This window comes from Paramormyrops kingsleyae, chromosome 24 (assembly GCF_048594095.1).
Source record: "Paramormyrops kingsleyae isolate MSU_618 chromosome 24, PKINGS_0.4, whole genome shotgun sequence".
Taxonomy (NCBI): domain Eukaryota; kingdom Metazoa; phylum Chordata; class Actinopteri; order Osteoglossiformes; family Mormyridae; genus Paramormyrops; species Paramormyrops kingsleyae.
Window position 1 is genome coordinate 25563990 of NC_132820.1, and position 72089 is coordinate 25636078.

General features: G+C 42.8%; 2 long non-coding RNA genes and 2 pseudogenes across 3 annotated transcripts; 1 reads left to right on the forward strand and 3 right to left on the reverse strand.

Moving 5' to 3' along the window:
- Positions 1 to 15270: 15270 nt before the first annotated feature.
- On the reverse strand, positions 15271 to 15382 carry LOC140582580 (U2 spliceosomal RNA; annotated as a pseudogene).
- Positions 15343 to 15472, forward strand: LOC140582535 (U2 spliceosomal RNA; annotated as a pseudogene).
- A 6750-nt stretch (positions 15473 to 22222) lies between these two features.
- Positions 22223 to 24897, reverse strand: LOC140582340 (uncharacterized). Of its 2 annotated transcripts, none has more exons than XR_011985273.1 (3): positions 24694 to 24897; positions 23885 to 24133; positions 22223 to 23571 (listed from the first exon to the last, which is right to left on the reverse strand). It is a non-coding gene; the product is annotated as an uncharacterized lncRNA (long non-coding RNA). The 2 variants fall into 2 exon arrangements; XR_011985272.1 differs by having other exon boundaries at positions 23885 to 24243.
- A 19848-nt stretch (positions 24898 to 44745) lies between these two features.
- LOC140582390 (uncharacterized) lies at positions 44746 to 47369 on the reverse strand. The gene is made up of 2 exons (XR_011985338.1): positions 47175 to 47369; positions 44746 to 46724 (listed from the first exon to the last, which is right to left on the reverse strand). It is a non-coding gene; the product is annotated as an uncharacterized lncRNA (long non-coding RNA).
- Between the last annotated feature and the right edge of the window lie 24720 nt (positions 47370 to 72089).

The following is a 72089-nucleotide window of genomic DNA, read 5'->3' on the forward strand; positions in this document are numbered from 1 at the left end:
AACCTAAAGGGCGTGGACCACTCCTGAAGCTAGAGGAGACCCTCAGTGTGATTCTGCCTTCTTACAATTAACATGATAAACAGGAGGGACTGTTAGAGTGGAAAATGTATTACTTTTATCATATTAAGTATGTGTGTTAGCATTATGTAATATATATGTATCAGCCCCTGCGTCTAGAGACAGGGCAGAACGAAGTGGTCCCTAGACGCCAAAGGATGAGAGAACAGGAACTATAACTCTGGGTGGGAAATAGGCTTGTCAACATGGCCAAGGAGGCCTACCCTGGGTTGTGTAGCGTTTCCTGATAAACCTTTGTCTGTAAGGGCACTAACAGCATTAACAGTTTAAACTACGCCCCATGTAAGCCCCTCCCGCCAAGTATAAATAAAGAAGCCAAGGGTCTGCCCGGTGTGACACTGAACTGAGGCGCAGATACTGTCTGTTGCATCTAAGTGAGTGGGCACCCTTGCGCAAGTAAAAGATAAGAAGTGTGCTGTCTCTTTAAGTCCTGAGTCCCAGAAGTGCATGTGTGGAGTGGCAAGCGACAGCGCTTCCTCCACACAGGTAACGGTGAGAGGGGGTCAAAGCTACGGCGCTTTCCTCCTGCTCCCCAACAGTAGCATACCCCAGATTTTTCCTCCTGGAGCCGAACCCCCGACCAGTTTTCCTTTGACCCTGCCGTTGTCACGGCGATAACCTCCTCGGCTGGGGAAACTCTGGTCACGGGGCTGACACCACGGACTGGGACTCAGGGCAAGAACTTGAGGGTCCCACTCCATGTTCTCCGGGGGAATGTCCTCCGGGCCGCCTGTGCCTTAATCCATACTAAATGTAACTAAACAGAATGAAGCTTAAAAGAATAAAATGGTAAAGAGAGGAAAATTTAATGTGTAAGTTTCAAAAAACGGGCTCTTGCTTTTATCCAGATGTTTGCAGGCGTTGTGACTCTGTGATGAATGGTGACGTATGAGATCCTGAGAATGGGCTACGCCTCCAAGGGTGAGTGGCAGGTGGCATTTCCCAGGAATTACAGGCTGGAGATGTCTGAGGAGCTCTCCTGGAGTGAAGACAGAAAGAGAAGAAGGGAACAAGCAGAGGGTGTGGGGAGAAAAAGACTGCAGATCCAGTTACAGGTGAATTGTACAAATGCCCTTGAAGTCTTGGTCCATGAGGGATCCTATTTTTAATAAAAAAAAATTAAAAAAAGACAATAAATTATTTCAAAATAGAGCTTATCATTTACATCTGTCTAGGAGTTAAAACACATAAAATCAATTAACTTACATGATAGAGCTGGACAATAGCTTAAAAACAATATGAGGACCATTTCTGTGCAGCTTATATTAAGGTAAATATAGCCAGTCAAATTCATAGTCCCTCCAAAAAAAGTTTGTTCACTTAAATCTCCCACAATATTGATCCAAGACTCGCCCAATTTCAGTTTCATGAGTTACTCATGTGACCAAATCAGCATGCCAAGTTTCATTAAAATCCATGACAATGAGGTTCGAAAGTGTGACAATTTGACATGGAATGACCCAATACACCATATGCACAATAAATAGTAAATGACACCAAATTATAACTAACATCAAATAGGAAACAACAGCGCTCCACAACAAGCGAAAACCCAGATGAATGCTACCAAGAACTGTGTTAACACTGATGAAACTAAGAGTATTTTATTTTTGTTCTGTGCAACATTGTTTTTTAAAAATGTAATAGTCAGCTTGAAACATTTACCTGATTCAGCAAGCAATGCCCCAAATTACTTAAACATTTTACCATCCATTACCGTAAGGGTTCCGAGCCCCCGTCCGGGGCTGCCTACCGTCCTGTTTATTACGGGTTCACGCCGTATTAAAAAGAAAACTGTCCGTATTGATTAGTGCCGGATTTCCGTTCGCATCGCCAATCTCCCACCACTCGACATATTTTATCGTGGAAACCCCGACAAATTACACCGCTGTTTTAGCGGTCAGGGACATTTTTGGAAATATATATATAAGATTTGAAACCCCAACTAAACTAACCTGTTTGAGAAGGATTTACTAACCAAATACAGTAACTGTCTGTCATCACTTCAGTATAAGAACATCCTCAATAAAAATAAAGACCACAAGTTTTAATGACATTAAAACGTGCAATAATTTTTATGTATTATTGACATGTACTATGTTAGTATAGTATAAAAGAGTAAATAATCAAAGTAGCATAACATAATTTGAAGATTAAAAAGAAATTTTGGAGAGCTAACAAACTGCTCACCTCTGCGCCATTTTCACTCGAAGAGTTTGTCGAGTTTCAAACAGTAAAGAATGTTTACGTTGTTTCTATGGAAACTACTCTAACTGTCCGCTTGACAATAATGTAATGGTACGTATATAGAAATTGGCTTATGAGTTGTATTACGCTACGTGCGTATTACGTCACAACTTGTGCGTAGCGGCCATTTTACCAGGGAATGTCGAAGATGTGCCATGTAGCTCAAATACAGAAAGTTCCACGTTTCTTTTAAATGTTAAAGAAAGTTTCATAAAAACAAATTGTATAGCGAGTGTTCAAGACCATAGGAAGCTTTATTTTGTTCAGGCAAAAGGGGCTGAGGCATAATATTTAAAGGAAATAATCTTCCACCACAGTTGACCATGAAGTCTAAATACATGCACAATGATCGAGGCACAATACCGCTTTCTTAAATTAATTATCATGATGCGTGAATTTCCCGCTTTGTCTTACAATAAGGTACCGAACATAAACTCAAAGAGAGTTTTTTAGATGTGCACTCAAAAAATTAAAACGGGACCAGCTGCTGTGACATATAATATGTAACGTCAAGTTCACCCGTCTGTTCACCCGTTTACACAAGCTCGGTGGCTATAAAAACTCATACATTTAGCTGATACCAATTAATTTTGTCCTTAGGAAGACTGATTTTTAGCTGATTTTTGGCTTATGGAGGCTTCCATTTATGACAAACCACAAGATGGCACTGCTTGTGCATGCCTTTTGAAATGAACTGGAATGCCGCTAGCAGGCACGCAAGTTACTTCACAAGTTCTAGAGCACAGCAATGCGTTTTGACATTCTGTTAGCTATGTACGCAGTGATGGACATAACTGGTTCGCAAGTACACATTCACCTTTAAAAGCGATACATGCAGCAATCGGTTGTAAGAGCGTGAATGCGTACATATTTTATGTGCATTTGCGCCAATATGACAAGAAATTACCGTGCGTTTTAACCTCTATTTTTCTTACTTCTTTATTTTACGTTTTCTCTGTTTTATTTCAGTCAGTCTAACATATTGCGCCACAGTCGTCAACCCGAATTTTCATAGCAGACTTCAGTTAGGAGTACAGCCTTAGCAATGATTAACCTGGGACTCACCAGGGAGGTGTGGGGGATACTATTGTAAATTGCTTAGTTTTAACTGTAACAGCCTTAATAATTCTACCAAACGCGGTAAAATACTGCAATACCTTTATCACTCAAGGACTCATATGGTGCTCTTACAAGAAACTCATTCTAAACCATCAGACCAATCTAAACTGAGGTGTGGATGGGCAGGTCAGACCTATCATTCTACATTGTTTCTGCTGTAGAGCGAGGGGTGTAATAAATCAATTGCATAAATATATTCCCTTTGTTCAATCTGATGTGGATTCCCGATCCAAATGGGAGATCTGTCATAGTTACTGGTTTATTGTTCATTACGCCTATACTCTTTGCTAACGTATGTGCTCCTAATTGGGATGAGGATACTTTCTTTAAGTGCCTGTTCTCACTGGAACCTGATACCTATAAATATCATAACTTGGGGGGTGATTTTAATGTTGTTTAATGTTGTCAATCCTGACATGGTGCGTCTTTTTTGGGTGTGCTGATAGGTGTCCACCTCATGGCGTCCTGCCCCTTCCCTCTAGTTAGCAGATCGACCTGATACAATATGATGAAACAGCAAATTCAACGCAGCAGGTAGCTTCCAGGACTTCCATGCATGTACAAATGAAAAAAAAACAGAGAAATCTTCTCAATGATCCCCAGCTACACTAAACAGCTTCCAGGACCTCCATGCATGTACAAATAAAAAAAAAAAAAACAGAGAAATCTTCTCAATGATCCCCAGCTACACTAATACAGCTTCCAGGACCTCTACGCATGTACAGTGATGCCAATTAAGCAAGAAGGTATTACCAGAAAAAATTCAACAGGTATTCAGTTATATGCAGTTCTTCTTTGTTTTTGTATGTCTAATTAAAATTATTTAATAATTATTTATTAGCATAACTTGCATTACAACATAAATAATGTTATGTACTTTATATTTGTGGTCAAATGTTTTGAACACCGAATTTTCAAATTGTACTCTTCAGTAAATATAAGCCTACTTAGCTAAGTCAGACATTATTCCACACGTGAACAAGACTGATGTAAATATTTTAAGGTTATTGACAGGGGCTGATATAACTGGTAAAGAAACAGAAATTCGCCTTATAATGGTTAAAATGTTCTGTAATTCTCGTCATAATAGTGGACATGGAATTGAGACACGCGTTATAATGATTGGAAAAAACTGTAATACATAAGTTTGGTCACTTTTAAGTAACAAATACCATAACTGCTTGAGAAATGCAGCTGGAAAACTTTTATGAGTCTCCGGATTCCGTGTCACCTGGAACCTACGTCGCCAAGCATAGCCCTGTGAACTGGTCACATGGTACAGAGTACCTAATTAAGGCAGTAACATTTTTAAACCTGAGTCTTGCCAAACATAGCAGCTCATTGATGTTTGTTCAGTGCTCATTTTGAAGCAGGAAGTTTGGGTGTTCAGCCTTGAAGGTTCTCTATACATATTTAATATTTCATATTAATTGACTCTAAAATTGGAATCCCTTGTACATGCCCTAAAGTTAAATTAATTACTTAATACTAATATTGCCAATGCATACATTTCCTTCTTCTAATCAGGCATCTCGTTCTTCTTAGGTTCCAAGACGACTGCTGGGAAAGAATCTTTGTACAAGAAAATATCACTTGTTTTCTTCTCTTTGTGGACCATCTGCCTGATTGCTTGTATCACTGGACTAATTTTTCTTTGTAAGTTCTTGTTCGAATAGAACTTTACAGAGCTGGTGAAAATCTGCATTTACACTGTTTATTTACCATAATGCTCTTATATAAGATGAAATTTCAAAGGCAGGTGTTTGTCATTGCTGAAGAAGAGTTAATCCAATTTTCAATCCATTTTTTGTACCTCAGCATTGAAAAATGCTTTATTTGGCAGAATAAGTAGTCTCTGATACTCCCACCCATCTTTTTGTATTTTAGCATTTCTTTTTTCAGTTTTTTAAGGAAGTATATTTAAAATGAAACATTTCCCAACAGACTGACCAATGATGTCTTTTTTGAGTTGTACTGGCAGCTGGGGGACTGGAACCGTGAGGGGAACTGTAGAATCATAATTGGTTCTGGAACCGTGACCATGAAATTGTAATCATTTTTTTTTTTTTTTAATGTGTTCTGTCCGGCAGCTTTCGCAAGCAGAATAATGGTCTGAATGCACTGCTGTGTCAGACATATTTGCTTTACCATGAGGGGCTCTATAAACTCTGTATAGGCCCTTCATGTTGGTCAATTTCTTTTTATTCGTATATTTATTGTATCTTATTTAATACATGTAAAATATTCCAGTTGCCGTGCTGCCCGGAAGGGAGTGATAGATTAGGAAAATGAGTAAAGAAAAGGCGTAGGGAGAGAAATGAAAGAGAAAGAAGGAAAGAGAGAGAGAGAGAGAGAAAAAAAAAACACCAACAAAGGCGGAGACAACAGTGGGACAGAGAGGCTAACAAAGACAGGAGTAATGTAAAAAGCACATACAAAAAAATGCATTTGAAATACAACCAAAAAACATAAATACAAAGACACAACCAGAAATAAAGAAAATAAAACAGATATACAGACATACAAAATTGTAGCATGTGCTTGGAAGGGAGCGTGGAGGTGTATTTGCATGAAATTGTAATCATGACTGTGAGATTGTTGTACTATAACTTAAGTCAGAACTGTGACTGTGGAATTGGAAATGTGACAGGGAGTGTTACCATGGGGCTGTAACTGGATCTGTGACTGGGATTATGACTGGGACAGGAACTGTGACCATGGGACTGGAACTGTGACAGGGGCTGTATCTGTACCTGAGGATGGATTCATGACCCTGAGCTTGGAACCGTGACAATCTGAGTGTAACAGTGACTGGAAATGTGACAGGGACTGTTACTATGAGGCTGTAACTGTATCTGTGGCTGGGAGAGGAACCATGATTGTGGGACGGTGATCGTGACTGTGGGAGTGTAACCATGACTGGGACTATAAGCAAAGTGTTTTCCTCCTTCCTTCTTCTTCCACATCACATCGTTCATTTTCTCCACTTGATTGTACCATTTCTTCAGCTCAACAGAAAAGTAGACATGAGGTGAAGATGGGGCTGAACACCAAGATAATCTCTAGTACGAAATCATCTCTATATGTGCCTGACATTAATCCAGAAGCTGCAAGCTGTTGGGATCTCCAAGGCCTGTTTCATGATGATATGAAATATAAATGAGACTATTACCACATCTAACAATGGCAGTAAGGGAGGTGTTCATATTGACCTGCAAAGTGACATTCCCTGGCATGAATGATGTGAATGATGACAAAAGGATTGGGACAGTGAGGACACTGTGCCTGTGACTGGAAGGTTCAAATCCCTTGCTTGGCAGAGTGATCTCACTGTTGGGCCCTTGTGCAAGGCCCTTCATTCCCAATTGCTCCAGGGACTGTCTGACCCTGCTTTGTAACTTGTATATTGCTTTGGAAAAAAAGATCTGCTAAATTCGTAATTGTAATGTTTGCATTTCTGTGACAGGCCTACAGGGGGAGCTACGTGCCGTGGAAGACTTTTGCTCCTCTGTGCTAATGTGTGCTGCTAATGAAAGCTGCCATGCAAGTAAGTGTGTCCTGACTCACAGTGGGGCATGATGGGTATGTGTTAACAGCACCAGTTATCAGTATTATTAATTAATTATAAAACAGCACAAATCATCACTGATGTTATTTTGTAGTATTAGTACACAGTACACAGATGGAATGAAGTTAATTAGTAGTGATGCCGAAAAGGACGGCTGGTAAACCAGCTTGTGGTACTTCTGAACCCACTAGACAGTGGTCTTGGTTTGCTTTGGGACATGCTTTGAACAGAGACCACCATCTAGTGGGGTCAGAAAATATAGCAAATGTTTCATGAAGTGTCATTTTGGCCATCACTGATAATTAGGTATTGTTAACGGTGCGCCTGTTATTTCAAATAGACCCCTTAACCATAACGTTTTAAAGTAATGAAGCACTTTTCTGCCAATGTGAATAATAAAGTAAAGCGCCCTAAGCATTTCGACAACAAGAATCAAGGAATAACGCAGGTAATCCTTGTTAAAATGAGCGTAATGCATTAACCCAGAAGCGGGTTGTCTATTTGCATATGCCCCAGCATGCCGCACTGTCGTACTGAAAATAGCCACAGTCTACCAATGTTTTAAACTAGAAATAATTCTCTTCAACACGAATGTACTGTTTCTAATACAATGTTTAATACAATGTATGTGAATAGCCTAGACAATCATTTTTAAGGCTGAATTAATGTGTCAACAAAATGTAGGGTGGAAGAGCCAAGCGCTGTCTGGTTCATTTGCATATGCCCCAGCATGCCGCACTGTCGTACTGAATATAGTCATTGTCTACTAACGTTTTAAACTAGAAATAATTCTCTTTAACATGAATGTGCTATTTTTAATACAATGCTTCATACAATGTATGTGAACAGCCTAGACAATAAGTTTTAGGGCTGAATTCATGTGTTTTAACAAAATGTAGCATCGAAGACCCAAACGCTGTCTGGCTATTTGCATATGTCCCAGCATGCCGCACTGTCGTACTGAAAATAGTCACTGTCTACTAACGTTTTAAAATAGAAATAATTCTCTTTAACATAAATGTACTGTCATTTTAACCAAATGTGCCTTTTTTTACGTCAGTAAAAGCACAGCCAATATGTTTAGACATGTCAGGCGACGAATGGCCGCAAGCCCTCTATTATGTCGTGGGCGATGTTTTCGGGGGGGCGCGTGATGAAGCAGCATGTCCGCCAGTAGCCTTAGCATGTACGGTACAGTACATGCCAGCAAAACGGGTGTCATTAGTCTTTAAAAGAATAAAACACATTATAGGTGTTTATTAATGTACTGGTTTAAATGCATTTTGAGGATAATAAAACTTTTACCAGCGTAATTTTAACCGTGCTCTGGGCTCGTCAATCTTTTCTAGCTAGAGATGAAAGAGGGTATTGCGTTTTTAAATGGTAAAAACAATAGCTGTGTTTTGTTATTTTAGGCAAATGCGCTATTTTATGTCAGTAAAAGCGTAGCCAGTATGTTTTTAGGGTGAAATTATACGGTCTAGCATTGTTTCACTTGTTTAGATATGCCAGACAGCTAATGGTCACAGTGGGGGAATGGGGTTCAGCTACTTAAGATATTAACTGTTTTTGTTAATGTTTAAAGGTATAAAAAGCTTTAGCTGTATTTGTTAAATTGGTATAAAAAATCAGCCTTAACTACAGGAGTAAAACGAACACCCCCACAAGCACCGCAAAGCCACGGGCACGCGCACTCAAGGGTTGGCCTGCGAAACAGTTGCAATTTTCTCTAGCCGACAGTAGGCGCGCCCTAACAAAATGGGCATTACAGGGCCCCTAACAGCCACAACTTCACGTGCCTTATAAAATAACACCAGACATATATAGTCCACGCTTTTCTTAAAATTGCATAAGGATTATTTTGTCATAGCGAAATTTTAAATTAGGATGAGTGTGATATAAATCAATTAGGCAACAAGAATTGAGTAACAGTAGGAACTAGTGAGCGGAATATATCAACATACATCGAAACATTTTTAAAAACTTTGGTAGAATAATGCCTTACTTATCTTAATAAGACTTAATTTAAGGGATAAAAAACATTAGTTGTGCTTGTCAACGTGCTATTTTAAATAATGCGTTATTTTCTAATGGTAAAAACACTGTCATCATGTTTTAGAGTGAAATTATATGGGCTAGTTTTGTTTTACAACACATTACAGGATACTGATTGACACTGTAACCGTTACAAGGCACCCAGGCATGCAGAAGTGTGAAGTTTTAGCACGAGCCAAGGATGGGTTGAGGGGAGGTACGGGGAACGGTCAAAAATTTAGGATATATTTTTGTTATTTTACCCTTTTTTTTGTTAATGTGTTATATTAAAATAAGTATAAAACATGCTATGAAACATGTTATTCAAAGTGCTTTAAGGGTAGCTTTGTTTTACAAAAGTTTAGTCAAGAGGCGACATGCCACTCTGTCTTTGACAATGAGCAGGGCATAGCCACTGATGATTCAAACAAGGAATAAAACAGTTTAGCAGTAACTGTTATTTTGCTATTTAAAGAAGGTGGGCATGGTTATTTAATCTCATCTAATAGTAGCTAGTAAGCTACATTTAGAATCAAGCATCAACTACGCATGAAAAACTTTGGTAGAATGATGTCTAGTTGTCCTGATGGAAACGCCCAGCTGGGAGGGATAACTCACCTCATGCTTTATTAAGCGAGCGAGTGGCGAGCACAAAATACAGATACTTCTGAAAGCTTGAAACAGATACAGGCATCTTCGCCGATCAACTTTCAACGCAACGATGGAAATGCTAAACTGGAGGTATGCTAAATCTTTTACCGTATTTTAGAATCATTAGAATGATTCTAATGACGCTACTGTGAAAACATATCACAAATATTTTTGACCAAAAGTTTTTTTCTATACTGTCAAGACCGAGTAAGGACCGTGAAACAGAGGATTGGAATAGCGGTAAGTTATTGTTCATAGTTAGTTATCTCAACAGGTTTTATTGTTCAAATGCGGCAAAAGACTGAAAGTGTTTATGCTCACCAGCAGCTACTTTCAGAGACAATCATGAAGGGCCTGAGACCAAGTAAGACAACCTTAAGCGAAAAAGTGTTTTTTTTTTGTTTATTTTTGTTTTAAATTGGACAAAGTCTGGATGTGTTTATATTCTCAGTTTCAGGGGCTGGATGGCAAACCCCAGAAATGGCAGCACAGATTGATAAGTTTGTCAACGAGGGATTTACAGAGCTGGCATCATCAACGGTGGAAGACAACGGGGACGAAAGCATGAGACCGCTCAATGTTATACAATTTATTATAGGAGTAGTGGTATGGATTCTGGATATGATAATAGACAAGAACCTAGAGGAGAATTGTAAGGCGTGCGCCACATTCTGCTCAGACCCACAGCAGCACTCATGTCTCGACGATCCAAAACCGCAATACCTTTTTAACAATTTTGAAAAGTGGTCAAAAAAACTGTAGACCGTGGTTGAAAAATGTAGCAGTGAAGGGGGTCTTGAGGTTTAACCCAATTCCGCCATCTCCCGCAATGGTTCAGAGGGTTATCGATACAGTTTTAAATAAGAGACATACATTAAATGAGAGGGACATACGCAGCAAAATGGATGAATTGATACACGGTGTTATGGTCAATGAATACAGTAATGATGTAGACGCAGCCGCTCAAGCGTTCTGGGATATGGAGCGGGACAAGCATGTACCGACAGACGTTGTGCACTGAATGTAACTGTTTGCGATTGACTCTGGTCAAAAATATGTTTGAGTATTTTTTATTTGTTTGTAATCATTCTAATTAAATGATCTGCCTCAAAAACATTGGGTCACTATGTCTAACAAAGGGTAACCACTTGAACCCTGAAAACATTCACAATCCTATCAGTCAAGTATAACCCGCTAAAGAATCATCTGTTTCATTTATTTCAAAGCGGACACTTTGTCCGAAAGCTGTATCCCCATATCCCTAAACGGCCACCAGAATCGGTGTCTATCCCTGAAAAACCCTGGGTATCAGCCTTTGGTGCTACTTTTTCAGACCGCCAATGGAGGGGTATCCTAGATAGAGACAGACATGGTCTCTTGCACTGTAAGCTGCTTCATAAAGCTCATTTCACCAAAGGCATTCCAACATCCGATACCAGGACCACCTCAATATCTGTAACATCCTTCACTACCTTACTGTATAGGCACCTCATCCTTTTAAATGGAGACATGCTAACCCTTCCAATATATGATGGGTGGATACAGGAAGTCGGGGTTTTTCAGGAATAGAAACCGAAAGGTAGAGTTTGTTTTGATGTCTTTCTTTGGTCCTGAATATGTGTTGTGTTCAGAAATGCTTTGCGATAAAAGTGAGGACTGTCCTTGTGTAAGTTTGTAATATATTTTGATTGCTGTTAATTAGCTGTTTCATCAATTACTTTTCTAAGAGAAGAAACACCTTACAATTCAGGCTGAGTATATTGCTCAAGTCTGTGATTAGCATGAGCTGGTGAAAGTGATTTACAGATTTTTTCTCTGATTCTTCTTTTTCAATTTCTTTATACATGTTGCTCATGTAAAGTGGGATGACTTTATATAAATGTGATATTGTTTTAGTTGTAGGTACCACTGCTGATCAAGCTTGCACATGTCTGCCTGTACTTTGGGAAAATGTAACAATTATAAAATTATGCTTTTCAGAGGACCTGCTTATCTGTCGTAGTAGTGCTGTCACAGCCCACATGGCAGTGTAATGGATTCCTGGGGGAGGGGGGGAGCAGGGCTGAATATGCCCCCCCAGTCTTTCGTCTTTTCATCTATGCATACCTAATAATGTGTGTGTGTGTGTGTGTGTGCATATATATATATATATATATATATATATATAATTTATGACTGCAATTTCAATGATGTCTCCCAGAACTTTTCATGCACCCTCCCAGTCAAGGCAGTTACAGCTGAGAATATGTTGGTGTTCACTTTGCTACATTGCAGCTGAGAGCAGGAAACCCTGTCACTGTTACGGCAACACAATTCACTGTCCCTGAAAAATGGTAAGAGAATACTTACTATGAATGGTACTGAATTACAGCACCAAGCTATTTACAACATAGCATCATCAGAATGAGCCACTGTAGTACTGATGGAAAAGTACATGGATAGGGAGCCACTGGTCTGGTTGCCTGCACTGTTTGTTCAATCTGTTCAGCAATCAGCAGGTCTCAGGAGGACTTGTGGAGGGTTGCTGCCCCCTAGTGGACATAGATAGTTTCTAATGAATCCTCATCCATCCAAGGTATTCTTGAACACATTGGGATTTCAATGTTGTGACTGAATTTCCTGATTGAGCCAAAGCATGTTTTTTTCCTCAATTCCTTTTCCTTCATTGTTTTTGCCATTTGATGTTCGTCAGTGTGTCAAACTGGTATATTTCCATGCTGAATATATATATATATATATATATATATATATATATATATATATAGGTGTGAAACAGCTGAAAGATGTAGATTAATTCTTGAAATTAGCAACGAATGACATGAAACTATTTCTCTACATCGTGCCTGAAATTGTGAAGGAACATCAGAAGAAGTTAGAACAAGGTGGCACTTGCTTGGTCAGTGAGAGAACTGCACCTTCCATCTTGTCCACTATGTGGCAGCACCACATACAGCAGAAACTCACAAGCTGGTCGACTTTCTCCGTTGTTTAAAGTTCCACTGCTTTATTTCACAATGATGGAAGCTTTCATTCTTAAGATACTACACAGCTACGGAATTAAAAAAGGCTGTTAGGTATGAGTCTGTATATAAAGTAAACCTGCAAATAAAAAAGTTAGAAATAGGTCAGTGGAGAGTTTTCAAAGCACTTTTAAGGAAAGTGAAACTGTAAGGTGTCCCCCCCTCATATGACTTTCCCATGGTGGGGACTGGGGGGTTGTGCTTCTTCATCGCATAGGCGGTCAGATAGGCATGTTGCTGGCCACCCTAAACGAGGACCCAGCATGATGTTGGCCACTGCTGCTGGGCTGCTGTCACAGTTGGTGATTTTTGCTACCTGACTCGACGGTGATCTCAGCCATGGTCCATCTCCTGACCCCAGGGACGGATTATGGGTTATGTGGGCCCCTGGGCAACCCATAACCCCCACCACCACCACCACCACCAGCACCACCACCACAACCACCACAATTCAAGGGCCCTTGGCAGCCAAACACCCTCCCTCCATGTTTCCATCAAAGGCCCTATAGGGTCAGGGGCCCTTGTAGGCAGATGATCAAAGAATGTAGGCCCTCTAAAATAGACAAACGAAAATACATTGTTGATAAGCGTTGCAAATTGTTTTGGGCTAGGGGCCCCACGGGCCCCCTGCACCCCAAGGGCCCCTGGGCAGTGGCCCCGCTGGCCCGGTCCGTAATCCGTCCCTGCCTGACCCCCATTATATTTTGTGAATGTAAACCCGTATAAGTTCACTGCTGCACAGTGGGAAGCAAGTGATCAACTCTGGCGTGTACTGACAACGTAAAATTCGAATAATACTTATCGACGTCAAATATGTGTATCTACATGCAACTAACCAACTATTCAATCAGACTCAGGATGTGCAACAATACCATGCCCATTTACAAAACAATACTCATATACTTTAGTTTGTGTTCACTAAAGGGGGGGGCGAGGCCATTGAAGCACCATGCTTGCATTAGTTATAGGACAGACATGTGATCGTGTTAAATCCCCAAAACACAAAAATAACACAACACTACAGTCACCACATCCTGTCAGCTGGATGGAAGGATACTTTTTTTTTTTTCAAACACTGGGAAAGTTGGCCGGTGAAACAAAACTGGACACAGACAGAAAATAACCCCACAACTCTCCTCACTGATCTGTCACTCAAAGGTCAACAACCCCCCCACAGGACCATAGCTCAGCCAAGGCTGGTGATGTTGGAACGGCCACTGGGGGGCGCCACTATACGGTGGCCAGGGCGCCTAGGGACATTGTCGTCAGCTTGGGCACCTGAAAGGCAGCAACAGACTAATTTCAGAAAGGGCTTCAACTGGATGTGTGCAGTGATCATTTTCCATATAGAATTTAAATGTTTTAAGGTCCTTCCAGCAAAAATGAATTATAAAATAAACTACAAATTTACCTCAAAATGGCAATTCCATGGCAATTATGGATGTTCAGTTGTTAATAATAAAAATATATGTTTATTTATACTCAAAGCTTCATAAAACCACACGGGCAAGATTATATGCTGATCCTGGCTCTACAGAGGACGGCAAAATAGCGCATTGATATTTGTACTCATGCACCAAATTTATCGACCCATGAAATGAAAGAAGAGTTAATCCTGTGGAAGAGAAGAGAGGAAGAGACAGGTAGATTGTAGAAGACGTCATGCAGAGAACCACTGACACGTATGGGTATGAACTTGAACAGGAGCCCCAGGTTTGGGATGAGAAACAGACACGAAACACCGGAAGGGAAAAAGAGGACGACCACCAGGTGCAGGATGGCCTGCAGAATGCAGGAAATACCCCAAGAAGCCATGCAAAGGATCCACTCCTTACTCAGAAGTCAACTTGGCCAATACCCAATCAAACCCATACCCAAAATTTTTAGCATCAAAGAACTGTTAATTCTCCTTCACTGTCTTTTAGCCCTCAGTCTCTCCCTGGCTCTTTCCTGCCCTGGTACCTCATCTATCACCAAGGAGTTTACAGCCTACAGGAATGTCCATCATCATGACACATCGAAGCAATAGCGGTTAACCTCACAAACCTATAGCTGATGTGTGCTTGTTATGTTTGCTTGTATTTGTGTTACCCTCCAACTGCTGAGAGTCCGGCCCTGGAAATATATAAGATGATGCAGGTGAAGTCAGGGCAAGGTGCTAGGAGACATCAGTGTCAATACAAGTACAGACAATCGTCATTGTGGGGTCCCTTGCTCCCCAACATGCTGGGGAACCAATAAAAAGGAAGAAGGCATGGACTCTGCCCAATTAAAGAGCTTATTGCATGTGTGTAGGAAACCAAATTTCTCTGGGCTCCGCATGTATCACGGTTACATATGAAGCACATGTTTTTAAACTTAAAAAAAATCAGGATGAAAGGTGCCTTATTCCCTTTTGCACAGTCATGATACATTTCTGTAATCACATCTCGTCAGCAAGGGGGTATCTCACGCCCCGAAAATTAATATGAATAATTTCTGTTTTTCACCGTTTTACTTCAGGTGCTCCGGTTCGATAAGCAGACCCTGTCTCACTCAGTCACCCACTCAGTCAGTCAGTCTGAGTCAGTCTGTTTAATATGTGGTCCCCTCCATGGGGGACGTATCAGATATTAAACTGATACTACACTTGATCTTAGCCAAAAGGCCTTTTATTAGACGGATTTTTGGAACAGGGAGCCGGAAGTGGGGCTTGCCCCATCCGCTCCACGCATCGATCCGGTATTGCAGTGCTTCCGGGAACGGTGCACCTCTACCGCCCCCTGTTGTTGAAAGGCAGAACTGACTGAGTGGGTGACTAATAGACAGAGTGCCTCTGGATGGCCAGCTAATTAGCTGCATGTGCTGTGAGGGAGGGGCACTGTCCGTGCGTGGCCCCCGTTTCCTGCCGGTTTTCTTTTTTTTTTTTAAAGGAAGGTGACACGCTGTCGTTTGTGCGGTGGGCAGCTGTGCTGAGGTAAGGCATGACGTCATCTTTGCCTTTTGAATTTTCCCTCATGTTTGTTTAAATGATTGCTGTTTTTTGAGAGGACAGGAGGACAGGGAGGAGTCTGGGCCCTGAGGCTGACGGCTGCGACATCCCTGGGCATTCTACTCCGAGCGGGGGGGGGCACGGAGACCCAGCTAACGGCGACCCGCTAAGTGGCAGCCCCATATCGACTCGGGTCTCTCTTCGTTCTTCAGGACCGGTATACATTTCTTCTCCTTTCCGGATTGGAAAAGACAGGAAGGAGCAAAAGTGGAAGAGTTGACGAAATGGCGTCGGATGGCATAGCTTCCAGCGGTGGGGCGTAAAGACCTTGCATTCCAGAGCATCCCCGCGCATATGAGAGTCTGCTCCGTACATCTCCGTTCAGGTAAGTCAGCTTCCGGTGTGATCACTAGACTCCATTCTTGTGTTTGTCCCTAAAGAGAACAGCCAGGATAGGAAATGCTGGAAACCCATCCCGACCGGAGTCCATCCCTTCCCGGTGGCACAGTAACCTGAAAGTGTTTGTGAGTGTGGTTTATGTCAGATTAGGAGAGCTGAAATGAACCTTTTGTTGGATGATAGTCGGCGACCAAAACAAGAGCTAGATCACAGAAAAGTGTTTCAAAAACGACAGTGTCAAAGTGAAATGCAACGCTGGATGGAAGTTTTCTAGTACTGATGAAGGATGTAGAATCAGAATCCAGATATGTTTCCATACAAGGAATTTGCCTTGGTGGTGCTTTTACATGACATTACAAAGAACATACCACATTTAGCAAAGACATATGCAGAAAGGTAATAGACAATAGACTGGCAATTGGGTAATATGATAATTATATGATAATTAAGTTTATTAATGGCAGTAATGATGGTATTATGATATTTATATATGTGTGTGTACATAGTAATCACTGTAGTATGAATATAAACTATAGAAATGGTATAATAATTTAAAGGGCTCTTAAATGGTGCCGTTATTAAGTAGCAGCCAAGTCAATTATATGTGCAAGAGTGCAATATGTATACAGAGTTTGCAGTATGTGTGCATAATGTGCAAGAGTGCAGAATATAATCATAGAGGAAGTTTATCAGTTGTTCACTGGTTATGCTGGTGGATATTTCACTGCAGCTGACGATTAATTGAAAGTCCATTCAGAGACTGGTTTGGTTAATGAGAGAGACTACCTGAGGGGAGAAGCTCTTGGCGTGTCTTGTGGTCTTGGTTCTGATTGCCATGAGTCTTCTCATGGAGGGTAAGGCTTGAAAGATGTGGTGAGCAGGGTGAGATGGGTCCTCAATGATTTTGTATGCCCGTTTCCTGGTTCTGGTGATGTACAGTGTCTGGAGGGTAGGCAGGTTACTGCCGATTATTCGCTCTGCTGAGTGGATGATGTGTTGCAGTCTGGCCTTGTCTCGTTCAGAGGCTGATCCAAACCAGGCTGTGATGGAGCAGGTGAGGATGGACTCAATTATTGCAGCGTAAAACCGGGCCATCGTGGTTATAACATGTTATTTTGGATCAGGCACGGACAGTTGTGAGAGTTCAGTCCGCATTAGCGCCGATACAATAGTATTCAATGCAAAGCTAAAGTCCACAAACAGAATTCTAACATATGTCTCAGGGCACTCCAAGTGTCGGAGCAAGAAATGGAGTCCAGTGTTAACTGCATCGTCCACAGGTCTGTTGGTTCTGTAGGCAGACTGTAGCCTGGGGTCAAGCGATGGGTCTGTGATGGTTTTAAGGTATGACAGCACAAGTCTCTCAAAAGCCTTCATTACCACCGATGTGAAAGCCACCAGTCTGTAGTCACTGAGGCAAGAGACTCTGGGTTTCTTTGGAAAAGGTGTTATTGTGGATGATTTAAGACACAAAGATCCAGTGACTGGTTGAAAATATCTGTGAAGACAGGTGATGGTTGATCTGCACAGTGCTTCAGAGTGGCTGGGAAGACAGAGTCGCTTTCCTTGTATTCTGACTCCTGAAGATCTTGTTTACATCTCTGTCGTTGATTCTCCTGGGGAGGTGGCTGGACGTGGCGGAGGGGGGGTTCCAGCTGGGGTGAGAGTGTGGGCGAGGTGTGAAGGTACCCAGGTGTGAAGAAGGCCATTGAATAGGTGAGGGCTGTATGATGCATAAATGTGGCTTTTCAAACCCACAGTAGAATTTGAACAGGTTTTTGTCACCACTCCTGTAGGCTACATCTTTTGTTTTATGAAGCTGCCTGAGTTCAGTTGTAAACCATGGTTTTTTCGTTATTATAGCTGACAACAGACTTTTTGGGAATGCGAGAGTCCTCGCAGAAGCTTATGTGCCATGTTACGGTGTCCGTGTATTCATCCACGCTGTTAGTAGCAGTTTTGAAAACATTCCAGTCTGTCGAGTCAAAGCATGATTTTAATTGCTCTACAGCTCCACATCTCCAGTGTTTCACTCTAGTAACGACAGGTTTAGCAGTTTTCAGATTTTGTCTGTATGCTGGAATTAGATGAATTGTTGCATGGTCAGAGTTTCCTAGTGCAGCACCAGTCATTTTCTGTCATTAAAATGTGACGTCTTTTCAGTCACCTATTTATTTCTTTTGGCTTTTTCTTGTCATCTATGTGTTCATTGTAATTGATTAATAAAATTATTTATTTTCATTATTTCTTTTTCACTTATCTTTGAAATGTGATTTTGACATTTTAATTTGATTGTATCCTTGTCTTTGTAAAGCACTTTGAATTACCTTGTGCCTGAAATGTGCTATATAAATAAACATGCCTAAAATCATTGATGATGACAATGTGCCCAGCCAGCTGTGAACTGTTCGTGCGCTTCAAGAGATTTGTAGTTTTTAAACTCTTTAAAAGTGTACACACTAATGACAGAAACTAGGTGGTTGACAGTGTCCCCATAAGAAAGCCAAGGCAGCGCATCGGAATCCCTTGTCCATGTGTTTGCTGGCATTTCATAAGGGTCGACGAGGACACCATAAACAGTGGTGTCCTCTCACTGTTCTTCGCTTTCTCCATCTTTGCATTTCTTGCAGTGTGAAGATCTGCGAGCTGTTTAATTTTAGTGACCGCTCCTTTTCAGGATTATGTCGTATATGTTTAACATTAGTTCAAAGTGTGGAAGGGAAATTTAAAGTGATGGTAGGCCAGGGTTGGGAGGCATTGTAGGATTGTTCTTGTGTCTCAGGTTTTGTTGTTTTGGGGATGGTGCCGTGTGTCCTTGCCTCACAGCCACCTGCACGGAACCAGCTTTGCAGGCCACAGACCTTGGAGAACTGGGCTGAAGGGAACATCGCCGGGGGGAGAAAGGGGACCTGCAGGAAGCCTTGAAATGTAGCTGCTATACTATGCTAGACGCAGTTTGTTGTATGGTAGCATTTGAACACACAAGCAAGTTATGTATCCATAAGGGTTGTATATGTTTACGCTGAAGTCTTTATTTAGGTAATATAGGGTTGGGGTTTCCCTTACTGATAGCATTGTGAGCCATGCCAGCCATGGACACCGAAGGGGGGGTTGCACCTTTTTGCTGGGGTGGGAGTGGAATTTCCCTAATGTTTAGGGTTTTTGCCCTCCTTCCTAGGCTGGATAGACAGGCTTATGTGTGGGACTCATAGGAGGCCTAGGCCTAACGAGGATTGGAAGCTGAACATCCTTGAAGTAGACCAATAGAGGTGGCGTATTATGTTTGTTGTATGTTCGAAACCTGGTTTGCAGATGTTTGGTAACCAATCAGGACTTAGAAGTCCATATAGGGGAATTCGTCTTATAGTATATTAACCTGCTGATTTCTGGGTGTGGGGTGCATTGCGCATTGTACCCGAGTGTGGCTGGAACACTATGCTGGATTGCTGAATAAAGAAGAAAACTTTGGTCATTACATGCGAGGTCTGGAGTTTGATTCAAGTGTGGGAGTGAGAGTGATTATAGAGGATAGATTGTAGAAGACCAAGCCCCCCAGCATGCGGGCGACCACCCGCCTGGGAGCCGGAGCAGCGGCCCCAGCAGATAGAGCCCACGCCCCCAAACCCACGCACCCCAGGCGGAACCCAGAGGCTGTGATCCCAGTGCTCTGACCGGCACTCTTCTGAGAACACTACCTCATCCGGAACCACGATTTCATTAGTCCACCTAATCCTCCCCCACACATTACATGCGAGGTCTGGGGTTTGATTCAAGTGTGACAGAGTGAGAGTGATTATAGAGGATTATAGAGTCATAGTTGTTTGGGTTAATTCTGAGTACCACAAAAGTTTACAAGCCCTATTTTGGCAAGAGCTAATCATAAATGCTAATCCTAATCATTTTCATCATTGCCGTTTAAATCACTCATAAATAGATGTGTTTGTGAGAAATTGGTTTGTTTTAAGCATTTTAAATTTAAATAAATACTGCAATACTCATTGCAGAAATACATCTTTTCCAATATTGTGCAGCCTAATAATGAAGTACTTACTACTACGAGATATCTAACAACATACGATGCAACATTCAACAGGGGGTAGTGAAGTGATATGCGGCAGATCAAAGTGCCAATTCGATGTGGGGCCGTGATTAGCATGTGGAGAATGCTGCAGCAGTATTACAAAATCAGCAACTCTTTTAAAAATAATAGTGATATAAATATATTATTTTTTCATAAGTATATAGAATCAGTACACAAAGTATATAAATAGAAGCACATAAAGCATATAAGTACATAAAGTATAAGTATATAAAGTTTAAGTATATAACTATAAAAATCAAGTATAAAAATGATATGAGTATAAAAAGTTTAAGGGCTCAGAGAACCGCTTCTCCTACTCATTAGAGTGGTTCTGGTGCCTGAACTTCTTTTTCAGAGCCTTTGATAAGATGGAAGTAATGTCGTCTGAGGCCATGGGCGTCCCCTGTGTCAGTCCCCTCCTTGGCACTGGCGTCCCACCTGGCGACCTCAGCACCGGGCGCAGTTTAATGCGGGGCAGCTCCGCCAGGACATCCATCATGTTGCGGCCTTTGGTGGGTCCTGAGCCACTTCCCTGTCGATGTCTCTGCTTGGGGCCCCGGATAATAGCAGGTGGAGGAGGCGGCAGTGGAGGAGGAGGCGGGGGTGGAGGGGCAGCGGAGGAGGAGGGGCGGAGGAGGACGAGGGGGCGGAGGGCGGTGGAGGAGGCGGCAGTGGAGGAGGAGGCGGGGGTGGAGGCGGCGGCGGAGCGGTGCAGGAGGAGGGGCGGAGGAGGCGGGCGGTGGTGCAGTGGGCGGCGGTGAAGGAGGAGGCAGGCGGTGGAGGGGGCGGAGGAGGAGGCGGCGGGCGGTGGTGCAGGAGGCGGCGGTGATGGCGGCGGTGAAGGAGGAGGCAGGCGGTGGAGGAGAAGGCGGCGGTGGAGGATGAGGCGGCAGTGGTGGAGGAGGAGGCGGGGGTAGAGCGGTGGAGGAGGAGGGGGCGGAGGGCGGTGGAGGAGGCGGCAGGCGGTGGAGGAGGAGGCGGCAGCGGTGGGCGGTGGAAGAGGCGGAACCATGTTGCGACCTTTGGTGGGTCCTGCGCCACTTCCCTGTCGATGTGTCTGCTTGGGGCCCTGGATAATAGCAGGTGGAGGAGGCGGCAGTGGAGGAGGAGGAGGCGGGGGTGGAGTCGGCGGCGGAGCGGTGCAGGAGGAGGGAGCGGAGGAGGAGGCGGCGGGCGGTGGTGCAGGAGGCGGCGGTGATGGCGGCGGTGAAGGAGGAGGCAGGCGGTGGAGGGGTGGAGGAGAAGGCGGCGGTGGAGGATGAGGCGGCAGTGGTGGAGGAGGAGGCGGGGGTAGAGCGGTGGAGGAGGAGGGGGCGGAGGGCGGTGGAGGAGGCGGCAGGCGGTGGAGGAGGAGGCGGCAGCGGTGGGCGGTGGAGGAGGCGGAACCATGTTGCGACCTTTGGTGGGTCCTGCGCCACTTCCCTGTCGATGTGTCTGCTTGGGGCCCTGGATAATAGCAGGTGGAGGAGGCGGCAGTGGAGGAGGAGGAGGCGGGGGTGGAGTCGGCGGCGGAGCGGTGCAGGAGGAGGGAGCGGAGGAGGAGGCGGGCGGTGGTGCAGGAGGCGGCGGTGAAGGAGGAGGCAGGCGGTGGAGGGGGCGGAGGAGGAGGCGGGCGGTGGTGCAGGAGGCGGCGGTGAAGGAGGAGGCAGGCGGTGGAGGGGGCGGAGGAGAAGGCGGCGGTGCAGGATGAGGCGGCAGTGGTGGAGGAGGAGGCGGGGGTGGAGGCGGCGGCGGAGCGGTGCAGGAGGAGGGGGCGGGCGGTGGTGCAGGAGGCGGCAGTGAAGGAGGAGGCAGGCGGTGCAGGGGGCGGAGGAGGAGGCGGACGGTGGTGCAGGAGGCGGCGGTGAAGGAGGAGGCAGGCGGTGGAGGGAGCGGAGGAGAAGGCGGCGGTGCAGGAGGCGGCGGTGAAGGAGGAGGCAGGCGGTGGAGGGGGCGGAGGAGAAGGCGGCGGTGCAGGATGAGGCGGCAGTGGTGGAGGAGGAGGCGGGGGTGGAGGCGGCGGCGGAGCGGTGCAGGAGGAGGGGGCGGAGGAGGCGGGCGGTGGTGCAGGAGGCGGCAGTGAAGGAGGAGGCAGGCGGTGCAGGGGGCGGAGGAGGAGGCGGGCGGTGGAGAAGGAGGGGGCGGGAAACAGCTTGGAGCTGAAGTGGGGACTACAAGAGGAGTCCCAGTGGTCTCCGAACTGCTACGGGATACAGGTACATCTCAAAAAATTAGAATATCGTGAAAAAGTTCAATATTTCTTGACATTCTTTTCAGAAGGTGAAATTCATATATTATATAGATTCATTACACATAGAGTGAAATATATCAAGCCTTTATTTCTTGGAATTTCAAAGATTATGGCTTACAGATAATAAAACCCAAAATTCACTGTCTCAGAAAATTAGAATATTGTGAAAAAGTTCAATATTGGAAAGTCATGGTGTCACACCCTAATCAGCTAATCACCTGCAAAGGTTTCCTGAGTCCTTAAATGGTCTCAGTCTGGGTCAGGAGGCTACACAATCATGGGGAAGACTGCTGACTTGACAGATGCCCAGAGGACAGTCATTGACACCCTCCACAAGGAGGGTAAGCCACAAAAGGTCATTGCCAAAGAAGCTGGTTGTTCACAGAGTGCTGTATCCAAGCATATTCATAGAGAGTTGAGTGAAAGGAAAAAGTGTGGTAGGAAAAGGTGCCCCAGCAACAGGGACAACTGCAGCCTTGAGAAGGATTGTCAAGCAAAATCCATTCAAGAATTCTAAGACACGGGTTACAAATGTCGCATTCCTCGTGTCAAGCCATTCCTGAACCAGGGAGAACGTCAGAAGCGTCTTACCTGGGCTAAGGAGAAAACGTGCTGGAGTGTTGCTCAGTGGTCCAAAGTCCTCTTTTCAGATGAAAGTAAAATTTGCAAATCATTTGGAAATCAAGGTCCCAGAGTCTGGAGGAAGAGTGGAGAGACACAGAATCCACGTTGCTTGAAGTCCAGTGTGAAGCTTCCACAGTCAGTGATGATTTGGGGTGCCATGTCATCTGCTGGTGTTGGTCCACTGTGTTTTCTGAAGTCCACAGTAAATGCAGCCATCTACCAGGAAATCTTGGAGCACTTCATGCTTCCTTCTACTGACAAGCTTTATGGAGATGCTGATTTCATTTTCCAGCAGGGCTTGGCACCTGCCCACATTACCAAAGGTACCAAAAGTTGGTTCAACGACCATGGTGTTACTGTGCTTGATTGGCCAGCAAACTCGCCTGACCTGAACCCCATAGAGAATATATAGGGTATTTTCAAGAGGAAGATGAGACACCAGACCCAACAATGCAGATGACCTGAAGGCTGCTATCAAAGCAACCTGGGCTTCCATTACACCCCAGCAGTGCCACAGGCTGATCGCCTCCATGCCAGGCTGCATTGATGCTGTAATTCATGCAAAAAGAGGCCCAACCAAGTATTGAGTGCATAGGAATGAACATACTTTTCAGAAGCCTGCCATTTCTGTTTAAAATATCCTTTTTTTTAATTGATCTTATGTGATATTCTAATTTTCTGAGACAGTGAATTTTGGGTTTTATTATGTATAAGCCATAATCATCGAAATTCCAATAAATAAAGGCTTGACATATTTCACTCCATGTGTAATGAATCTATATAATATATGAATTTCACTTTCTGAAAGGGTTGTCAAGAAATATTGAACTTTTTCATGATATTCTAATTTTTTGAGATGTACCTGTATATGTGGGTCAGTCAGGGCACCAGCAAGCACGGAGATCTCGGTCTGGAAACGGCCAACCTTGTCTTCGAGGGCTGCAATCTTTTTCCAAACTGCCGCCCACTCGGACCCTGCCTCTGCTGCAACAGCAGCATGCTGGAGATCCCCGTGTCCACTGGGGAGGTGGATGCCACTCCCGACCTTTGCAGGGGCGTTGCCATTTATAGCAACCCCCGTTGCAACACTTGAGGATGTCTTAACAAAGCGCTGGGAAAGAAAAAAAACTCCAGTTGCAAAAAACGCAGTGTAACAAGCGATCTTCCTTGGTCGAAAAAAAACTGAATTCGGAACGGAATCAAATCCAAAAAAAAAACAGTCTGCACACAAAGTACAGAGAGTTAGATGTCTTACTTAAACATCACACAAAATTATATTTTTTTCCATCATCCATTAGCATACAGCGCAATCTCAGATTCACATTAGGCCATACTATACAGATTTCCTGAATAACATTAATATACACATATACATGTATATATTTATATTTGCACATTATAAACATTTCAACCTGCAATGGTACTAACAGGGTGGCTAAACTGAATAACACCATATCACAGTCAACGTATTCCGATTAATCAGCAAGTAGCCTTATAGGTAGCTTTAGCATTTTACATACAACTACAAAAAATGTTACATTAGCAAAGAAAATAATCAACCACACAATCAACAAAGGTTCACATTCATATCCTGACTGTTTTTCCTTCACACTAATGATCCCTATATCTATATTTTCCTTAACATTTAACCAAACAGGTAAATTGACCTACCAGGATATCCAAAAGAGAGCAATTGCACCAAAATCTTTCTATCCACTAATTGCTGCAATTGTATGCTTCGGCCAAAGAAAATAAACAGTGCTCTAAACGTTGATATCTACCCAAATATATATATATATATATATATATATATATATATGTAGATATATACGTTTATTTCTCTAAGTTGCCGTTCACTCTTCTTTCCGCTCTCTTTACCCGCCTTCCTCCGTCTAGAAAAGCCCGCCGGAAAAAAAACTCCCACCCTACCTTTCGGCACTCAGGAACGTCTTAAAGAGACAGCTGCCCACTTTGGTATACACACACTTATTGTAAGGTTCATGTCTCCCTCTTTACAAATTACGCTCTATAATAGCTTCAAATCATTATGGTACTTTAGCTTTATAGACCTGGCTTCATATGGTTTTGTTATTATTATTTTTGGTATTAGTATTATTATTTTAAGAATGAAGCTAAATAATATAGCCGCCCACTAATATGTCACATATGGGTTAAAATGCAGAGGACACATTTCGTCGTTGTGTGATGTGCCAAGAATGGCACTTGATCACAAAGTACAAATACTTTTTTACTTGCCAACATTCATAAGCAACGTTATTTTTCAGTACAGTTGCGGTTTTTATAAATCTTGGTGATTAATATTCGCGGAGAGCGTGGGGTTTCCATTTTTCTATAACATTTATATTGTTAAAGGAAACACAGCTTAGCAAGCTGTTTAATTTTAATGACTGATTGTTTTCAGTATTAACTAGTATTTGTTTAACATTGGTTTAAAGTTGACTGCTGCTACTTTAGCAACAGCTCGGCATGCGCTCTCTGAGCTGATCCTAATCACTTTCATCCTTGATATTTCAGTCAGTCATGAATGGAGGTGTTTGTGAGAAACTTATTTATTTATTTTTTAAAAAAGATCTTTGATAAACACTCCAATACTTACTGCAGAAAATGATTTTACGCAATGTCCTGCAGTCCAGTTATGAAATACTAATCTAACAACATACAATGTCCTGCCCACAGAAACGCTGTCTGTGCGCAGCCTGCTGGCAAAAAGCGGAACTACAGTTACAGCAAATAAGGCAGAACGGAAACATCGGCGTCACTCCTTGGACTGATGATAGCTTATAAATAGTTCTCAGTGAACCAAATAGAATGAACCAAATTTCACTGGTCCCATGCAAACTGACACCCATCTGGAACAACCCTGACATCCTGTTAAATAAAAAAAGTGATAAACTTCCTGGCTTGGCATAATAAAGGAATCAAGCGCCTCGAACATATAATCCAAGACAATTGCATGATATCATTTGACAAAATTACAGAAATTTATAACATTGAGAAAAACAAATACTTAGAATATCTTCAACTTAAATCAATAATACATAATAGATGGTGCCGTAAGCAATTAGATCTGGAGCTTTCACCAAAAATAGCAAACTTTTTAATAACTCCAACTAAAAAACTACTGTCTAGGATTTACGTGCATCTAGCAGAATCTGATACAACGCTCTCACTCCCTACCCACAAATGGGAAAGGGATTTGCTCATCAATTCAGACACTAACTTCTGGAGGCAAATTTGCTTGAATACCTTTTGAATGAATCAGAACTCCAACCTGCAGCTATTACAGTACAAAATTTTACACAGAACACACTACACAGGGCAGAGGATGTTCCAGATGGGTATCAGAGATACTGACATATGCCTAACTTGTAAGAAGGATGCACCAGATAATTACCTGCATGCTTTCTGGTATTGCACACCGGTCAACGAATTCTGGCAAAGGATTTGTGAAGACTCATCTACACACCTAGGGCATCCCATCCCACCCTCCCCCTCACTCTGCCTGCTTGGGGACCTCACTAACACTAATATGGACACGAATAAATCTTGCATGCTTCTCACAGTACTAACCGTTGCTAAGAAAACAATCCTTCTGAACTGGAAGTCAAAAGAGAATTTAAACATAAATCTGTTCAAAAATCTACTCTTGGATTATGTTTCCATGGAGAGGATGTCTGCCTGTAAGAAAAATCATTTGATCGATGAAGACAGTTGAAGACAGTTGGACTCCAATAATTAATTTTTTAATGTAATGTCGTCACGGGTGGTGGGGCCTTGCCGTCACCGTCCCAGGTTGGGGGCTGGGTTGTTGGGGTCCTCTGGTGTTTCTCTTGGCTGAGGGCGCGTGGTCAGTGTCTCTGGGTGGCCGCTGGCCTGGCCTGTTGGGGGCGGAGCGGGGGATGGGAGGTTCTGCCCCCCCGGGGTGGGTGGCGCGCTGGGGGGGGATCGGGGGGTGGGGCCTCTGGGTTCCGCCTGGGGTGCGTGGGTTTGGGGGCGTGGGCTCTATCTGCTGGGGCCGCTGCTCCGGCTCCCAGGCGGGTGGTCGCCCGCATGCTGGGGGGCTTGGTCTGCCCGGGCCCGTTGCCTGGTGGGGGTGGGTCGTTGTCTGCCGTTGGCGATTCCGGTGCGGGGCCCTCGGACACTGTGGGGTGGTTTGGGGGGGGCGGTGGGGGGAGCCTCTGCCTCGCCTGGGGGGGGGCCTGGGGTGGCCGGGGGGCGGGGGTCACCCCGCCTGGCTGGACCGGCTCCCCGTTTGCCGGGGGGTCTGGGGTTGTCCCATCCTTGGCTGCTAGCTGGGGTCTCATCGGGCGTGGTGGGGTGGGTCTCTCCCGGTCTGCGCCTGGGGGGGTGGGGGGGGCTCCCTGCTGCCGGGTTGCTTGTGGTCTGAATGGTCCAGAGAAGGAGGCTGAGGGTCTGGCTGGTCCAGAGGAGGTTGAAAAAGGTCTGGATGGTCCAGTGGAGGTTGGTGAGGGTCTGGATCGTACAGTGGAGGTTGGTGAGGGTCTGGCTGGTCCAGAGGAGGTTGGTGAGGGTTTGGATGGTCCAGTGGAGGAGGATGAGTGTTTGGCTCGTCTAGAGGAGGCTTTGGCTGATCCAGCGATATTCCTGGCCTGCCGTATGAGTTTGTTTGCCATCTGTGATGGCCGAATCCTTGCTGCCTCACTCACCCTTTTCTTCTTTTGTGCCTGTTGTGCCTCTTTCTTTTTCTGCAGATGTTTTTGATATGTTTGATACGATGACAGGCAAGATCACCTTAATGGCTGGTCTATTGTCATTGTCGATGCTGTCCACTCCCTTGCTTTAATCGTGGATTTTACAATTGCAAGGCTCTCATAAGTTTCCACATTCATGGAGCATCTGTCTGCTTCAAGAATATCATCCATGAGATTAAATGATCCCTCAACCAGGGGGCCTGTGAAAATGCTAAGTAGTGCTTTGACCAGCTGACCCAGAATGGGAAATCTCACACCTCTCTCTGGATTTTTCATGGATACAACTCTGCTCCACCAATCTACATCAACTCGGCCTTCCTCTTCAATGTAGTTCTGGGCACACGTTACCAGGTCCACCTCTATTTGGTACGCCCGTATCTCTTCCTCTAGTTGACCAATCTCTTCTGGTGCGACCACATTAGGCAAGGCCTCTCCTAATGTGATAAAAGCCCCACAGATGGAGTCATCTTGAATCAGAGAGGGAGTGAGTGCAGAAAGTGAGGTGATTATCTTGTTGTCCAGAGGAAGGTTTTTGAGAAGGAACTCTGATGACTTCATGTATCCTTATCTGAGAGAGTTGTAAATGTTTCTCACCCATATCTTCCTCTCCACACGGGCCTTGTTTAGTGCAGAGTAGCAGTATCTTCCAACAGACAACCTTTTGTCTTAAAGTTGCAAATCTTTACTCCGGACATCAACCTTGATGATATCCTTTGCACTCAGTGGGATGGCTTCCGGCTTCATAAATTTGCTGAGGAGCTCTCGAACTAGGGCCACCATCTCCACGTGCAGCAAGCGCGCCATTGGTTTTTCATGTTGCATTTTTTTTAAAAATCCCTGAAATGTTGAAAGTCTTTTTTTCAAGATTTAACTTAACTTTAAATTACTGAAGTAATATTTTGGTGCATAATCATTGTTTTTGTCAGATGTTAATCAGATCATAATCAGATGTTATCAGTTAAATCTTTAAAATGTTTTAAGTGTATGTCAATGTTTGTGGCTGAAGAGAAAAGAAAAAATTCGCAACACTGCTATATTTTTTTCTTAAGATAAATATTCCTTTTCTTCATTTCCTGTAAAAAAAAATGCAGACTTAATAAAGTATTTTACATTTTTTGCCTTGGAATTGAATGTCTAATCTTTCCATTACATTTGAAATATGGAAATAACATACTGATTAAAAATAATTTCACTTTATTCACTTTTTTTTTAACTATAAACTGCTATTTATTTGAACACTTCTATATAACTCTGCATAACTTCTAAAGCTGGTTATGATTGCTGTAGTAGAGACCTGGCTGTTCCCTTTGTAAAAAACAACAACTGTTATTAACTTTTTTTTGCCTACACAAGTTAGCCTGCTACAAGATACCTCTGAACATGTCGACCGTGACTTTGAATCGGTCAAACTCAAACACAGAGATTCGTGCCTTCCGGTCAAGGTTGGCTTGTGTTCCCATTCGGGATGTTGTGGCTTGTTCTTGTTGAAGAATTTCTATTCTGGTCTTTTCCTCAACTGTTAGTGCATATCTCGTCAGCACTTCGTTAAGAAGCCTTCTGTATCACACAAACACACACACACACACCACTGTGGCTATTTTCATTGCTTATTCCTACATAAAACCTAACAACACTAAACTAGCACATCACTCTACATGCAATATAATACAATAAAAATAGTTAACTGCAGAGACAGCACATTAAAAAATACTTAATTTATACTACAAAATGATTAGCATTACCTGTATTTGTGTTCTTCATTTGGATCCAGCACATAGTAATAATGCACCACCAGTACATCCATGAGTTCATTCAGCCTGGTGCACACCTCCAGCATCTGAAGAAATCTGTTGCTAATAGGTCTTATCAAGCTCTTGGAAGGAAGATGGAGCAGACTCTGAAACTCTGAGAAAATCTCCTTCTGTTTTGGTGACTTCTCAATATCATAATAGACATCGGAGCAGAAATTTTCCACTTCTGTGCTGAACGGACTCATGAGGGCCTTGGCAGCATTGGAAACCATGTGCACGGTGTCTCCAGATACATCAAGGAGGTATGGGTTCTCCTTCCTTGCTTGAGTTTCAAGGCCAGACTTTTTTCCTCTCATGACTGCACAGTTGTCAAGGAGGATGCTGGTAACTTGTCTCCACTCAAGACCATAAGTCTGCATGACATCTTAAAGTTCCAGCATAAGGTTTGGGGCATTTGCAATGTTGACTTTTCTGCTTGCCAGATGTTGTGTTATTACTCTGTTGCTTTCATTATCAAAAAAGCGAACCAACTGCCAAAAGGCTCGCCATCTCTACTTTCTTCAATCCATGCCCAGCGCCATTTATTTTTGAGTCCTTTATAAATTGCTAGGACATCATCCCCAGGCTTCATAAACTTGCGCTCCATTTTTTTTTCTCCGACAACGCTAACGTGACATTGACGTATGGGTGTCAATCATACCGTGTTGCAAGGACCCGCCCTTCTCTACTTCTGATAGGCTTGTAACGTTAGTTAAAGCTGCATTCCTCTCATATGATTGGTAGGTGAAATAAATTGGCTCGAAAATATTAAACCGCATGCGCAGGCCGCACGCCGGAGATCCGGCACGGTGCCGGAATACTTTAAGCCCTGCACTAAGGATCTGGTCTCAATTTCGTAAACATTATGGCCTAGCCTCCATGTCTGTTTACGTCCCTGTCATGGCCAACCTGCTATTTCCAGCTTCTCTATTAGATAATGCATTCAGACAATGGTTTAAAAATGGAGTGTTGAATATTAAGACGTTATATAAGGATGGCGTCTTCATGTCATTTGATCAGGTTAGACAGGAGTTTGCTCTGCCAGCAAATCACTTTTTCAGATACCTACAAGTTAGACATTTCACACAGAATAACGTCAGTCATTTTCCTTCACTACTGTACCTCAGACATCATTTCTTGATTCAATCATAGAAACTCAGCCAGAGGTTAGGGGAACCGTCTCAAAGCTGTACACAAATATATTTGACATGGAAGGTTCTTCACTGACAATAGTAAAAGTAAATTGGGAGAAGGATATGGGTACAACTATTAATGATGGTCAATGGTCTAACATACTTCAAAGAATCCACTCCTCCTCTATTTGTGCGAGGCACTGCCTCATTCAGTTCAAGATTGTACATAGACTTCACATGTCTGGGGTTTAGTTATCCAAGATTTACCCGGGGGTTAATCCTATTTGTGACAGATGTAGACAAGCACCTGCTACTCTCTTTCACACTTTTTGGTCATGTCCAAGTATGACTGCATTGTGGTCTTCAATATTTGAGGTGTATTCTGTGATTTCGGGGGTAACCTTTCAAGGGAGGTAATGCTAAGATTATACAATTCCTTGGTCAGACCTCACCTAGAATATTGTGTGCAGATTTGGTCACCATATCTTAAAAAGGACATTGCGGCCTTAGAAAAGGTGCAGCATAGGGCCACAAGAATGATTCCTGGTCTTAGAGGAATGTCATACGAGGAAAGGTTATTTGAGCTAAATCTGTTCAGCCTCAAGCAAAGGAGACATGATCCATGTCTATAAGATTCTAACAGGTTTGGATGCTGTTCAACCGAATAGTTACTTCAGCATTAGTTCAAATACAAGAACTCGTGGCCATAGGTGGAAATTAGCGGGAGAACATTTCAAACTGGATTTAAGGAAGCACTTCTTTACACAGCGTGTAGTCAGAGTATGGAATAGTCTTCCTGATAACGTAGTGCAAGCTGAATCCTTGGGTTCCTTTAAATAAGAGCTAGATAAGATTTTAACAACTCTGAGCTATTAGTTAAGTTCTCCCCAAGCGAGCTCGATGGGCCGAATGGCCTCCTCTCTTTTGTATAGTTCTTATGTTCTTATGTTCTATGTGTTTTTTCTGTTCCTACAATGTCCTCCCTACTGGAGTACAGTCTGGGGGCTGTTTTAATTCTCCTCCTCTCTTCTCATGTAATTCTGTTTTCTCTGTTCTTCCTATATCCCCTGTCTTCCTGACCTGTCTACCCCCTATAATGTGATGTTTGTGTATATGTATGGTCGGGTTGATGGGCAGTTATTTTCACTTGTACTTGTGACTAGTAACATGGTGTATTGCAACAGCAATAAAGGGTTTCGTCATCATCATCACTTCCAGGCCTTTTGGCAACTTGTGCAGCCAGCCTTGAAGACCAAGATGGTGCGGGTCACCAGGGCCAGTGCAGCTAAGCTGTGTTATCAGGGTCTCGTGGATTAATGCATACTACACTAAATAAGACTTTAGCCTGAAAGCTTAGCCTATTGGTGCTTAATGGAAATATGAACTAATGCAAAGGTGATCACAAAGGCTGCAATTACTCATGTTATATAGCCCCAAGCCATTTAAGTTTCATCTTTAACTATTTCATTTAGGTGGTAAATATACTTTTATATAAGCAGTAAAACTAATTGTACGTTTGCAGTACTTTTGCTAATTTTAGTTCACTTTCTTTCTTATCGCTAACAGAAACTTGCGCCCATAGACGAGTTGCTTCTGTTCCTAATGCATCTCTCCGTGGCTCTGCCTCTCTGCGATCATGCCAACCATTTTGGTATCCACCGCACCACTGTCAGCAGAATTATAACGACCTGGACACACTTTTGGTACCACCTGCTTGGTTCTATATGTCTGTAGCTACCAAAAGAAGCCATACAAGCTCAATTACCACCAGAGTTTTCCCCATATGCAAACACACAAGTGATGCTGGACTGTACAGAAATCTTTTGTCAAACACCATCATCTCTTGTTCTGCACAGCTGACATGGGCATTATGGTGGACATGGGGTTTCTTGTGCACACTCTTGTACCCTGCAAGGTTTACCGGCCTGCTGTCCTGTCAAAGAAAACTCAGATGAGTAAACAGGATGTTGAACAAACACAGTCCATCGCCCGTTTGCGGGTTCATGTCGAAACGTGTATCCGGAGAGTTAAGGAGAACAAACTTTTTGAGAAAGTTATTCCCTTATCTGTGTGTGGAAGTATTGATCAGTTGTTCCGTGTGGGTTAATTCTTGGTAAACCAACAGAATGTCGCTTGTCAAGGCATGGGCAACTGGACAGTGAAAGTCTGTATTCAACTCAAAAGCCTGGACTGCCACCTGACTGGACATTTCTCTGTGAGCTTTCATATGCTGTTTTGTATTTTGTCATGTTATCAGTGCTGTTTGTTTTTTGTACCCTGTGATACCTTTCAGTAAAATATCTGAAATATTTTCATAATAGTTACATTTGCTTTTTATTGTCTCTTACATTGTCACTTATAGTAACGTGTTACTGGAATTTGATTCTTTTTTAATAACGGAGTAATTTAACGCGTTTGATAATTAGATTACTGTTACAATTTCAAGTAACTTTACGTTACCGCTGCGTTACCAATAAAATCAAGTGCTTTAACATCTATATTGTAAAAACAGAAATAATAATTCACAGTAACCTGTCAGCGGCAGGCAGATGTCTGTCTGACAGTCGCACGCGCGACGTCATCTACGGGAGACCTACATGCATGAGAAACCAGCTCAAACAAAAACAAAGTGAGCATAGCGAGTGAGAAGTGCTTTTTAATCAAGACTTGGGATAGAACAACAAATTTAATAATTTTGCTCATTTAATATTTCGATTTTAATTAGGCTTAATTTTTGGATATCCATGTTTACATAATATTTAGAATCCCACCACAATTGAGAATGGAATGCCACAGATATTAGTCTCTACCACAGCTGCAGAACAGCCCAGTCTTGGCAGAATAGCCACATTAATGAGCTCTTGAGCAAAGACCTTTACTCCCAAAGGGACAGAAAACTGTATCAGGCCATGCTGGCAAAGACCCTTGTTTCAAACCTGGTACCACTTTGCGTTGAATGCTGAAAAGGGCCCATTAAATACATTAGGTATGTTATTTGATAAACTTGGGTTTATTTTACTCATAAAAAATAATACCCCAATTTACCCAAACGAGTGAGTACAAATTTTGATTTGAAATATTAATTGTTAATATTGAAATTAATTAATATTAATATTGAAATATTAATTGATTTGAGTAAATATTATAGGATGGTACTGTGATAGTGTCAAGGTTGCGGGCGGCTCGGGCACGGGAGCGAGGCATGGTGCAGGCACAAAAAAGGGTGGACGACCCACTTGCGGCTCAAAGAAAAACAAACAGGGTTTATTAAATAAAACAGAAAAAACTACAAAACCAAACAAACCAAAAAGGACCACGAGGGGTCAAAAACTAAAGGGAATAAACTAAGACTAAATCACAAAAACCAAATACACATCAAACACTGAAAATAGCAAAACCATTGAACATCGCAAACAACAAATCACACAAAAACAATGAACCACTGAGGAACTAAACAGAAGCAGGAACTAAAATACTAAAGGGGTAACGAGACTAACACAGGACAGGTGAGACTAATTAACAAAGACCAGGGAAACAGGGCACAGGTGAAACTAATAAACTCAAAGGAACTAAACAGGGACACAGGGAAACAGAAACCAACACTAGGGAATTTAAACAGGTAAAGACACAAGCAGGGGCAGAAGGAACAAAACCAAAACCCATATACAAAATCACCAAATACAATAACTAGACAAACTCAACTGAAACACTAGGGAGCAAAATACAAAAACAGGAGGTGGGATTCAAACACAGGACAGAAGGTACAAAGACAACTGGACGCTCAAGGTGTTGAGGCATGAGACCAACAGAACAGGGAAAACTCAAAGACAAACATGAAGGACAGGATGACCAGCAACGCCTGCTGGTCAAACGGGGAAGGGACACGGTATTACCACAGCAGGGGCTGACCCTGACAGGTAGTAGGTAGACTTTAGCTTCATTTATTTAAAATATTTCCTAGAATTGGGTATACTTTACTTAAAAAGGGTTTAAAGCAGAGGTGGCCAATCTTATCCGCAAAGGGCCGGTGTGTATGCAAGTTTTTGCTGCAACTCCCTAATTAGGTCATTAATTAGAGGACTGATTGGCTGAAGAGTCCTCACACCTGGGTTTGAACAGCTGACCTACAGGTTATCCAAAAAACCTGCATACACACCGGCCCTTTGCGGATAAGATTGGCCACCCCTGGTTTAAAGTCAACCCAAAAAAGTGAGTGCAAATTGTTACATCATTCAATCTGAGTAAATTCTACAGTTTATTTTTTTGCAGTTCATGTACAGAATTACAGTACATTACAGTATTTTATCGGCAAGGTTCTCATAAATATTGCCCAGAAATCATTTTTTCTACAGTACTGTACGATTTTACTGATAAACAGTATGTTACTGTAATAATGTCACTGTTTATTACAGCAGGGATGCAGATTGAACCCATGACCCTGGAGGTGTGAGGCTATAGTAGGAGCAACGGGCCACTATTCATACTGTGAGAAATGATGTATGTTTAATCATACATTGTAACTGATATGTCGTTACACTGCTTGTGTATGCTTTGCACCTTGCCTTTCTCCCTTACTTGTGTTTCTTGTTCTCCACACCTTGCGAGCTTCAACATGAACTGATTGATTGTTTTTCATAAGGCCCCAGGTTAGTTAGGTCCAGTCTCCTGGAAAATCACTAGAATGTGTCCTTGGCTTTGGAAGCTAAGATCATCTTATTTTCAGGGAGAGCCCTGTAATATTTAGTTTAATAAATGATTTGTATTGATAAACTTTCATACTGATAATCCTCTTGTAGTGGTCCTAAAAGAAAACATGACTGAAGATATTATCCATTTTAGTACGGACACATTTCACGATTCAGTAACCTGACTTGTCCAATAGATGGCAGTGTAGTACTTCGAAAAAGACGTGCTATGGAAATTGCCGGTAAAAACGGAAAGCTCGTTTTCCATTTTAAACGTTTGTCTGACTGAAATGACCACATGTTGTACATATGTAATCGTACTATACATCTAACCTTCAGCGTTGTATTACCTACCTTAATTATCTGCAACAATAAAATATGTACGCGTAATTGGATAGCTGCAAGTTAAGCAATCTGTCTGATTTTACATTAAAGTAGGCATGGACGGACGGTAAGATGAATGTAGGAGAGACCTGTGAATAAGCTGAAAGTATACATAAAATATGATAAAATAATAAATATTTTGAAACATTTAACTGGATAACGACAGCTTCACAGTACTTATATAACCCTGCACAATTTCTAATATCATCACAGCTCCCTGAAAATTAACAGCTATCATTATAGTACAAATAAGCAGTTATCCAGACATCCCGACTCTCCCGGAAGTTCCGGGAGTCTCCCACATATTGACAGCGACTCCCTGATACCCGCAAATTGAATAAAATATCCCGGAAAGAAGAGCAAGTAAACAAGAGCATGCATGCGAGACAGTAGTGTGTGCATCGCGCACTTGAGAGACGCGCGCGTACGACGGAATGAGAGAGAGAGAGAAAGAGAGAGAACGTGCATATGTGTGGATCCCTGCGTGTGTGCCTGTAGCCCGTGCTAGATAGACAGCATCCTGATTGGTTTACTTAGCAAAATAAGCCAATCAGATTTCAATGCGGGCGGGCTTTTATTTAACCTCTCGAGGACCGAAGTTATCGGTTCAGTGGAGCATCATGACAGAGGGAGAGTGCCCCAAAAAACGGAAATATAAAACGTATTTCACTTCAGACTACACAAAAGTGTATCCTTGTTTAATAAGGATGAAAATAATGACAGTGTTGCGTGCTGTACTGTTAGCAACAGTGATTTCAGCATTGCTCATGACGGTTTAAACGACTGTAAAATGCATGTTGAGGTCAGTTTAACAAGTGTCATTTCATGTGCTGTATTATTCAGGTCTACACTAGTTAGACACTTGGTTAGTTGCCAATGCTGTCATGAAAGACTCCTTGAAGACTTTTGTAAAGTAGCAATGGAATATAATTAAGGAATTTGCATAAATGGTAAAATAATCTACTTATATTATTGTCAAAATAATACATAATATTGACCTTCGTAATTTAGTGCGCTGACTAGAGGAAATTAATGAAGAAATTAAACTGAAATCAAGTTTGTTGAAGTTACATCTCACTCCTTGTCGGGCGGTTGGGGGCACCTCCCTGAATTGAGTTTTTGCAGGTTGGGATGTCTGAAATATTCTACTGTACCTTAAGGAAGGAAGGAGGTCCTGGCTGTGAAAGTTGGGGGGCGGCGGCAGACGATCTCAGAGGCAAGCTGCTGTCCACCCAAAAATGCAGGCCCCTCATGTAAGCTCACATCCAACCAAATGTTCCAACCCCAGAGGCAAGCTGCTTTCAACTCAACCCCCTGACCCCAGAGGTAAGCTCGCTCCCACCCAAACACCCTGGTCACAGAAGTAAGCTGACATTCACCCAAACCCCCAGGCCCCAGAAGGAAGCTGCCATCTACTTAAACGACCTACCCCCAGAGGTAAGTTGACATCCATCCAACTGCCTTGATCCTAGGCGAAAGCTGCCCCGGTACGTCTAGGTGGTGACACTCCATCCTACAGGGTTGACATGATGCATTTTCCTGAAGCACACAGAGGACACATCGGGTTTTAGGTAAGTGTGCTTTGATTTTCTGTGTGTGTGTTTTATTTGGTATGGATTTTATTTAATGGCACGTAAAGATTTTACTGAGCACTGTTTTGGTTGATCACTGTAGCACTTATTCATCAATATTAACATTATTCAAGTCTCAAGGAAAATATTGAAAATTCACAGTTTTCCACAGGTTGTTGTTCCAAGGAATTAAATAATAGTTTATTTTCATTTTTAATTTTTCATTCTGCCAATTCAGATTTGTTTGTTTAATAAATGATGTTGTTCACAAAACTACAAAAAGTAATTTGAGAATATAGTAATTCACTACATTCATTATTTTTCATGACTCAATGGCCCATAAACATGCATTTATCCAACTGATACAAGTGTCTGCTAAATGCTGTAAATGTAAAGGGTGTGTCCACCTCAAAACGACAGTACCCACCCAGCACCAGACATCCACGGATGTTGTTTTGTTTTTTTTTTGTTTTTTGTTTTTTTCCTCAAATTCAAAATCCTTGAAGACATTGGACTTTTGTTGTTTCTAAACACATTTGAAGCCTGATCAGGGAGTGTATACAGTTCCTGTTGAAAAGTAGCTCTTACGAGGTTAACATCTGTGAGGTTCAGAAACTGGTAATGGGCCATAATATGGCCAGATCTCAGACAGAGCCTGGCCACTCGTGGCTAACATCAGGCCCTGCTCTGGCCCAGATGTTAACCTGATGCGGCAACCGAGAGCGGTCCGCTCAATCACCGTCATTCCATGCGGTATGTGGGCCAGATGATTATGCGTGATGTGGGCCACATCCGGGCCAGAAAGATTTTGCTATCTGGGAAGCAATGCTGGCAGTTTGTCTTGATCCCAGATATCTGATCACCAAAGTCTTGGCTACATGAAGATGACTAAATGGTGTAGTTGCAATATTCATTTGGATAAATGAATAAGAAAAATCTAACTCATGTAACTATTTCTGGCTCCTTTCATTGAATATGTAGCAACTTTCATGTGTATGAATGAGCCATTGTCACCTGGCCACATCCCTCCCCCCCTTTTATGGCGCTGAAGGGGATGTATCTGGATCGCGTTCCACCGTTGCGCTGTTCATCAAATTACCATGCGAATGCGATCTGAATACGCGCTAATGTGGCTATTTAGAATGTGAATAGCGATCTTCGGGTGACAGTGGTACTACACACCCCCGATGCAGGTAAAACAAAGTAAGGTGACATGGTTTACTCTTTTGCCGATTTAACCTAATTTTTAAAAGTTTAATACTTCCGACAATGGACGTTTTGAAAAGAAGGCAGATTACGGATTTAGTCAGCGTTTTTTTCATGTTTCTATAATAAGATTTCAGCGAGTTATGAACTGAAATACACAAGAAAGATCGCGGCATTGCCGACGATGCCGTCGACTCCAGAGGGTTAGAGGTCTTAACTTTTTAATAGCATGCATATAAGGTGACATTTTAATTGTTTTATTGACCATATAGTTTTAATTAGGTTTAAATGGTGTATAATTGTATTTGCTGGTCTTATTGCCCTTTTCCTGTTTTATGGGTAATAGTTCTGCAGGTAGTTCTGTTTGTTTAATATTATCTTTGAAAGTCTTATTGTACTGTGTTGGCATGATTTGCATAGTGTGGGAATGTTTCAACCTCATAGATTGTGATTATGTGTTAATGTAAGTAGTACAAGCATAATATTTATTATTCATGTATTTGAGCTGATTTACATTTTGTTTTGGTATGAAAAGGTCATTTTGATACGTCCCCCATGGAGGGGACCACATATTAAACAGATTTTTGGAACAGGGAGCTTGCCCCGTCTGCTCCAGGCACCGACCCGGTATTGCAGTGCCCCCTGTTGTTGAAAGGCAGAACTGACTGACTGAATGGGTGACTAATAGACTGAGTGCCTCTGGATGGCCAGCTAATTAGCCGCATGTGCTGTGTGGGAGGGGCCCTGTCCGTGCGCGGCCCCCATTTCCCGCCGTTTTTCTTTTTTTTTTAAAGTAAGGTGACACGCTGTCGTTTGTGCGGTGGGCAGCTGTGCTGAGGTAAGGCATGACGTCATCTTTGCCTTTTGAATTTTCCCTCATGTTTTTTTAAATGATTGCTGTTTTTTGAGAGGACAGGAGGACAGGGAGGACGCCGGTGGCTGCGACGCCCCTGGGCATTCTACTCCGAGCGGGGGCGTCACGGAGGCCCGGCTAACGGCGACCCGCTAAGCGGCGGCCCCATATCCACTCGGGTCTCTCTTCGGTCTTCAGGACCGGTATACATTTCTTCTCCTTTCCGGATTGGAAAAAAAAAAAGGCAAAAGTGGAATAGTTGACGAAATGGCGTCGGATGGCGCAGCTTCTAGCGGTGGGGCGTAAAGACCTTGCATTCCAGAGCATCCCCGCGCATATGAGAGTCTGCTCCGTACATCTCCGTTCAGGTAAGTCAGCTTCCGGTGTGATCACTAGACTCCATTCTTGTGTTTGTCCCTAAAGAGAACAGCCAGGATAGGAAATGCTGGAAACCCATCCCGACCGGAGTCCATCCCTTCCTGGTGGCACAGTAACCCGAAAGTGTTTGTTAGTGTGTTTTATGTCAGATTAGGAGAGCTGAAATGAACCTTTTGTTGGATGATAGTCGGCGACCAAAACAAGAGCTAGATCACAGAAAAGTGTTTCAAAAACGACAGCGTCAAAATGAAATGCAACGCTGGATGGAAGTTTTCTAGTACTGATGAAGGATGTAGAATCAGAATCCAGATATGTTTCCATACAAGGAATTTGCCTTGGTGGTGCTTTTACATGACATTACAAAGAACATTCCACGTTTAGCAAAGACATATGCAGAAAGGTAATAGACAATAGACTGGCAATTGGGTAATATGATAATTATATGATAATTAAGTTTATTAATGGCAGTAATGATGGTATTATGATATTTATATATGAAGTTTATCAGTTGTTCACTGGTTATGCTGGTTTCACTGCAGCTGACGATTAATTGAACGTCCAGTCAGAGACTGGCTTGGTTAATGAGAGAGACTGCCTGAGGGGAGAAGCTCTTGGCGTGTCTTGTGGTCTTGGTTCTGATTGCCATGAGTCTTCTCCTGGAGGGTAAGGCTTTAAAGACGTGGTGAGCAGGGTGAGATGGGTCCTCAAAGATTTTGTATGCCCGTTTCCTGGTTCTGGTGATGTACAGTGTCTGGAGGGTAGGCAGGTTACTGCTGATTATTCGCTCTGCTGAGTGGATGATGTGTTGCAGTCTGGCCTTGTCTCGTTCAGTGGCTGATCCAAACCAGGCTGTGATGGAGGAGCTAAGGATGGACTCAATGATTGTAGCGTAAAACTGGGCCATCGTGGTTATAACATGTTATTTTGGATCAGGCACGGACAGTTGTGAGAGTTCAGTCCGCATTAGCTCCGATAGAATAGTATTAAATGCAAAGCTAAAGTCCACAAACAGAATCCTAACATATGTCTCAGGGCACTCCAAGTGTCGGAGCAAGAAATGTAGTCCAGTGTTAACTGCATCGTCCACAGGTCTGTTGGTTCTGTAGGCAGACTATAGAGCAGGGGTGTCAAACTGCAGTCCTGGGGGGCCAGAGCCCTGTGTAGCTTAGTTCTTTCCCTGTTCCACCACTAATGATTCAGCTCAAGAGCTGTGTGGTAATTAGCACAAGGAGTTGAATCAGGTGTGTTAAATGAGGGGAAACCCAAAAATGTGCAGGGCTCTTGCTCTCCAGGACTGGAGTTTGACACCTGTGCTATAGAGGGTCAAGCGATGGGTCTGTGATGGTTTTAAGGTATGACAGCACAAGTCTCTCAAAAGCCTTCATTACCACTGATGTGAGAGCCACTGGTCTGTAGTCACTGAAGCAAGAGACTCTGGGTTTCTTTGGAAAAGGTGTTATTGTGGATGATTTAAGATACAAAGATCCAGTGACTAATTGAAAATATCTGTGAAGACAGGTGATGGTTGATCTGCACAGTGCTTCAGAGTGGCTGGGGAGACCAGGAGCTTTCCCTGTATTCTGACTCCTAAAGATCTTGTTTACATCTCTGTCGTTGATTCTCCTGGGAAGGTACCCAGGTGTGAAGAAGGCCATTGAAAAGGTGAGGGCTGTATGATGCGCGAATGTGGCTTTTCAAACCCGCAGTAGAATTTGAACAGGTTTTTGTCACCACTCCTGTAGGCTTCATCTTTTGTTTTATGAAGCTGCCTGAGTTCAGTTGTAAACCATGGGTCGTCATTATTATAGCTGACAACAGACTTTTTGGGAATGCGAGAGTCCTCGCAGAAGCTTATGTGCCATGTTACAGTGTCCGTGTATTCATCCACGCTGTTAGTAGCAGTTTTGAAAACATTCCAGTCTGTCGAGTCAAAGCATGATTTTAATTGCTCTACAGCTCCGCATGTCCAGTGTTTCACTCTAGTAACGACAGGTTTAGCAGTTTTCAGATTTTGTCTGTATGCTGGAATTAGATAAATTGTTGCATGGTCAGAGTTTCCTAGTGCAGCACCAGTCATTTTCTGTCATTAAAATGTGACATCTTTTCAGTCACCTATTTATTTGTTTTGGCTTTTTCTTATTATTATCTATGTGTTCATTGTAATTGATTAATAAAATTATTTATTTTCATTATTATTTCTTTTTCACTTATCTTTGAAATGTGATTTTGAAGTTTTAATGTGATTGTATCCTTGTCTTTGTAAAGCACTTTGAATTGCCTTGTGCCTGAATTGTGCTATATAAATAAACATGCCTAAAATCCTTGACGATGACAATGTGCCCAGCCAGCTGTGAACTGTTTGTGCGCTTCAAGAGATTTGTAGTTTTTAAACTCTTTAAAAGTGTACGCACTAATGACAGACACTAGGTGGTTGACAGTGTCCCCATAAGAAAGCCAAGGTAGCGCATCGGGATCCCTTGTCCATGTGTTTGCTGGCATTTCATAAGGGTCGACAAGGACACCATAGGCAGTGGCGTACTCTCACTGTTCTTCGCTTTCTCCATCTTTGCATTTCTTGCAGTGTGAAGATCTGCGAGCTGTTTAATTTTAGTGACCGCTCCTTTTCAGGATTATGTAGTATATGTTTAACATTAGTTCAAAGTGTGGAAGGGAAATTTAAAGTGATGGTAGGCCAGGGTTGGGAGGCATTGTAGGATTGTTCTTGTGTCTCAGGTTTTGTTGTTTTGGGGATGGTGCCGTGTGTCCTTGACTCACAGCCACCTGCACGGAACCAGCTTTGCAGGCCACAGACCTTGGAGAACTGGGCTGAAGGGAACATCGCCGGGGGAGAAAGGGGACCTGCAGGAAGCCTTGAAATGTAGCTGCTATACTATGCTAGATGCAGTTTGTTGTATGGTAGCATTTGAACACACAAGCAAGTTATGTATCCATAAGGGTTGTATATGTTTACGCGGAAGTCTTTATTTAGGTAATATAGGGTTGGGGTTTCCCTTACTGATAGCATTGTGAGCCATGCCAGCCATGGACACCGAAGGGGGGGTTGCACCTTTTTGCTGGGTTGGGAGTGGAATTTCCCTAATGTTTAGGGTTTTTGCCCTCCTTCCTAGGCTGGATAGACAGGCTTATGTGTGGGACTCATAGGAGGCCTAGGCCTAACGAGGATTGGAAGCTGAACATCCTTGAAGTAGACCAATAGTGGCGTATTATGTTTGTTGTATGGTCGAAACCTGGTTTGCAGATGTTTGGTAACCAATCAGGACTTAGAAGTCCATATAGGGGAATTCGTCTTATAGTATATTAACCTGCTGATTTCTGGGTGCGGGGTGCATTGCGCATTGTACCCGAGTGTGGCTGGAACACTATGCTGGATTGCTGAATAAAGAAGAAAACTTTGCTCATTATGTTAAGATGGAAGCGGAATTGGGAGTTACGTCAGTCTGCAGCAGCGCTGGATCGTTTTACGGCACACTGCTTGCCTGGTCGCAGCCTCCAAAGAGCAAGAGTTCCAGAAGTTCACCTGCGCTCCAGAGACATTTCATAGTTATTATCTTATGTGCCCCTCTCGTTTGGTAGTTCATTTTCTGTCCGTGATTACGGGTGTGCGTGTATGATGTTCAGTAAGTAATGTTTTCTATACTTTTAATGTAGTTGATTTCTTTCTGTATGCGCAGTATCGGTGTAGTGTTACTAGATTGCGTATATGGCAGCTTGTTGGATTTACATGCCCTGTTATCGTTGATGTAGCAATTTGTCGTGGGTCAGCATTTGTATGTGGTAATTATAATTTCTTATTGCTATTAATCAAGTTAAAGGAGCACCTCCAACTTATTATATAGTTTACTGGTAATCCTTCAGTGCCATCTTGTGGACATATTTGAAACTACCATAATTCGCTTACCTTTTCCAGAATGTTCAGTCGTTATTCCCTTTATTGGTTTATTTCAGAACCACGCCCACATATTGGATTGGATGGTGCCTATTGTTAGTTGCTGGGCTGTAACCACAGAATTGCGAGTAAAAACCTTAAACCCACCTTGGCTGTGATCCCAGTGCTCTGACCGGCACTCTTCTGAGAACACTACCTCATCCGGAACCACGATTTCATTAGTCCACCTAATCCTCCCCCACACATTACATGCGAGGTCTGGAGTTTGATTCAAGTGTGACAGAGTGAGAGTGATTATAGAGGATTATAGAGTCATAGTTCTTCGGGTTAATTCTGACTACCACAAAAGTTTACAAGCCCTATTTTGGCAAGAGCTAATCCTAATAATTTTCATCCTTGCCGTTTAAATCACTCATGAATAGATGTGTTTGTGAGAATTTGGTTTGTTTTAAGCATTTTAAATTTAAATAAATACTGCAATACTCATTGCAGAAATACATCTTTTCCAATATTGTGCAGCCTAATAATGAAGTACTTACTACTACGAGATATCTAACAACATACGATGCAACATTCAACAGGGGGTAGTGAAGTGATATGTGGCAGATCAAAGTGCCAATTCGATGTGGGGCAGTGATTAGCATGTGGAGAATGCTGCAGCAGTATTACAAAATCAGCAACTCTTTTAAAAATAATAGTGATATAAATATATTATTTATTAATAAGTATATAGAATCAGTACACAAAGTATAAGTATATAAAGTTTAAGTATATAAAGTATATAAGTATAAAAATCTTAAGTATAAAAAAAGATATAAGTATAAAAATGTTATGTTTAAAAATGTTACAAGTATAAAAATGTTATAAGTAAAAAAAGTTTAAGTAAAAAAAGTTTAAGGGCTCAGAGGCCTGCTGCTCCTACTCATCAGAGTGGATCTGTTGCTTGAACTTCTTCTTCAGAGCTAGGGCTGGGCGATATGACTGAAAACTGTATCACGATATGAGTGTTTCATATCGGTCGATATCGATAATTATTGACATTTTTTATGACCCATTTAAAATAAAGACCAGGAGAAAAATATATTACATTTAAACATTTTTATTTTAAACATGTCAACAACCATGGAAAATAAAGTGTTTTTAAAATATGTGCAGTGTTTTGTAAACATAAATAAAACTGACGTAGACTGAGATACAGTACATCTGTAATATAAAAAAACAAACCTGATACAGTACAGTAACATTGTTTGAAATATAAAACCTGCAGAAATATGAAAAAGTAACTCTTCAAGTTATTCTTACTCTAATCATACTTGAAGTTGAACTATTCAAGTATATTTTCAGTCCAGGTTTTGTGCTAGGAAAAGACACACATGCAAACACTAACGAGGAAGACGCGATACGTAGGGAGCCGGAACCCGGAAGTGCGCCGTAAACACAGAGAGGAAAGAGAGAAGGGGAAACAAAAGACACGGCAGACTCGAAACGAAACACGGGATACGCGAAAAACCGGACAACATGACACATACAAACCGAAAGGATACAGACCTATAACTTAATATTCAGGAGACGGGGGGCGAGCGGCGTTAGGGAAGGGTCACAGTGATTCACAAAAAACCGGCAAAACTTCCATAAAGCAGTTGTTTTGCTGTGCTACGACCATTTATGACAGCTGCGTTTCCGGTGTTCCGGGCAATTCAGTTTCCCTATGTTTCCCCTGTCGCGCGCTGATTTGTACACGGTTTCGCTGTTGTTTTCATGTCTTTTTACGAAGCTCTTGAGGTAAACAAGCCACATATTTTAAAACATCACATGTTTTTTGTTTTTACTGATAATAAATGAAAGTATTTAATTCGCTGGATAGAGATATTTCTTGATGAAAACGGTATAGTATTTCTTATAAGACTATATTATGCGTGACGAACTACTGTATTCGCATGTAATACTGTACCTGAGTGATTTTCAGACATCCCACATACATATTTGCCTAAATATTAGGAGAAACATTATTTCCTGACATCCAGGATATTTGGTTCCCCCCTGTTAAAACAGGTATACAGCAACTCTGGGCCTCGGTACTAATAACAATACAGTATTCACATGTAATAATGTACTTGAGTGATTTTCAGACATTTCACATACCTCTTTGATTTAATATTAGGGGAAACATTATTTCCCGATAGACAGGGGAAACATAGGGAAACCGAATTGCCCGGAACACCTGTTCGGATCCAAACTAGCTTCGCAACCTCTGTTTTCTTCCGACGAAGAATAAAAAATATCGAACGTTTTATCGAACACATTTTTTATTGATATCGATCACGTGTCTATCGCGATACATATCGTAATCGTTTTATCGCCCAGCCCTATTCAGAGCCTCTGCTAAGATGGCAGCAAAGTCCTCTGAGGGCATGGGCGTCCCCTGCGTCAGTCCCCTCCTCGTCACTGGCGTCCCACCTGGCGACCTCATCACTGGGCGCAGTTTAATGTGCGGCAGCTCCGCCAGAACATCCACCATGTTGGGGCCATTGGTGGGTCCTGCGCCACTTCCCTGACGATGACTCGTCTTCTGCTTCGGGCCCTGGATATTAGCAGGCGGAGGAGGAGGAGGCGGTGGAGGAGGAGGAGGGGGTGGGAAACAGCTTGGAGCTGAAGTGGGGACTATAAGAGTCCCAGTGGTCTCCGAACTGCTCCGGGGCATATTTGGGTCAGTCAGGGCACCAGCAAGCTGGGAGATCTCAGACCGTAAACGGTCCACCTCGTCTTCGAGGGCTGCAATCTTCTCCCAAACTGCCACCCACTGATCCCCGTGATCCCCGTGTCCACTGGGGAGGTGGATGCCACTCCCGACCTTTGCAGAGGCGTTGCCATTTATAGCAACCCCCGTTGCAACACTTCAGGATGTCTTCACAAAGCGCTGGGAAAGAAAAAAATCTCCAGTTGCAAAAAACTTGTTGCATTGCGCAGTTCAACGCAGAGGGGGCGACTCTGTGAAACAAGCGATCTTCCTTGGTCGAAAAAATACTGAATTCGGAACGGAATCAAATCCAAAAAAAAACAGTCTGCACACAAAGTACAGAGAGTTAGATGTCTTATTTAAACATCACACAAAATTATATTTTTTTCCATCATCCATTAACATACAGCGCAATCTCAGATCCACATTAGGCCATACTATACAGATTTCCTGAATAACATTAATATACACATATACATGTATATATTTATATATGCACATTATAAACATTTAAACCTGCAATGGTACTAACAGGGTGGCTAAACTGAATAACACCATATCACAGTCAACGTATTCCGATCAATTAGCAAGTAGCCTTATAGGTAGCTTTAGCATTTTACATACAACTACAAAAAATGATACATTAGCAAAGAAAATAATCAACCACACAATCAACAAAGGTTCACATTCATATCCTGACTGTTTTTCCTTCACACTAATGATCCCTATATCTATATTTTCCTTAACATTTAACCAAACAGGTAAATTGACCTACCAGGATATCCAAAAGAGAGCAATTGCACCAAAATCTTTCTATCCACTAATTGCTGCAATTGTATGCTTCGGCCAAAAAAAATAAACAGTGCTCTAAACGTTGATATCTACACAAATATATATATATATATGTAGATATATACGTTTATTTCTCTAAGTTGCCGTTCACTCTTCTTTCCGCTCTCTTTACCCGCCTTCCTCCGTCTAGAAAAGCCCGCCGGAAAAAAAACTCCCACCCTACCTTTCGGCACTCAGGAACGTCTTAAAGAGACAGCTGCCCACTTTGGTATACACACACTTATTGTAAGGTTCATGTCTCCCTCTTTACAAATTACGCTCTATAATAGCTTCAAATCATTATGGTACTTTAGCTTTATAGACCTGGCTTCATATGGTTTTGTTATTATTATTTTTGGTATTAGTATTATTATTTTAAGAATGAAGCTAAATAATATAGCCGCCCACTAATATGTCACATATGGGTTAAAATGCAGAGGACACATTTCGTCGTTGTGTGATGTGCCAAGAATGGCACTTGATCACAAAGTACAAATACTTTTTTACTTGCCAACATTCATAAGCAACGTTATTTTTCAGTACAGTGGCGGTTTTTATAAATCTTGGTGATTAATATTCGCGGAGAGCGTGGGGTTTCCATTTATCTATAACATTTATATTGTTAAAGGAAACACAGCTTAGCAAGCTGTTTAATTTTAATGACTGATTGTTTTCAGTATTAACTAGTATTTGTTTAACATTGGTTTAAAGTTGACTGCTGCTACTTTAGCAACAGCTCGGCATGCGCTCTCTGAGCTGATCCTAATCACTTTCATCCTTGATATTTCAGTCAGTCATGAATGGAGGTGTTTGTGAGAAACTTATTTATTTATTTTTTTAAAAAGATCCTTTATAAACACTCCAATACTTACTGCAGAAAATGATTTTACGCAATGTCCTGCAGTCCAGTTATGAAATACTAATCTAACAACATACAATGTGCTGCCCACAGAAACGCTGTCTGTGCGCAGCCTGCTGGCAAAAAGCGGAACTACAGTTACAGCAAATAAGGCAGAACGGAAACATCGGCGTCACTCCTTGGACTGATGATAGCTTATAAACAGTTCTCAGTGAACCAAATAGAATGAACCAAATTTCACTGGTCCCATGCAAACTGACACCCATCTGGAACAACCCTGACATCCTGTTAAATAAAAAAAGTGATAAACTTCCTGGCTTGGCATAATAAAGGAATCAAGCGCCTCGAACATATAATCCAAGACAATTGCATGATATCATTTGACAAAATTACAGAAACTTATAACATTGAGAAAAACAAATACTTAGAATATCTTCAACTTAAATCAATAATACATAATAGATGGTGCCGTAAGCAATTAGATCTGGAGCTTTCACCAAAAATAGCAAACTTTTTAATAACTCCAACTAAAAAACTACTGTCTAGGATTTACGTGCATCTAGCAGAATCTGATACAACGCTCTCACTCCCTACCCACAAATGGGAAAGGGATTTGCTCATCAATCCAGACACTAACTTCTGGAGGCAAATTTGCTTGAATACCTTTCGAATGAATCAGAACTCCAACCTGCAGCTATTACAGTACAAAATTTTACACAGAACACACTACACAGGGCAGAGGATGTTCCAGATGGGTATCAGAGATACTGACATATGCCTAACTTGTAAGAAGGATGCACCAGATAATTACCTGCATGCTTTCTGGTATTGCACACCGGTCAACGAATTCTGGCAAAGGATTTGTGAAGACTCATCTACACACCTAGGGCACCCCATCCCACCCTCCCCCTCACTCTGCCTGCTTGGGGACCTCACCCCGCCTGGCTGGACCGGCTCCCCGTTTGCCGGGGGGTCTGGGGTTGTCCCGTCCTTGGCTGCTAGCTGGGGTCTCATCGGGCGTGGTGGGGTGGGTCTCTCCCGGTCTGCGCCTGGGGGGGGGGGGGGGGGGGGCGGTTCCCTACTGCCGGGCTGCTTGTGGCGCCCCTGAACACCTCGGTTGGCCGTCCCTGCCGGCTGTGCGGGGTCGGGGATGGGGACTAATTGGGGCCAGTCGGGGATTCCAGTCGGGGGGGGGCCCACTCCTGGCACACCCTTATTGCTCCCCTGGGCCCAACATCACATTTCACACAACACTAGGGCCTTGAGGGGCGGTGGGGAGGTGCGCCGAGAATTTTTACTTGCATGTTAGACACCACATGACACTAGGGCTGAGGAGGTGGGTTGAGGCAGGTGGGGCTCTGCCGTCTGCCAGCGGTGGAGCCCTCATACCCGAACTGCACCCACTAATTTTAATGCATTGTAGACATAAACACACAACTCTCTCACACATGTACATGCACACTTCACACCAACATGGGTCGGGGAGGGGATGGGGGCTGAGGAGCCCCCCCTAACTCTCTGTCTCTGGCCCTGTGCGGGGGGGGTGGCCCGCCGGGTGGAAGACCCATCATGGGGGGGTTCGGGCGGCCCTGGCGGGTGTGGGCGGCCTCCTCTCTTGGGCTGCGGGCCGGGTGGTGCTTGGCTCTGCTGCGCCGTGGTGGGGCCCTGGCGGGCGGTCCGGGGAATCTTGGGACGCTCTGGGCCCTGCTAGGCAGATTGCGGGGTTCGGTTTGGGCTGGGCGGGGGGTCTGCCGGTCGCCGCGGGTCCGCTCCCGGGTGGGGGGGGGGGTTCTTTGTATGGGCCCCCCTTGGATCGTCCTGCAGTGTTGGGGGGGAGGCGTGCCGGGTCGCTGCGGTGGGCGGCGGCCCGTCCTGCCGGGGGACGGGCTGGGGCCCCTCCGGTGTGTAGGGGGCCGTCCGCCGGGGGGGGGGTTGGTCCTGGTTGGTGGGGCCCTTTGGCCCTGGACCCGCGTGCCTCGGTGGGGGGGTTGCGAGTGGGGCTGGGGGGCTCGCCGCCCGTCCTCCCTCTGCGGGCCTCCCTGTGCGGGGGTTGGCGCCCCCTTAGTCCCTCGCGGGCTCCCTCTCGGGTTGGGCGGGTGGTTGTCTCTGGGATGCGTGGCTGTGGGCCCTTGTGCCGGGGGGGCGGTAGGGTGGCCTCGGTTGCCTGGTTCTCCTGCCTTCGCCTTGGGCCTGGGGGGGGGGGGGGGGGGGGTGCTGTCACCTCCCCTGACGGCATCATATGCCAGCACATCCAATGACAAATCAGGTCACACCTGCACTTGCACATACATACAAGAATGGTTGAGCGATCAATATCATTATTATTATGACTTTTTAGGGTATGTTATAGATTTAGGAATTGAAATATACATATATAAGGGTACGGTCACGTGTGTGTATGCTACATATACACTCACCTAAAGGATTATTAGGAACACCTGTTCAATTTCTCATTAATGCAATTATCTAATCAACCAATCACATGTCAGTTGCTTCAATGCATTTAGGGGTGTGGTCCTGGTCAAGACAATCTCCTGAACTCCAATCTGAATGTCAGAATGGGAAAGAAAGGTGATTTAAGCAATTTTGAGCGTGGCATGGTTGTTGGTGCCAGACGGGCCGGTCTGAGTATTTCACAATCTGCTCAGTTACTGGGATTTTCACGCACAACCATTTCTAGGGTTTACTGGAAAAATTGTTGCCTGGTGTGATGAGTCTCGATTTCTGTTGAGACATTCAATTGGTAGAGTCAGAATTTGGCACAAACAGAATGAGAACATGGATCCATCATGCCTTGTTACCACTGTGCAGGCTGGTGGTGGTGGTGTAATGGTGTGGGGGATGTTTTCTTGGCACACTTTAGGCCCCTTAGTGCCAATTGGGCATCGTTTAAATGCCACGGCCTACCTGAGCATTGTTTCTGACCATGTCCATCCCTTTATGACCACCATGTACCCATCCTCTGATGGCTACTTCCAGCAGGACAATGCATCATGTCACAAAGCTCGAATCATTTCAAATTGGTTTCTTGAACATGACAATGAGTTCACTGTACTAATATGGCCCCCACAGTCACCAGATCTCAACCCAATAGAGCATCTTTGGGATGTGGTGGAATGGGAGCTTCATGCCCTGGATGTGCATCCCACAAATCTCCATCAACTGCAAGATGCTGTCCTATCAATATGGGCCAACATTTCTAAAGAATGCTTTCAGCACCTTGTTGAATCAATGGCACATAGAATTAAGGCAGTTCTGAAGGTGAAAGGGGGTCAAACACCGTATTAGTATGGTGTTCCTAATAATCCTTTAGGTGAGTGTATGTTGTCTTTCTCTTTTTAGCAGACATGGAAGCAGATTATCTGTTTTGTTTTTTTTCTTTTCTCCCTTTCTTTCCCCTCTCTCTCCCTCCCTCTCTTCCCCCCTTCTTCTCCTTTGTTCCCCCCCCCTTCTTTCGAGGAAGTAAATAAAAATAAAAAATAAATAAATAATAAAATAAATAAATAAATACAAATAAAGTAGTCCTCCGCAGAGGGGGGGTGGAGGAGGGAATATTTATTAAAAAAAAATAAAAAATAAAATAGAAAGAAATTACCATGCGAATGCGATCTGAATACGCGCTAATGCGGCTATTTAGAATGTGAATAGTGATCTTCGAGTGACAGTGGTACTACACACCCCCGATGCAGGTAAAACAAAGTAAGGTGACATGGTTTACTTTTTTGCCGATTTAACCTAATTTTTAAAAGTTTAATACTTCCGACAATGGACGTTTTGAAAAGAATGCAGATTACGGATTTAGTCAGCGTTTTTTTCATGTTTCTATAATAAGATTTCAGCGAGTCATGAGCTGAAATACACAAGAAAGATCGCGGCATTGCCGACGATGCCGTCGACTCCAGAGGGTTAAAGGTCTTAACTTTTTAATAGCATGCATATAAGGTGACATTTTAATTGTTTTATTGACCATATAGTTTTAATTAGGTTTAAATGGTGTATAATTGTATTTGCTGGTCTTATTGCCCTTTTCCTATTTTATGGGTAATAGTTCCCCAGCAGGCATTTTCTGTTGTAAAGATGTTGTTACAACGTTGTCTCTCAACATTGAATAACCGTTATCAGAGTGTTGGTTTACATAATATTTCCATATTGATTCAATGTTGAGATTCAACTTTGTTTATACAACAAATGTAAAGAGAATTAGTTAATGTAAACAGTGCATCAGTTAAGGCAGTAAATGATGTAAATAGTGCAGTACCACTAACACTGCCAAAAAAATGTAAATGTTCATGTTGGTTGTAGAAGAAGAATTAAGATTTAACATATGCTGTATCAAAGACACTTGGGTTTTTTCCTAACTGGAATTCATTTTGTGTTTGCCATCACCTCCTGCTCTGCACAGCAAATGTGCCAGTGTTAAATTAACACTGCATGGTGTCTATATGGGTCCACACCATTCAGTGTTGTCTTTAACACTTTTCAGTGTGCAGTGACTGTTGTTTGTACAGTGTTAATATTTATGAACTCTTATAGTGTTCAATTTACAACCTAGAGTGTTAAGACAATGTGTCTCCACCTCTTTCCAGATTGCAAGCCCATAAGGGTGGCACACAGGTACAAAATGGGTGGCCCATATCTGCCCTATTTTAATGTCTCTCATTTGAACTCATTTGGGCATTCAGCTGCTGTGTTTTACTAACCCACCATAACATGGGCGTAAATCCCGGGGGGGACGGAGGGGACATGTCCCCCCCTATCCGAGGGTTGTCCCCCCCAAAAAAAAAAAAAAAATAAAAAAAAAATCGCACTATCTATTGTGAAAAATATATGTATGTATATCTAAAATAATTCTGTAAGTAGAAAAAAAAACAAACGCAAAAAATGCATTTAGAAACAGTTAAGTTCCCCCTCCCCTTCCTCACAGTGGTTTGGCCAACTGCCTGCTTTCCCAGTTCACCTCAGCTACACGCACGAGTCAGGTGTGTGGCTCAATTAATGTTGAACTCCAGTAAGTAGGGTATTTTATTCACTTTAAATAAAGCGATTCTCTTTAATGTAGTTGATGCAGACTCATTCATAAATTAGTTGCGGCAAAAATGCTGATTACCGATGTAATTTTCCATGAATCTGCTATATTAGCGATTAAAATATTACTTATCTAGTTGACGTTAGCTTGTTTACAATAGCTTGTTGCATAGTGCACTGCAACTAACACGCCAAAGCCGTTTCCCATGCATTGTTTTATTTGTGACGACTTGGCATAATGTTAACTTAACATTAACGGCCACAATTAGCATATTGTTTAGCTGTGCATTTACTAAATGAGCACTGTGCTACGTCCGAACTGACCCCACTGTATTTTTTTGTATAATCAATTTCTATTATGCATTTAAAGTCATGTTTAAATTTTATTGTATGTTGATGGCTTGACTGTAAACAACATAACAAACAATGCAATAAATAGTTTTGAAGAAAAATCTGCTTTGTCATTGAACCTGAGAAAACCTTTGAAAATAACCATAATGACGCAGTCTCCATGCTACAATGATAATGATAGAAGCAAAGTTTTTCATTGTGGGGACATATCTTCATAAGTACAATTTGACTGTATTATTTGTGTCCCCTTCAAAAATTGCTCATGAGAAATTTTATATTTATTGTCCCCCCCTACTGTTAAATGAAATTTACGCCCATGGACATGGGATTAATGCCTACAGAAGGTCAGGATGACGATAATTATGGTATGGAGTATCTAAGGGGGTAACCCGGGTGATTACACAATCACGATCAAGAAAAATTGAGTCATTTGAAGGGAACTTTGATTACCTGTTCAGTAATGAACAAACACCAGTTTATTAGTAATAGTAATAGACACATTTTAACTAATTATTCATCCACAGGGCGAAGCTGCAGCAATTTCACTGGGACTGGGCACTACCTGAACTGGGTTCAGTGATATCAGGTCAGCTGCCTTCCGCCATCTCCTCTTTCAATGTCCAGTGAAAGCGAGCAAAGCAGCTGTGTGCTTTGGGGAGTCAATGGAAGAATTTGTGGAGAGTTTCGAGGCACCATGTCGCAGAGAAGTGATGTGTTGAGTGGCCTTCCATGGCTGAGTTCCAGGGAGCCGAACCTTCTCGGCAACAAGAGGGAGCAGTAAGGGCAGGTTGTCTGCGTCACTACTAGAAGCCCAGAAAGGTCTTCCTCTTCCTTGGGCTCCTCCAGTCGCTATCGCTCCATGGATCAATTAGTGGACTGTTGACGATCCACTGAAGTGTGCAAGCCAGTGGCTTGGGCCAAGGCAGGAGGCTAGGTGTTGGGGCCAAAACAGATACCAAGGACTGGGGCTCTGACCCCATCACCACTGGGTCACCTGCAGGAGCAAAGGACATGAATCCCAGCACAAGGGGTGTCACAGAGTCTGGGGATCATCCTGCTTAGATTGCAGAACTATTCAACTGCTCCAGTTACTAATTTAATCCAATGTATGATATTTGTAAACATTCTTTAATAGACATTACCACCAAAATTCCTGTAGTAATTAACAGCTATTTTAGAGCGGAATTCCAAAAATGTTACGTGTTTCCACAGTTTTGGCCACTAGTGTAGACTGTGGGGCCAGTTGCAATATTGTTTCTGTACACATAGTAATTCCTGACATTCTGACTGAAAAGACAAATCAGTTACTAGCAATGTATAACAAAAGTACACTGTAGCCCTTCGTCTGATGTAAACACGTACTGAAGAACCTAGAAATATGAAAAGGTATCATGTAGTCTTCATGGACTATGAATCTGTTGAAGGTGCAGTAAGAGAATATACTGGCACTAGACAGTGCTGTGACAGAAGATTCCACAGAAGGGCCATGGACAGTGGAGCACATTAAAGCTACATATCCTGATGTTTTCAAAGGCGATGGCTGCTTGGATGGAGAATATGAGAAAGAAGTAGACAGGAGGGCAACACCAGTCAAGCTATCAGAGAGACAGGTTCTGCTTTCCATCATGTCTGCTTTAAAGGAAGAGCTGCTTCACCTAAAGAGGAGGGGAATAGTAACACCTGTGGACAAAAGCATGGAGTGGATCAGCAGCCTAGTCCTCACAAAGAAGCCAAACGGTGAGCTCAGCGTGTGTACAGACCCTAAACCACTGAATAAAGCACTGAAGAGGAACCATTTTCCTCTCCCTACCATTGATGACATCTTGCTAGATCTAAAGAAGCTTTTCAGTGTGTGACATCAGAAATGCCTGTTGGCCTGTCAAGCTGGAGGAAAACTTCAGCTACCCGACCACTTTCTCGCCCCCTTGTGGCAGGTACAGGCGGCTGTGCATACCTATGGGCATCAGCACTGCTCCAGAGATTTTCAAAAGATGACTGAGCCCTGGAATGGCTTGGAGGGAGGTCATGTGATTACAGACGGCATTTCGATCACAGGTGAGGACACAATGGAACTGGCAGAGAAAGATCGTGACAGAAGACTGACATAATTTATGGACAGATGAACTGAGAAAAACATCAGGCTAAATGCAAAGTAAGAGTGAGACAGACGCTGTTCCATTCATAGGATATTTACTGACAGTGGATGGACTTCAAATTGATCCAGAAAAAGGCAAAGCAATCCAGCAGATGCCCAACACATGGTAAGGGAGGCAAAGACTCCTAAAAATGGTAAATTTCTTAGCCAAGTTTTGCAGCCACCGTTCAGACCAGTGTGAGCCTCTGCGACAGCCGACCCATAAAGGCAGTTTGTGGGAGTGGACAGACATTCAGGATGCTGCATTCTCCAAAATCAGAGAGTCCATTGTGAATGCACCGGTACTGAAATATTATGATCCCAAGGAAGACTTGATTCTCCAGTGTGATGCTTCAGACACCAGTTTGGGTGCAGCTGTGATACAATGCAGAAAACCAGTGGCTTTTGGGAGCAGAGCACTCATGCAAACTTAGCAAGGATATGCTCAAATAGAAAAGGAGCTTCTAACAATAGATACTTCATTGATCAATACTGGTGACTAGAGGGGATACCTGACTACCTAAGAGAGAATCGGATTTATCCAGGACTGGGTCATGGACAACATTAGCATCTGTTCCTGTAATGAACTCATAATCATGGAGTTTAAGGATATGGCTAGAGAGGTCCAGGAAGAATGAGCTTTGTGGGGGGTGGGGGCATAAGCAGAAGCGAAACAGATCTTACTTCACCCAACTCAGACAGGATAGAATTAGAACATTTCTGTGCACTGCTGCCACATGGTGGACACAGAAAAGACTGCAGTCAATTCTAAAATCAGTCAGTCAGCCCAGACGTCTTTACTCTGAGTATAACCTCTTACCTGACATTAATCCATAGGAGATGCCCGTCCATCAGAGGGCTCATACACAGTTAAGGGCGGAACTACATGCTGTCAAATTATAGTGAATTTGTACATTTTCCTAGGATGTCTGCTGTTAATCATTATAAACAGGAAGTGAAAAAACAACCAACCTAAAGTAAGTGATTCTCACCTGGTGGCCCATCAGAGGATGAAGAGGAGCATCAGAGGAGCCTTTTTATGTGTCTCACTGACCTCAGATCTGTGGAGACTGACACTCACGTCCCAATTTTCCGTAACTTCACTGTTTCTCTGTCTTCTCTATGCTCACATACAGCAGTCACAGTAAAGAGGGAAGGGTCACTTTACACATCACACAGGAAGTGATGCAACAACAATGATGTTTCGTACACAATGGGGTCCCTGGTCCTCCTCAGTTATATCCAGGTTTTCATGGTTCATCATCATGAGTTTGACACTGTAATATTACTTGTCAGGGTCGGTGCCCGTCTGGCCCTGTACTCTGTGCCTTTTCCCTGTCTGATGTTGCCTTAGTCAGGCCGCCGCGTGGCTCAGTGGGCTGAGTGTGCAGCTCAGAGGCAGACATCCCTCCTTCATCAGCTTGAGGTCTGAGTTCAGTCTCACCTTCTGTGTCATATTTTGGTTTTATTTTATCTGTATTCATTCCTCACTGGAATACCAGGGTCTCTCTCTGCAGTGCATTCCTTACAACTTTGCTGTTTGCTTTTAAAGCACTCAGTGGATTAGCCCCACAATACATTTCAGATCTGCTATTTCCATATTCAACCCCCCCGGTCTTTCTCTGTAGCTGCCCCCTGACTTTGGAATAGTCTCCACATTAAGCCCTGCACTACTATTGAAGAGTATAAATCTTAAGTTAAAGATCCACCTTCTCTCTTGCTTTCCAGGTTCTCCTATGGTTTTTGTCATGAAGTTTTTAATGACACATTTCATTTAATTTTAATTAACCTCTTACTCTTTACATCTGTTACTTATTGCACTACATTTCCATAAATTTTTATTTTCTTATTTCTTATATGCATGCTTTCATGTAATTTTATTTATACATTTTACCATCAATATAGTACTTGCTAATCAGTTCTCTCTAGACTGGGAAGCACTTTGGATAAACTCCTGTTGTTTTTAAATGTGCTCTATAAATAAATGACTTGACATCAGGCATCAGATCCCTTGGTTTAGATGGTTGGTTTAGAGCACAGGTGTCAAACTCCAGTCCTGGAGAGCAAGAGCCCTGCACATTTTTGGGTTTCCCCTCATTTAACACACCTGATTCAACTCCATGTGCTAATTACCACACAGCTCTTGAAGAACATAAGAACATAAGAAATATACAAACGAGAGGAGGCCATTCGGCCCATCGAGCTCGCTTGGGGAGAACTTAACTAATAGCTCAGAGTTGTTAAAATCTTATCTAGCTCTGATTTAAAGGAACCCAAGGATTCAGCTTGCACTACGTTATCAGGAAGACTATTCCATACTCTGACTACACGCTGTGTAAAGAAGTGCTTCCTTAAATCCAGTTTGAATTGTTCTCCCGCTAATTTCCACCTATGGCCACGAGTTCTTGTATTTGAACTAATGCTGAAGTAACTATTCGGTTGAACAGCATCCAAACCTGTTAGAATCTTATAGACCTGGATCATGTCCCCCCTCAGTCTCCTTTGCTTGAGGCTGAACAGATTTAGCTCAAATAACCTTTCCTCATATGACATTCCTCTAAGACCAGGAATCATTCTTGTGGCCCTACGCTGCACCTTTTCTAAGGCCGCTATGTCCTTTTTAAGATATGGTGACCAAACCTGTACACAATATTCTAGGTGAGGTCTCACCAAGGAATTGTATAATCTTAGCATTACCTCCCTTGACTTAAACTCCACACACCTGGAGATATACCCCAACATCCTATTGGCCTTTTTTATTGCTTCCCCGCACTGGCGAGAATGAGACATGGAAGCATCAACATACACACCAAGGTCTTTCTCATAATCAGCTACCTTTATTTCAGTTGGTCCCATAAAATACCTGTACTTTATATTTCTGCTCCCTACATGGAGTACCTTACATTTGTCTATGTTAAATTTCATCTGCCAGGTGTCAGCCCAATCACTAATTAAATTAAGATCCCGCTGTAGCTGCTGAGCCGCTAGTCCAGTATCTGCTACACCACCCACCTTGGTGTCATCTGCAAATTTCACCAGTTTACTGTATATATTGGTGTCTATATCATTTATGTAAATAAGGAACAAAAGTGGTCCTAAAATTGAACCCTGCGGTACCCCACTATGAACGCAGGCCCACTGTGACATCGAGCCTCTTATAACTACTCGCTGCTTCCTATCCGTTAACCAGTTATCAATCCAAGTCGCTACAGTTCCTAAAATACCTGTCGCTTTGAGTTTAAGTGAGAGCCTCTTGTGGGGAACAACATCAAAAGCCTTTTGGAAATCTAAATAGATGACATCATAGGCCTTCTTATCATCAACTTCCTGAGTAGCTTCCTCAAAAAACTCCAACAGATTTGTTAAACAGGATCTACCTCTCCTAAATCCATGCTGGCTATCCCTCAAAATGTTATTTGAGTCCAGGTAATCTACCATTTTCTCTTTGATTATAGCCTCCATAACTTTACCAGTTATACAAGTTAGACTGATTGGCCTATAGTTTGACAAATTACTTCTATCCCCTTTTTTGAAAATGGGCGTTATGTTGGCATGCTTCCAATCAGAAGGTACCACACCTTCAGATAAGGATTTTTGAAACAGTAATGTTAAGGGTCGGCAAATAATATCCCTCATCTCTTTTAACACTATAGGTAAGATGCCATCAGGGCCCTGTGATTTATTTATTTTGAGCTTAGCTAGGCTTTGCAAAACATCAGCTTCAGTTATATATATATTAGTTATAGACGATGTTGGATTAGTAATAAGACAGTGAATACCCGTGCAAAACTATCATTGAACTCATTTACTATGTCAATGTCGTTTTCAATTATAAGACCCTTACTATCCTGCAGATTAGTGATTTCAGCTTTTAGAGCTCTTTTAGAGTTAAAATACTGGAAGAAACTTTTAACGTCATCCTTAGCCTCCAATGCGATCTTCCTTTCGACATTCCTTTTAGCTCGTCTAATGTCATTTTTTAATTCAGCCTGTAGATTTAGATACTCTTGCTTTATCATGTCATCATCAGTTATTTTCCATCTCTGGAACAAAGCCCTTTTCCTCCTTACTTTATACTTTATGTCCCTATTAAACCACCTAGGTTGCAATTTCCTAGATTTATTCTTGCTAGAAACAGGTATGAAGTCCTCTTGTACTTGCAATAATGTGCTTTTAAAAAATTCCCATGCCTCTTCAACAGTTTTGTTAATTAACTCCATCCAGTTCACAGTTTCTAGTTTTAATCTCATACAATTGAAGTTAGCCTTCCTAACATTATATATTTTTGATTTGGACTTTGCTCTTCGGGCATTAAACTTAACCTCAAATTTAACCATGTTATGATCGCTACTGTCAAGTGGTTCTAAAACGTCTAATTTACCAATCCTGTCCTGGTTATTAGACAAAACAAGATCAAGAATGGCATCTCCCCTGGTAGGGGTGTTAACAAACTGAGTAAAAAAACAATCCTGTACTAATTCCACCATGTCAAGTTCATTTTCAGAAGAGCCAGCAACAATGTCCCACTGCATCCCCGGTAGATTAAAATCACCCATAACTACCACATCATTTTTATTGCTCATAATCCTAATATCACTGTATAACAATCTGCTTTCCTCAGCAGCTACATTGGGTGCTCTGTACATTTTGCTGAATCATTTGTAGTGGAACAGGGAAAGAACTAAGCTATACAACCTCCAGGACTGGAGTCCGACACCCCTGGTTTAGACGGTGTGTTTAGTTTAGACGGTGTGGTCTGCTGGGGCAGCAGCATCTCTGCTGGGGACAGGAAGAGACTAAACAGGCTGATCCGGAGGGCCAGCTCTGTTCTAGGATGCCCTCTGGACCCAGTGGAGGGTGTGAGTGACAGGAGAATGGTGGCTAAGCTGCCATCCCTGTTGGATAACATCTATCACCCCATGCAGGAGACTCTGACAGCACTGAGCAGCTCCTTTAGTGGCCGGCTGCTGCATCCACGATGTGGGAAGGAGAGATTTCCTTCCAACTGCTGTCAGACTCTATAACAAAGTCCTTGCAGCTGACCACACACACACACACACACACACACACACACACACACACACACACACACACACACACACACACACACACACACACACACACACACACATAGACTAACAAAACACACACATCCAATACACCATGGGGTTTTCTTATGTGCAATATTTCTTTGAGTGCAATTCCACAGTGTTGTACATATATTTATGTTTATATTTTTATATCCACTCTGTACATATATAGATTTTATCCTATTGTTTTTCATTTTTGCTGCTTTATTCTTGTACTGTCCACTTTCTCCCGTGACAATGCAAATTTCCCACTTGTGGGACTAATAAAGGATATCTTATCTTATCTTATCTTATCTTATCTTATCTTATCTTATCTTATCTTAGCTCCTGTGTGTGACTGCCCTCTAGTGGATAAACAAAATTCAGCTACATAAGTCAATATTACAGTTTTTTCCAATCATTTTCACACTTGTCTCAATACCATGACTTTTTCCAAACACTTCACACTGTAAACTTTCGGTGCAAAATGCACTAAAACCACCAGAACACTTCACCCAAAAGTGACACATGCTGCCAAACCTATAGCACATGCACTCTCTCACAAGACGACTTTGTCACACAAAGTACAATGCAAGAAAAAACACAAACAACTTGAAGCGCTGCAAAATGTCTAGTGTTATCTTACAGTAAACATCATAATACAAACAAATAATACAGTAAATAAATTCAGCTGCGCAATACACTGGAAAAGAAAAATACATTACAACCACCTACTGAAAGTACATTACATTCAATACAAAAGAAAAAAAAACAAAACAAAAATCGCCAAATAGCAAAGTTTCACTGTATACAGTTGCGTATACAGTTGTCCTGGACTAATTCATTCGGTCCCTTGCATTTGGCCATAAATTTTCATCGACATCACACTATTTTCTCTTGCAATACACCACGGAAAAAAATCTCTTTGAGTGCCTTATCCAGCTCTGGATGTCCTCCACATGGATGTCCACACACCCAGCAGCCATTGCATCTAAAAGCCACATCTGATCATGTGGCCGATGGTCATATACCTTCCATCCCCATGCAGAAAAAAATCCTTCAGTCGGGTTGAGAAATGGAGAGTATGGTGGCAAGAATAATGACATCATCCAGGGATGGGCTATAAACCACTCTGTGACTTGGTGGGAGTGATGAAAGGCCACATTGTCCCACACAATCACAAATACTGGTAAATTCTTCCTCTCCCTCCTGTGGGAGGTAAATGCTAAATCCTACAGTAGTGGGTTACAGTAAAGACAAACATGCATCGATGTGTCAGTTTTTTCCTGGAGACTTTTCTCAAATCACACCGCTACAGTAATATACACATCAATCAAATGCCTTCAGTCAGAATGCTCTAAATAGTGTATAGTATTTGTTGCTTTGTCTGAAAATCCTGACAATTGATGCCTCTGTGGATCTAGGCAGGTGGGGTTGAACTCTTAGACCCGCTTTCCTCAGGGACAGACCATGATTTCCAACATGGTCAAATACTGTGGCTCTGATTTCATCAGTAGCCATGGTTCTTCCTCTTCCTCTCCGTTGATGTCTTCTTGCTCTTTCTCTGCCTCTTGCTGCATCCATTGTTAACTGGCTAAAGAAAAATGGCAATGGAAAATGCGGATCCAAAGATTTGTACATATGGCAAATTGGCACTAACCACACAAATTCCTAGATAGATGCTTAGCTGAAATTACAGGCAGGTATGTGCTTTCATTCAGCTTTCCAGCTTCAAGCATTGTAAAGTGCTTGGTGGTGATCTAGGGGGATGGTGGTGGTCTAGTAGTTAGGGATCTGGCCGGGCTCCCATTAGGAACACCGGAAGCTTGTGAGTTCACTCCCAGGGGATGCCACCATTGTGCCCCTGAGCAAAGGCCCTTGACCCCAACTTGCTCCAGAAGGACTGTCCCTGTAGATACAGTACTTCACTGTAATTCGCTTTGGAAAAAAGTACCTGCTAAATGAATAAATGTAAATGTTTTACTGTAATATATGTGTTGCCATACCCACTATTTATGCACAGAATACATTGTGTTGCGATGCAAAAAGGAAAGAGACACTCTATGACCTCATTTGTATAAATGGTAACAAAGCAGCAAACAAAAGCAAAATTATAAAATTTCTGCTAAAAGCATAATTATTTGTGTTAGTGCAAGTGCATAGTGTCCTTTGTCTGTCAAAATGGAGCATATTTCAATTTACAGTGCAATAAAATTTTATTTAAATTCACTGAAAATTAACTGTTTTGAACAGATTATCTAAACATCTGAAAAATCGGCTGTAGTTGTACAAAGTTTTGCTGCTGGCAAACACTGACTGAGAGAAGTATTCATAAAATTTGGGGGAAGTGGTGATTGAATGCATATTTTGTCAAGGCAATGCAAAAGCATACATAGTTTAGCTCACATAGTCCAATTTTACGGTGCATGTGTTAAGTGTTTGGAAAAAGTGGACATGGTATTGAGACACGAGTCAAAATGATTGGAAAAAAGTGTAATACATTTAACCCAAGTGTGTTTTATGGCTTCACTGTGAGGCTTGACTGTTTTTTCCTCCTCAATGATTAGTTTAATCTAGCTGGTGAAGCTGAAGGCAGAGAGGGAAATTAGTTTAGTCATGACTTCAGAAGTTACCCTGACAAGCGATTCTATACAATCAGGGATGGAGCTGCTGGTTGGGCTGGTCATCGCCTGCTTTTTCTGACTGATGTAGGTCTGAATGTAAAGTTTCAAACTGCTTAATATGTATTAATCTGTTTTATAATGTTCACACAAAAAGAGCTTTTAATGTGTGTTGCACCTTACATCTCCTACTGTACAATGTGCTTCTGCATTTGATTCCTCCTTGACTGGGGGGTAAAGAGAAATAACTAGCAAGAGAGACAGAGAAACTTTTTGGAGGTGCTATTGTCCAAAGTTGAACTGATTGTCCAAAGCCTTTTGGTTGTCAAATGTAAAAAAAGTTCATCTAAATCACCTATTACTCACTGTAATCCTTTCTATACCCACCTCTGTATGACTTCACAGAGCATCACTGCCAACAAAATAAGAGGGTTACAGTTAAAGTAGGTGAAAAAATTTCATGTAAAATTTGCCAATCCAGGTTTTCAGCACCATGGACAGCAGCCTACTGTTGCTTGAAGGGCATTATTATGCTTACTTTCAGTTTATAATTTTATATCTATGATCAACTAGAATAGAGTATGCATGCTTCAGTGTTCGAAAAGCACATATTGTTTTCTCATAATGCACATGTCTATTCGCCCTCTGTCTAATCCCACCCCCAATGAGTCCAGTGTGGTTTGATTGGTCGGTTTACCCTTCATTCCCCTGTCTTTCAGTCTGCAGACAGATCCTTGCAGGTAGGCAGACAATAAGGATTGTGTTATGAGGTGACCTCATCATGTCATGGAAGTAAGGGCTGGAATTCCAATGAGGTGTTTTAGGCAGATGAGAGATGAGTGGTTTCTGTGCTGAGAGTTACTCCCTTTGCTATGTACTTTGCATCTAAAGACTTTGCAGACCGTTTACATGCAGTTGAAGCCATGTAACACACTAATAGAAAGGGAAAAGCATAATAGGTCCCATTTACTGAGTGTTATAGCAATATGCAATATATTATTTTATATATAAATTTCTTTTGACGTTGACCAGAAGGTATGTGATACCCCCCCCCCCCCCCTTATCAGATAAGTAAGAGCTGCTGTCAGCTGAGACAAGCTGGTGTGATTCATTTCAATTCAATATTACTTGTGCCGCGCATTTTCACAACATTACATTGTCTCAAAGCACTTTACCTTATCCCTGCCCAAAGCCCACAGAGAGCAAGCCAGTGGCAAGGAAAAACTCCCTAGAAGGAAGAAACCTTGGGAGGAACCAGAATGAAAGGGGAAGCCCATCCTGCAAGTGCTGGCAGAGGAAGTGATATGAGCAAAATGAAAGTGTGAAAGTTCCAGTTCACACTGTCCATATTTTAAGATTAAAATGAGTAAAAAGTGGGCGGTCCTGATTTCGTGTCCTACATCACACTCCAAGCACTGGCTGTACAGGTTCCCAGGAGACAATCCAACACTGCAGATAAACCTCCCTGTTTAACTGACTGCCATGGTATGACTACACAGATTGAGCAGGGCCGCATGAGAAAGGTCTCACTGCAGTTAGCGTAACCATTTATTTTACAACTCATCTCGTCTCATTCTGCTTCATAAAGGTCACACCCCACTCCCAACTTCCTCTGACGCAAGGAGATTCATGCACAAATGGCTACAGCATAAACTGAAACAATAATGATATATAAAAAGGCATTTCATACAAACACAGTATAACAAACTACATGTCACTGCAGGGCTTTAGAGAATAGCTACTCCAATAATTGCGCAGTGATATTGAAGAAGAACATGTCATCGACTATGCCCACTAATCATGGCAGCCTTAATGCATATATCAATAAAAGTTTTTAAATTTTTAATACGTATTGTCTCTGTTTACGTGATAACGAAGACCTAAATATATATTTGCTTTAAATATGTGACTCATGTTAGAGAAAATATAAGTAAACCATGAGGACAGAAAAGTCACTGAATAACAGGAATGACCGACATATAGTGCCAAACAGATAAGGTGCAAAGACTGTACTCATAGTACAGACAAAGTAAACATAGGGCACTATGTAGGGTAGGTTGTAAATTTGTTTGCACTTTGTAGCTTACCTTGCGTTGACTCTTTGTAGTACGGTCCCCACGACGGTGGTGGAAATAAAAGGGGCTGGTTATCAGGGGGCATGGATTTTGTGGCAGTTTCTATATTGGCGTTGCTGGTGGAGGGAGCTGCATTTCTGGGTTTGGATTCTGCAATGGCTTGAATGTCCTGTGTATTAAGGTGAACACGCGGACGGTTACATCGTCCACACAGCATAGAATTAATAAGACTTGTTCACTGTCGTCCTGTTACTGTAATATTCTGGGAAGTTGTAATTGTTCAACTCCACTGCGCACAGTTAGGAGCAACTCCACCTAGCAGACATACGTACGAGGTGATTGAGGTATGGAATGATTCTGTCCCTGTATGGACTAATCACCCTCAAATTCTATTGCGTCCATGATTCACCCATATCATTGTGCCAAGGTTGAGCAGCACAACATGTTTTTCCAAGCCTCAGATCACAAGATCCACGGATAGTGAGGATAGCTGAGAAGATCATTAGAGTCTCTCTCCCCTCCGTCATGGACATTCACATAACACGCTCCATCCACAAAGCCACCAACATTGTGGATGACCCCACCCACCCCTCACATTATCTTTTCACACTCCTAGCGTCTGGAAAAGCATTCAGGCCTTCACACCCAGACTCAGAAACATGGCATCAGACTACTGAACTCTCAGGGACTGATCTGATACCACACACAACACACACACACACACACACACACACACATGTTTGTAATTATATATTTGTGGGGACTCTCCATTCATTTCTATGGAGAAAACTGTAATCCCAACATGACATACCACACACACACACACACACACAGAGAGAGAGAGAGATTAGGTATCTGAATATTTGTGGGGATTCTCCATTCATTTGTATGGGCATAACCCCAATCCTAACTATGGCAACCTTAATCCTTAATCCCTACAGTAGTAACCAAGAAGTAACAGTAAGTAAGCAAACAAAATACAAGACTTTGACAATTCCTTTGATTGCATTCACAGAATTCTATAAAATTGAGTTTTTTCATTTGGGCACCAAAAACATGTCCCTACAAAGTCAAAATAACATGTTTTTATAACACTGTGGGGACATTTGGTCCTCACAACATAATATATACATTACCATCCACCCAAACACACATACACAGACTGGCTTACCTATATCCTCTATAGATTCCTGAATGAAATATCTGCAAAGCAGTTATTATGGCATGGCCTTAGGTTTGAACATTTGAACATGCAGTTTTTAAGGACACTGCACTAATTCTAAAGGAAACACTGCACTAATTGTAAAATGGTTTTAAATTAACTTTATTTAACATAAAATAAAATAGAAATCAAACCAAAATTTTGTCTCTCAAAAAACTTGTATATGACATATCTTCGAAATTAAAAACACCAGGATACTGAATTTGAATAACAAGAACTATAGTCTTCTTTCTCAAAAGCGTAAACAACTATCTTAAGACCTACTAGTTCCTGAATTGTAGATGTTGCCTATGAAATTCGTTGAGAGTTGACGTTGCCCTACCAATGTTGCTAAAATGCTAATTGCGTCAACCAGCTATGGAAATACAGCGGCGGTACACCCCCAATACAGCGGTATTACGCATTACCGTAATGCTGCCTAGCAAAAACATAATGTCATAAGAAAATTACAGACAGACTTTATAGACAGAGCTGCGTGGTTACCTATTGACAAGTAGATACATGATTTGGGGGCTTGAAAGGCGGATAGATATCCAATCACGCCCAGCTACAGTAAGCACAACCTAAAGACACTACTTCTGATTGGACCAGCTTCAAATTCGTCCCTCCCTGACAATTCATTTTGTTTTCATTCGTTGAACATAATGTCAGTACATATCTTCATGCTTTTCGACCAATGAAATATCTCGGTGGTTTCCATAGAAACAAAATCATTGCAGGTTAAACACAAACATTCTGACAGAGAGATGGCGCAGAGGTGAGCAGCATCTCTTCGTATGTTTCTTGCTATTTCTTCAAATTATGTTTTGTTAGCATAATTAATTTTATATTTGATTTTATGTCCTACATGCAAATATTGCGGCACAATATCGTTGAAATATATTTATAATTAGTCATTTAAACTGTAGATGCTGTGGCCATTATTATTAATATGATTGTTTATATTTAAATGGTAAGAGAAAATATTTGTGTTAAAGTTAAAAACAATAAGACTTATGGTTGATATGATTGGTTATACTCATCCAGCCTGTGATAATGCATTTCATCTTCAGATGTTATTCTGCAAAGATCGCCTATACGTTTACTTTTTAAATGTCCCATGTTCTTGAAGTAAGATTAACCTTTTGCTAGGTTCGGTATCATGGCGATGTTATAGCGTATCGAAGCAGCGTCATAATTTCACAAGCTTTACTGTATTGCAGGGGCGCCGTAAGGGGGAGGAAAGCTAGGACGATTCCAAGGGCCCCTGAGTGACAGGGGCCCTAAAAAATTAGGAAAATTACTGGATTGGTTTGGACTGGAGGGCCTAATATGATATGCTTTCATGGGGCCCAAAATCTCTAGCAACGCCCCTGCTGTATTGTGAAGCAGTTTTAGCAATTCGGCCGTTACTGCCGGAGTAGCCTTGACGCCACGAGCAGCTAATGAAGGCTCCATCTCTTTCCATAGGCATTCTTGATGAATAGCATTTAGGAATGAAGTTGAAATAATACAGTGCAGATTTGGCTTTGCGAGTATCACATATGGCTAGTTAATTATATGTCTTGTTTATTCACCAGAATGAGAATTGCGAGAGCTGTTTCCTGGACCAACGACCAGCACTGGGGAGCCTGGGACCTGTGGGACGAGGTGATCGACTGGGGAGATAAGGAAGGTTTGGAGGAGTACTCACCAGCAACACCCCCCACTGTCCAGGCTGGGGAGGTTATGGGAGCACTGGGAGGTGTGACTGACTGGTGTAAGGGAGGGGAGGGTGTGAGCATGAAAGGCTCTGAGACTCTTCAGAACAATTACGGCCTGACATCTGAAGAGTGGGAAATTTATAAGACGTACTACCTTCAGAATAGGAGCACTCAGGGGATAGGTGAGGTAAAGGGTGCGATTAGTGGGGAAAAGGTGGAGGTGGCAGAGAGGGAGAAACATGTGGGGGTGACCTCCAGTGTACAGGTGGAGGCCGCAGACCTGAATGTAGGCATTAATAAAATGCAAAATGGAAGCAAGGGGAAGCAAGGTGAGGTGGGGGTGAATGTGAAGGTGGTTAAGGGGGGGGGGAAATTTACCTGAAGGCAGAGGATATGAAAGGAAATGTGAAGGTGGAGGCTGTGCAAGTCCAAGTGTGCGAGTTTGGGCTTGCAGAAGTAAAATCTGGGGATGTAAATGTTGAGATTGTGGGGGTAGAAGTAGGGGAGGTAATTATTGAGGGTGTGGGCATGGTGAGTGATGTAACCATGTTGGAAATAATAGTAAGTGATGTACTAGTTGAGATTATAAATAGAGAAGGAGGTCAGGAGGAAACTGGCGGTGTAGAGATAGATGTGGGTCAGGTAGAGATAGAAGAAGTAGAAGTGGTGGGAAATTAATATTAAAGTTGAGCTTGTACAGCTCTTTATATAGAGAAGAGCTAAAATATGAAGAAGATGAAGTTGTGGTTCTGCTGCTGCTGTTTGGGGAACATTAAATAATTGAAAGAGTATCAAAGATAATGAATTAAGTGTGATAAATTTTGAGATGTATATGTGGAATGTTTCATAATAATGTTTAACGTTTATTAAGAGAATAATGTATATTTCTAAGTAGATTTGTAAACTGCTCTTTAAAGTATTATTTTTCAGAATTCCAGAATTACTAAAATCCCCAGGTAAGTTAATTTGATTTCATTGTTTAAACTGCACACACATAAAGATGATTAGCCCTGTTATGTATTTGTGTTTTATTTATTGTTTATTTATTAAGCACCGTATCCCTCATTAAGGGCATGTTGTACAGATCACCTGTGTTCCCATAAACTTTAACTTGTCTTGCAGTCTTGTTCCCCCCACACCCTCTGCTTGTTCCCTTCCTCTGTTTCTGTCTTCACTCCAGGTCCAAGACGTCTCCAGCCCACTGTCCTTGGGAAAAGCCACCATCCGTGGCCACTGCTCCGGCTTCTCTGGGCCCTCCTGCCCTGCAGGCCCCTCTGGTTCCTGTTCCTGCCCCCGTCCATGTCCTTGCCCTGCAGGTTCCCCTTCACCCGCAGGTCCCAGGCTTGCAGTACCGACGGTGCCCCTCCCGCCTTGTGGTCCCAACGACGGCCCCCTCCCTGTCCTGTGGCCCTGACAGCGCCCCCCAGCCTTACATTCCTGGTAATGCCCACAGTGCCTCTCGGCCCCAACCCTGCCTTCCCCTTGGCTCGATCTGGCCCTTCTGGCCTCCCAAGACCCAGCAGGGGCTCGTGTCCCAGGGTCAATGCCCTGCTTTCTGGGGACCAGCAGACCCCCTAGCTCAGTCCTGTCCCCTCCTGCCTCAGTGAAGTTTTTGCCCCAAGGTCGTCTCCCACCTTTGTTCTCCCAAAGCCCATTTCCAGTTCACCCTGTAGCGCCCCCATGTTTGTTTACTTGCCCTGCCTCAGTTCCTGCCCCAGTGCCCTATCCTACCTTGACTCCTCCTGGGCCCATGGCTCTCCCTTGTCTGTCTGTCCTTCAGCTGTCCACCCTGTGTTGGTCTGTGTGTCAGTTGTGCCCTGCGTTCCCTGTCTTTTCTGGTTTCTTGCCCGTGTTTGGTTCATGTTAATGTGGTGCCCCTGTCTGCGCATCATGTTTGCCCTGCTGTGTACCCAGTGTGTCTCTATGGTGTTCTGTTGTGTTTTCGTCCTGGTCCTAGTTCTCTCTTACCCGATCGTGATCCATTTCCTTACTCCTGCGTGGTCTTGTCCTGTCGGGTCTGCAGTCCATATAGTTCCTTGCCCCGCTTGTGTCCTCTGTATGGTCCCGTTAAAGGCCTGTCTTGTCTTCCCCGGCTCCTGTAACCCACACGAAATGTTTCTTGTCCCGTGTTATCACTCATCTGTGGACCTGTCCTGCTGTGTGATGTACCTGCTATCATCCTGGTTGTCCCTAGTCTGGCCCCAGTTCTCCTAGTGGTGTCCCGTCTTGCCCCCAGAGTGCCCTGTCCTGGTGTTGCCCCTGCCTACCCTTGTCTGTCTCGTCCCCTAGTGGTGTTCGGTGTCTGCGCCCTTGTCCCGCAGCAGTGCCCATCTGGTGTCTTGTCCTGCCCTCTTCCACTCTGTCTCCCATCTTAGTGTACGTATAGCCTGCTGTCTTCCCCGCTGTCCCATCTGCTCCCTCACATGCCCTGTAAAAAGTGTCCTTCAGTCCTGCGATCCTCAGTCCAGTCATTGATGTTGCTGCCTGCATGTGCTCCCCAGTGTGTCCTGTGTCTAGTGTTCTTGCCTGATCCTCCCTACCCTGTTTGGACCCCTTGTCGTCTGTTTCCTTTGCCCTTCCTGTAGTGTAGTTTTCTTTAATAAAGCCCCTTTTGGTTTTCCTCCATGCCTGTCTTCGCCTCTGTCCTTGCCCTCGACGTGACACCATTACAGTGTGACCAGGTAAATGCTGCTGAAGGCTTACCTCAGTTTATCATTATTCCCTTCGTCTTGAAAGAGAACAGCAGCAAAAAGTGGGAAAATGATTAAAAAGTAAAGAACACTGTTCTTCTTAAGGTCAAGTCATTTTTGGAACCTATCCTGCACATTTTTTGACCGTGGGAGGAAATTGGAGCCCCCAGTGAAAACCCACACAAACAGCGTGCAAACTCTACACAGATAGGACCCAGGACCAAACCCAGGACCTGCTTGCTGTGAGGCAGCAGCACTAACCACCGCGCCACCCTGTTGAAATGGTCGTTTGTAAAATAATACATTCAGGTTCTGTTATTGTAGATCTGGAACGTGGTGTTAAAATGTAGTGGTGAACTTAAGACTCCCCATTCAGTATCGCTGTTTTCCTAATGATAGACACAACAATTAATATTAAATATTTTATATAAGGACTGCAGGGCATCGTCCAAGCAGCAGAGAAGCTCATTGACTGCAGCCTCAACCTCAGTGATTCACTACCTGCCCCAAGAACAAAAAGGCGACCTGGCGAGATCATCGCCGACCCCTCCCACCTCGGCCATAAACTCTTCCAAATTCTGGGCACTTCACTCTATATTTGAATTTATTTTATTATTACATATTTTTTTGCTTCTTTAAAACTAATCCTCTGCTTATTCCCTTAAGACTTTGTTTTAATATTTATTAGGATAGAATATACCATGTCAAATTCAGTGTATACAGGCCTACTTGGCTCAAGAATGATTGACTGAAGTCAACTTCCAAAAATTATAGTGAATTGCATTATTTGCTTTAGGTTTAAAAAAGTTTAGCTTTTTTAACATTTTGTAACTTTTGTTGAAAAAGACATACTTTCCATATACATATACTCATATTTTCTGTGTCTGTGTCGGAGAGAGTGATCAGCCCCCCCCGGCCGCTGGCCCACAGAGTATGAGACACGCGCTGTTTTACATGCAAGGGTGCACACCGCAGTGTAGCTACAAGGGTGTGGCACCACGAGAGGGTTTATTTATACTTTAAGGTGATCAGGTTACATTGTGGGTGTGAACAACATTTCGAGTGGGATAGAATGGGATGTGGAAGTGGGAGTGGAAATAGGAACAACAGAACGTACAGCAGAGGTGGGCT